Source organism: Culex pipiens, chromosome 3, assembly GCF_016801865.2.
Source record: "Culex pipiens pallens isolate TS chromosome 3, TS_CPP_V2, whole genome shotgun sequence".
In the NCBI taxonomy this organism is placed as follows: domain Eukaryota; kingdom Metazoa; phylum Arthropoda; class Insecta; order Diptera; family Culicidae; genus Culex; species Culex pipiens.
In genome coordinates, this window is record NC_068939.1 from 77,077,443 (window position 1) to 77,149,531 (window position 72,089).

Below are 72,089 nucleotides of genomic sequence, written 5' to 3' on the forward strand. Positions count from 1 at the left end.
CAGCCAATTTGGTCCGTCCCATCTCGAGATATTGTGGCACCCGTAAATCAACTCGGTGTTCAGAGAAAAACGCTAACATAGTTTGACAGTTTGCTTTGCGCATGGCAAAATTATGAGCTTAAATAGTCTCTAACTCAGTTCAATCATGAAATATTATCATGAAACTTTCAGGAGTGATTGAAAATCATCTTTTAAGTGGATTTAATAAATTTTCTGTAATATGAAATTTTGTGATTTTCTACATGTTTGTAACCCCTTAACCCTTTCAAGCCTGATGAATAAATGAAAATTTTCAAAACAGGCCTATAATTTTCGTATGGTCTTAAGAATCATTTTCCCATCATTAGATTAAAAAATATTTTTTTGAAAATTCAGGCTCGAAAGGGTTAAAGTAAGTGGGCAATTCTCTACCAACTCACACGAATCCGAGGTCCGTTTTTTTGATATCTCGCGACGGAGGGGCGGTACGACCCCTTCAATTTTTGAACATGCGAAAAAAGAGGTGTTTTTCAATAATTTGCAGCCCGAAACGGTGATGAGATAGAAATTTGGCGTCAAAGGGACTTTTATGTAAAATTAGACGCCCGATTTGATGGCGTGATTTTACGAAAAAAAGTTTTGTAAAAGTTGGTCGTCGTCGATCATGGCCGTTCATCGTCACCCGCGACAGACACGGACGACGAAACAACGAGAAACGCAAAAAGAAACTTTTTCAAAACTTTTCTTTCGTAAAATCGCGATAACTCGTGATGTTTATAAGCAAACCCCTTATGTTTATACATCAACATTTTCGTAATTGTCTGCTCTACAACTTTGTAGAACATTGTTACACTCTAAAAAATAACCCTGCAAAGTAAGAAAAAAACACGAAATTTTAAAATGAAAAATTTTGTTCTAAATGAAAAAATGACCCTTCTGGGTCAATGTAGATTCGAAAAGTACATTAAATTTCCCATAAAATGACATGTTCCAAAATTTTATACAGTCATGTAACGGTAAATGGCAGATTTTTTAAAACCTTATTAATGATTTTTTCAATGAAAACTACGTTTTTTTCGGAATTCTGAGTACGCTATCAAATCGGGCGTCTAATTTTACATAAAAGTCCCTTTGACGCATGTTCAAAAATTGAAGTGGTCGTACTTTTACGCGATTTGATTTCTCGATATTTTGCATAAATTTTAAATTTGAGACAAATAATGAAAAAAAGGTTGTACACTACCAATACTATAGTTTTATTTGTTTTACCATAATTTCTTCAGTCTTCTTCATATGAAAAAATACCAACTTTGCTATTCCTCGTCAAGTATTATCGATTCAGTTCACTTCAATCCAAATTCTGCCCCGACATCCCGATCCAGCTTCAAGGATATTGGCCATCCAGCTCTTCAATTGGTCACCATGGCAACATCTCAATTTTTTTCGCCGAAATCCGAGCCCTAGCTCACTGCCAAGAACACCGAAAAGAAAAGAGACGGTACAGGACATTCGCGTCGTCCCGCCAATAACGACCCTTGGTGGTTGTATGTGTGCAAGGACTTGTAAGGATCGAAAAAAAGAATTTTTTTTTCTGCCATTTTCTTCCTCACTTCCCTCTTGGGAGTGGGTCCTTTTTGCTTGGCAGATTTTTTTCCTCTGCTCGCTCACTCCACACTGTGTCCCTGTTCAAAAAGTCCTCCAGGATATTCGGGGAGGGAGAGAAGAAAGAAAAAGAAAAAGTTCGAAAGCTTGCAACAATCGAAGCACATTCTGGTTGGTTCTGTGGTTCGATTCCAGGACGAATCATCGACTCTGAAAAGGGCAGAAAAAAAACGAGATTAGCTAAAGGAAAATGGCAAACTTTCTCCGCGCTCGAATGTCCCTTGTCAATCATTTGTTATTTGCGATTCGATATACCGGGTGACGGTAATGGATTGACATGAACGTTCGGAGCATGTAGCTATCGAAGGAAAATGGAGTTCCGATTGTCGTAAGAGGGTCAACACACCAGCAGGGCACAATTGATGCTGTCGATTATGCTATGAATGGATTGACGTGTTGGGTGAATATTGAGAGTGAGAATGATTTTAGGTTTTACACAAAAAATTACTTTTTTACAAAAAATACTGACATAAATTTTCAAATTTGTCCAAAAGGACCCCATTACCTTGGAGTCAAACAATGTTATTGGCAAGAATACAGAAAAATATTTATCTTTCAATTTGAGCATCAGCATGTGTGTATAATCAGCTCATAGCGCAAAAAAATCATAATGCTACCAAGTTTGAACAGCTTTTAAAACACAAAACTCAAGTGTTTAACGAGTACACCCCTTTTCCTCTATTCTTCTTCCCTAACAAACACTTTACACGCATATATGCTAATTGCTATCCACCCCCAACTCACACACAAAAAAATGAAAAAAAATCTTCTTTAAAAATTCAGTTCGTGCAAACACCTCAAGTACCCTAAAGAACGGTTGTCACAGGGACGCGGCAGCAGCCTCGGCTCGGCAATTGTCCTTCGCGCCATGTCTTAATTAGGGGATACAGGGCTCAAGTGCCTGCCTGCCTACTCGGCGTTATAATGCAAGTGCGTCGTGGCAAAGAGTATGGAATTAGGGGCTGCTGCAAACGAGTCTGGGTGTGCACTCGCGAAAACAATGCCAATGCCATCATTGTTTTGATGATGCACACATGTGAGAGAGGAGTTGTTAATTTTTATGATGGGATGCCAGAAGGGTTAGGGTGACCGGCTTTGGCGATTAGATTGTTTCATGGGGTCTTTTTGGGGGGTGGGGGAGCGTTTCTTCGGAATTTTGAGCACGCCATCAAATTGGGCGTCCAATTTTACATAACAGTCCCTTTGACACCAAATTTCTATCTCATCACCATTTCAGGCTTCAAATGATTGAAAAACACATCTTTTTCGCTTGCTCAAAAGTGTCACGAGATATCAAAAAACGGACCTCGGATTCGTGATCAGGGACAAAAGTTACCCTTAGGGACAAAGTTTCACGCAAATCGAAGAGGGGTCGGGGCAACTGCTGTGTGAGTCGGCGGAGAAAATTTTCAAAAATTCAATAGATTTTTTAATAAACCCAAACATGCTTAAAATGTTTCTAAACGCAAGGGAATGCATTTGAAATTGATTTCAGCTGATTGCACTTGACATTTCTTCGAAATTTTGAAGCTTAAAAAACTGATTTTCGGACCAAATTTGGTGAAATTATTTTTAAATGTCATCAAAATCCACCTAACTGATCATATAAGGTATAATTACATAGGTATCTTAAAGTTTTCGACTGATTAAAAAGAATAAACTGCTAAACTTTTCAGGATTTTTTAAATATTAGCAGTAAAAGTGAAAATTCTACATTTTTTATCATGGGTTACTCCAGTCCAAAATGTTCCCCCTGTTTTATGATCAAGAGCAAACATGGTGGAGCTATTATTGCTATAAAATTAAGCAAAAGTTTCAATTCACTTCCAAATACATTGTACAATCAAACAAATTCAAAATTTTAATTAATTCATGAAAATATTATTTCTTAAGGTGTTGCGTCTGGTCCTGAAATTCAAAATTTGTAAAAAGAATGAGGGGTTGAGATTGGGTCATACAAAAATGCTGAAATTTGTATGACCCAATCTCACTCCCCAGACCCAAAGTCACCCCTGATGACGGTATTCAATGTTTTCTAAATAGTTTACAATCGACATCGACATATGCATACATGCAAAATCTCGAATCGTTTGATACCCATATTGCAAATTAGAAAAATTTGAATACTTTCAAAAAAAACGGTATTTTGTGATTTTTTTACTATTCATACTTTGAAACTTACCATATTATCAAAAAAATATTTAGTAAGAGAAAGCTTGAAAATTCATCATGATTTGGTTGGTTTTAGTCAATTTTAGAAATATATTACATATAAGTTATCGTTCGCTATCGTTGATAAAATTATCGCCGATAGAATTAACGGAATAACGATAAAGATAACGATAGATTATCGTTACTGTTAGACGATAATATTATCGACGATAATTCTATCGATTAACGAACGAAGTTGACTTTATAGCTGTCGGCCACCATTGCTAGTACCAACCACTAGTGTCTTCCTTTTTATCTACAAGGACTTCGCCGCCCTGGGCTCCTAAGTGTATGAAAGTATGGCACGGAGCGACGGCGCCGAATACCCATATTTACACAAAGAATTTTAGAGCGCCCGCCGCGGGATTCGAACCGGCGACCTCTGGATTGGAGTCCAGTGCGCGGTCCGATTGATCCACACGGGCGGGGACAACCTCGATTAACAACCTTGAATATAAGGCTCCATCTAAGCAACTATGGTTCAATTTCGAAGTCTTAAAATGAAAAGATGTAGACTAGAGGCTTTTTTTTCAAAAAAACTCTAGAAGATAATTTTTTCAGCTACCTTATTAAAAAATATATTTTCAGAAATGAATATCAAAAATATCGCAGACATTTCAAATAAATTTAGAGCACATTTCGATTGCAAACAAGATTGCAAATTTTAATTTGGTATTTAAAATGATATTTAAAATGTGCAGAGGTCATTTGAAAATATATAAACATTATTTTTCAAAATGTTATTATCATAGGAAAGCCCCCAAATAGTTTCAATCAATTTAAAAAATGAAAAATTGCATGAAAGCTGTGTAACCCATATTCAATTTACATTTGAATTGAAGTGGACCAAATTATTTAATTTACAGGAGCAGACTGCTGGATTTTAAGCATTTGAGCAATTCTCTACGAAATCGATCTATTTTTCTTAATTTTAATTTTTGTAATATTTAATCCGGCTGAAACTTTTTTGGTGCCTTTGGTATGCCCAATAAACCATTTTGCATCATTTGTTTTTCCATATTTTTTTCCTTACAAATTTGGCAGCTGTCCGTACAAAAATGAAATATGAAAATTCAAAAATCTGTATCTTTTGAAGGAATTTTTTGATCGATTTGGTATCTTCGGCAAAGTTGTAGGTATGGATAAGGATTACACTGAAAAAAATGACACACGGTAAATTCATTTTTGGTGATTTTTAATTTTACCTTTTTCACAAAACTTGATTTGCAAAAAAACTCAATTTTTAATTTTTTTTAATTTTTTTAGATGTTTTAGGTCACATTAAATGCCAACTTTTCATAAATTTCCAGTACGGGCAAAAAATCTTTGACCGAGTTAAAAATTTTGGAATCAATACTGATTTTTTTTTCAAAAATCGAAATATTGGTCGCGAATTTTTTTTTGGAAAAGTCGCAGTTATTCATTTTTTTTAATTATTGTCCATGTTTGCCCACTTTCAATCAAATATTTTTGAAAAGCTGAAAAGTTTTTCTATATTTTGCTTTTTTGAACTTTGTTGATACGACCCGTAGTTGCTAAGATATTGCCATGCAAAGGTTTAAAAACTGGAAAATTGATGTTTTCGAAGTCTCACCCAAACAACCCATCATTTTCTAACGTAGATATTCAAGGAACTAATGGTCCGATTTTAAAAGTTAAAATATGAAACATTCGTGAAATTTTCTGATCTTTTCGAAAAAAATACTTGATTTTTTAATCAAGTCTAACATTTCAATAGGGCGTAATATTCAACGCATCAATTTTTATTGGCCAGCACGTTATTGTAATACTTGAGGTATAGAATTGCATTTTATATTAAAAAAATGATCTATGAATTACTAATCACATAACTTTCTCAATTATTTAACCCTTACTTAGTACACGGAATGAAATTCTGTAACCGCATCCGTTTAATATATTGTGCGAATTTGAAAGCATTGATAAAAAATCACTGTTTTTTAAGGTCCTATAAACATATGAAGCCCAATAGCTTGTAGGACCTTTTCAAAAACAACTTTTTTTAATTATGTTGATGATGCAATAAATAATTTTAACGAGTGTCTGAACAAAACTTGTGCAAGTATTTAAAAAAACATACCTACTTTTTAATACACTTTTAATATCTAAATATTTCTTACTTTTAAATGTAACAAAGACTAAACTCTCTTATGTTGCATTGGTTAAAAAATCACAACAATTTTCCATTATTTGTGGTCACCCTACCCCAGCCAAGTGCTTTGTTTGCACTGCCACGCATCGGCAGCTGCCGTCGATGATGCACTTGTTCGACTGGTTCACGCAATTCCAAAGTGACAATTTGCATATTAAACAACAAAGACCAGCCAGCGCGCGACGGTAGGGGAGATGCATAATACGTAAATGAGTATTGAAGATGCAATGAAAAAAAAATGCAATTCGCTGAGTGCTGAGTTAAAATCCAGCAAATTAATAAATTACTGGTTTGGAGTGGCAAAACTGACGAATTGGTAGAACAAATTGGGGGCAAATCACTGGAAATCAAATTTGCGAATTCGAGTGAATGAATATTAGTTATTTTTTTCTGAATTGTCTACAATCTTAACTCAATGTTCCTCATTGCATGTTACTCGGTTTTAAAAGTTCAAAAATTATTCGAATCGAAATCGTAATACTTGTTCTTCCTCATACTAAAACTGAGGAAGCCACATTTTAATAACTGAAATTTTAAAACATTTCCACACGATCCGTGGCACAAATTAAGCGAAGAAACAAGTGTTATTGCGTGTAAATATGGCTTAAAAAATAGAACCATCAACAACGTGCAATTCACAGTATATTTTTTTCTACAATTGCATTTTAACAGTCAACTATTTACCAGCCATAAAACTGCCAGCAGCTGTTGGCTCCCCAACAAATACACCTTGTTTTTAAGTTTCATTCCTCGTGCCTTCCAATAAATTCCTCCAGCTCAACTATTCATCTTGGCTGGCTTAATTGTCCCTACTTGTAAGTGCCTGCATTCAATAAAGAAAAAGGATTGTTTTTTTCTCTTCTCCTCGCGAATGTTTTCAACTTGAACGTTGATAGTCGCTTTGTCTCCCGGGTCCAAAATGAGCAATTTGTGTAATGAGATACGAAGATTTTTTTTTGTGTCATACTTTTGTAACGATCGTAACTTTTTTTCTGTTCTCCAGAGTCAGTGACCATGCAAAAGACGAAAATAGTCGCAATTTCCTGCGCTCCAGCGATAATATCGCGAAATAAAGATAAAAAAAGCTGCCTCAAAAGTGCCAAGTTGCCAGAAGCGTCAGAAAAGTGGGCAGCAATTTTACACTTGAACTGGCAACACGGCGGCGGCGGCGGCGGAAAGCGTTTACGGTCATTTTAACTGCCAGGGGGTTGAGGAGGTAGACTAGTGGTTCTGGGGAAAGGGAGTGAGGAGGGAGATGACTTCCGATTAGCGGGTTTGCAAAGGGTTCTCTTGAGCGTGGTTCCGCTGGCTGGATTTGAAACAGCACGGGATGTTGGGAAGAATTTTACGCCAAGTGAGAAGAATGCATTCCTAGGTAAAAGGAGAATTCCTGGAAGGATTGAGAAGATTACAGTGTGAGACATGAATTAAAGGCAGTTGGAAGAGTTCAAGACGGATTGTTCTACGGTCTACTGATAATAATCGCAGGTAGTTGGTGTCTTTCTCACATTTATACAGCAATTTTTATCGAAACAGCTGTCTTCGAATTAGTAGGCAAATACTATACGGAACTCAACACTATAACATCTGAAACCGTACCTACATGAATAAGAAGACGTAATAAAATGTATATAAAAAAAAAACAAGCTTTCAATATAACGCTCTTGCTGAGATATCGACATTAGAAAATGGTGGGTTGTTTGGGTGAGACTTAGAAAACTTCAATTTTCATGTTTCTTTTTCTTTAAGCCGCGGTATCTCAGCAACCGGAGGTCCAATCTTCAATGTCTCTTAGACAATTTTATAGCAAATTTTCTGAACACTAGTCGCTCATGGTCATTATTTTTCTTGAATTTAAAAACTGCAAATATTTCTCTAAAATCAAACTTTCAGTGGCTATATCTTGAAAACGGCACCCTTTATAAAAAAAAACTCTAAAGTACTTTTCGATTGAAAATTTAATTTTACAAACAAAAAATTAGGTCATTTTTTTGCATGAAACTTGGATTTTGTCCATAACTGACTATTTAAAAAAACTCATAACTCGGCGGCAGATTTTTTTACCATTCTTCTCTATGGTTCAAAAGTTGCGGATTTTTGTCCCCTAAAATATATCAAAAAATCTCGAAAATAAATTAAGGGTTTGTGAACAAAAAGTCAATTAAAAAATCTGCAATTTTTTTTCCGTGTACCTATTTTTTCCTCAATAGTCCTCACCTACAACTTTGCCGAAGACACATTGATCATAAAATTCACTAAAAAATTACAGCTGTTTGAATAATTTCGTACCATTTTTTGTATGGACAGCTGCAAAAATTGTATGGAGACTTGTATGGGTGAACAAATGACACGAAATAGCTTCTTTGGGCCTAGGGGAGGCCCCCACAAAAATTCAAAAAATACATTCCTTGTGTTAAAAAAAACAATGTTGGGTCATTCCAGGTCAACTGGGTACACTTTTGGACTCGATCTTCACCGATTTGGACCAAATCAAATGCGCAAAATCAAACTTTTCTCAGTAAAATCGCTGTATCTCGCCAATAGTTCATTTTAGTTTGAGGTTTACATTGATTATTATGTAAAATTGTCCGGGGAACACGATGGTGATAAAGTAAAAAAAAATTAAAAAAAAGTTACTTAATCCACCTTTAGGTGGTTGGTGCCTTCCTCACACTCATAAAGTCAATACATTCAGTAAAATAGCAACATTCCCCCTTAACATGTTTAACTGATTAAAAATAATCAGTCGTTGCGAACCCGGATCAAAACAAATCAACTTTATTACTTATTTCTTTTGATAGGGTTCGCAGACCTTCAATATTTCTGGCTCATCGGCAAGGTCTGATAAAAAACCTATTCAACGATAGTTCGCATGGAAGATTCAGACAATATTTCTATCACAATATCTGAAATCCGACCTCCAAAAAGTGTAAAAAATAACACTTAAGTGCCAATAACTTTTGATTGGGTTGTCAGATCCTCGATGTTTTAGGCTCATTTGGAAGGTCTTTCGATTATCTAACTAACGACAGGTCGCATGATGGACCCGGACAACATTTTCATTGAAATATCTGTTATCCGGCCTCCAAAAAGTGTATAAATAACACTTAAGAGCTAATAACTTTTGATAGGGTTGTCAGATTTTCGATGTATTAGGCTCATTTGAAAGGTCTTTTGATTATCTAACTAACGATGGGTCGCATGATGGAACCGGACATCATTTTCATCGAAATATCTGAGATCCGGCCTCCAAAAAGTGTATAAATAACACTTAAGTGCTAATAACTTTTGATAGGGTTGTCAGATTTTCGATGTATTAGGCTCATTTGAAAGGTCTTTCAATTATCTAACTAACGACTGGTTGCATGATGGACCCGGACATCATTTTCATTGATATATTTGAGATCCGGCCTCCAAAAAGTGTATAAATAACACTTAAGTGCTAATAACTTTTGATAGGGTTGTCAGAATTTTGGGCTCATTAGAAAGGTCTTTTTGAAACCTTTCTGAACATGTATAACATGATAGGTTTTCTTGCAAAAACCACCCTTTTTACAATCTTCCGGACATTCGCCAAAATCGTTTTTTTAGCATAACTTTTGAAGTACTTAACTAAACTTGCTGATTTTAAAAAGAGACCTATGGGACCCCAAGACGGATCGAATGAGACTAATATGGTCAAAATCCGTTCATCCAGTCTGAAGATAATCGAGTGACAATTTTTTTGTCCACCCACCTACACCCATACACACAGACATTTGCTCAGAACATGATTCTGAGTCGATAGGTATACGTGAAGGTGGGTCTACGAGGTCAAACTAATAAGTTCATTTTTCGAGTGATTTTATAGCCTTTCCTCAGTAAGGTGAGGAAGGCAATAAGGAACTCGTCAAAACTGAATTTAATACTTCAAACGTTAAAATATAATATAAGGTGACATTTAAGGGTTAAAATTTTGTTTTTATCGAATTCCTTGGACAATTTTCTATAAAATGCAAACTGTAAAAAGTTTTTTTCTTCAATAGTTGCGAAGTTATGATTAAAAGAAAAAAGATTTTTTTATTTAGGAAATCGTCAAAAAAGAGGGCGGTGCCAAAAATAGACGGATGGTCCAATCAGGACCATACTTGGGATTTCTGTTAACTATCGATAGATGAACGTTCCTTCCAAGTTTAGTCCAAATCGGTGAAGGTCGAGTCCAAAAGTGTACCCAGTTGACCTGGAATGACTCTTTTACATCATTTGTTTTTCCATACAAGTCTCCATAAATTTTGCGGGCTGAAAATTTGAATCTTAAGATGAGATGTTTTGATCAATTTGGTGCCTTTGGCAAAGTTATAGATTATAATTAGGACTTTTCAGAAAAGAATAGTTACTTTGTAGAAAAAACTAACTTAATCCACCTATGTGGTTGATGCCTTCCTCACTTTTTACCAAAAATGGGTAATATGAGTGGTTGGGACACACATTTCAGCATTTTTTTAGATCCAGAAAAAAAGAACACATATATAACTTATGTGGTAATAACTCCAGACAGGGATGCCAGATCTTCAATGTTTTGGACTCTTTGGAAAGCCCTTTCAATTGCCTAACCAACGATGGGTCGGATGATGGATCCGGACATCGTTTACATACATTTAAGTGAGATCCGGCTTCAAAAAAGTACATAAATATCACTTATGTGGTAATAACTCGAGACAGGGTTGCCAGATCTTCAATGTTTTGGACTCTTTGGAAAGCCCTTTCAATTGCCTAACCAACGATGGGTCGGATGATGAATCCGGACATAGTTTACATACATTTAAGTGAGATCCGGCTTCAAAAAAGTACATAAATATCACTTATGTGGTAATAACTCGAGACAGGGTTGCCAGATCTTCAATGTTTTGGACTCATTGGAAAGCCCTTTCAATTGCCTAACCTACGATGGGTCGGATGATGGATCCGGACATCGTTTACATACATTTAAGTGGGATCCGGCTTCAAAAAAGTACATAAATATCACTTATGTGGTAATAACTCGAGGCAGGGTTGCCAGATCTTCAATGTTTTGTACTCATTGGATAGGCCTTTCAATTACCTAACCAACGATGGGTCGGATGATGGATCAGGACATCGTTTACATACATTTAAGTGAGATCCGGCTTCAAAAAAGTACATAAATATCACTTATGTGGTAATAACTCGAGACAGGGTTGCCAGATCATCAATGATTTGGACTCATTGGAAAGCCCTTTCAATTACCTAACCAACGATGGGTCGGATGATGGATCCGGACATCGTTTACATGCATATAATTGAGATCCGGATATTTGTGAAAACACATTTTTATACATAACTTTTGAACTACTTATCGAAACTTCAAACAATTCAATAGCGATGTATGGGACCCTAAACCAAGTCGAATGCAACTGGTTTGGTCAAAATCGGTTCAGCCAGTGCTGAGAAAACTCAGTGAGAATTTTGGTCACATACATACATACACACACATACACACACACACACATACACACACACATACACACACACAGACATTTGTTCAGTTTTCGATTCTGAGTCGATATGTATACATGAAGGTGGGTCTAGGAGCTTTTAATCAAAAGTTCATTTTCAGAGCAGGATTATAGCCTTACCTCAGTGAGGAAGGCAAAAAAGCCTTTTCTTTATTTAACTAACAGTGGGACTCCAATTTTTTTTTTCAATTTTCGAAATTATTTGATGGGTAATTCTCTACCAACTCTCACGAAATCGGGAAAAGTTGCCCCGACCCCTCTTCGATTTGCGTGAAACTATGTCCTAAGGGGTAACTTTTGTCCCTGATCACAAATCCGAGGTCCGTTTTTTGATATCTCGTGACGGAGGGGCGGTACGACCCCTTCCATTTTTGAGCATGCGAAAAAAGAGGTGTTTTTCAATAATTTGCAGCCTGAAACGGTGATGAGATAGAAATTTGGTGTCAAAGGGACTTTTATGTAAAATTAGACGCCCGATTTGTTGGCGTACTCAGAATTCCGAAAAAACATATTTTTCATCGAAAAAAAACACTAAAAAAGTTTTAAAAATTCTCCCATTTTCCGTTACTCGACTGTAAAAAATTTTGGAACATGTCATTTTATGGGAAATTTAATGTACTTTTTGAATCTACATTGACCCAGAAGGGTCATTTTTTCATTTAGAACAAATTTTTTCATTTTAAAATTTCGTGTTTTTTCTAACTTTGCAGGGTTATTTTTTAGAGTGTAACAATGTTCTACAAAGTTGTAGAGCAGACAATTACAAAAAATTTGATATATAGACATAAGGGGTTTGCTTATAAACATCACGAGTTATCGCGATTTTACGAAAAAAAGTTTTGAAAAAGTTACTTTTTGCGTTTCTCTTTGTTTCGTCGTCCGTGTCTGTCGCGGGTGACTATGAAGGGCCATGATCGACGACGACCAACTTTTTCAAAACTTTTTTTCGTAAAATCACGATAACTCGTGATGTTTATAAGCAAACCCCTTATGTCTATATATCAAAATTTTTGTAATTGTCTGCTCTACAATTTTGTAGAACATTGTTACACTCTAAAAAATAACCCTGCAAAGTTAGAAAAAACACGAAATTTTAAAATGAAAAATTTTGTTCTAAATGAAAAAATGACCCTTCTGGGTCAATGTAGATTCGAAAAGTACATTAAATTTCCCATAAAATGACATGTTCCAAAATTTTTTACAGTCGAGTAACGGAAAATGGGAGAATTTTTAAAACTTTTTTAGTGTTTTTTTCAATGAAAAATACGGTTTTTCGGAATTCTGAGTATGCCATCAAATCGGGCGTCTAATTTTACATAAAAGTCCCTTTGACACCAAATTTCTATCTCATCACCGTTTCAGGCTGCAAATTATTGAAATACACCTCTTTTTTCGCATGTTCAAAAATGGAAGGGGTCGTACCGCCCCTCCGTCACGAGATATCAAAAAACGGACCTCGGATTCGTGATCAGGGACAAAAGTTACCCCTTAGGACAAAGTTTCACGCAAATCGAAGAGGGGTCGGGGCAACTGCTGTGTGAGTTGGTGGAGAATTACCCTGATATGTTTTAGGGAACTCAAAAGACATTTTTTGAGCCATTGTGCAAAATCTGGTTTCTGAGACATGAATTTACAAATATTTTGATTTTTAAAATTATTGAAGTGCAAAAAAATATTTTCAAAAGCTAAATCAAATTTGCAATCGAAAAGTAAAAAGTACTTAACCGAATTTTTAATTAAGTGCACCGTTTTGAAGTTATTGAAACCTTATGGTTAAAATTTTTGAAAATTTTAACATTATTCATTAAAAAAAAACCTCATAAAGGAAAGCCACCCCTGAAAAAAAATGAAAGGCTGAGAAAATTTATAATAATTTTGTCCCTTATTAAATTTTTTTTCATTAATTTTCAATCAACGATATCTCGAAAACTGTTTGTTTAATTTTCAATAACTTTTGTGAAATTTTAGGATCATTTCAATAGAAATTATTTTAAAATCAAGCATAACTTTTGACTCACTGGACTCACAATCCAGAGGTCGCCGGTTCGAATCCCGAGGCAGACGCAAAAAATTCTAAGTGTTAATATAGGTATTCGGTGCCCTCTCCCCTTGCCATACCTTCACACTTAGGAGACCGGGAGGCGGAGTCTTGTCGCAAAAAGAACGATACACGCCAGTGGATCCGTTGACGAAACCGCAAGGTTTAAGAGGGCCACATTATAAGGTGTTACGTCGAGTCTGTTTTTTCCGTAGCGGTTAAGATACAAATAAGTTATAATCGTTCCAAATCTTTACTAAAATACTTTTTCTTTGTTAATTTAAATTTTCCATTTTTTTTACCCATATATAAAAATAATAATAAAAATACATCACAAGAAATTGCTTCATTTTAACAATCACTTAAGACTTTAATTCCGTTGAATTGAGTTGGCAGCTCTTGATTTTCCTTAAAATCTCATTCTCTAACTAAAATCTTTTGCTCTTATAATAATCATCATCATCAAAACCATCATCATTTGCATCTTCATTAGGGAAGCCCCCAGACCCTTCGAAGGGGCGCGAAGTTTTGTCCTTTGAATTTATATTTGTTCTTGATGAACCTCCCGGGGAAGAAAAAAGAAGAAAAAACTTCTGCACTTGTATTCTTGACAGCCTCTTCTCCACACCACCCGCCTCCCAAATACCTTCGCAAAAGAAATTGTTAAGAAATGTGTGCGAAAGGAAAAATGTTCAGCGTCGCAAAAAAATCCCTGCTCCCTGCACCAACACATAAATCACTTTGCTAATGGCAATCCACCCTCTTTTCCGGCGGCGCTGAAAACTTTTTTTTTCCTCTCATTTTTCTTTTCCAACTAACTTCGTGGTGTTTGTGAGAGAACTTTGAAAAAAAAATGTCGAGAGAGAGAGAAAGGAAAAAAAATCAAAGATGGAAAACGCGAAACGATCGAAACGTGAAACTGGACGGGAGTTTTTTTTTTGTTCTACGCCAGCACAAACACATGCAAAACACGAGCTCGGTGGGTGGTCCAGCCATCATCACCACCCCCCACGCAATATTGCTGTGCTGCTGGCTGAAGGGGGGTGTGGGTAAAGTGGGTGGTGTGTTCCGTTTGAAAAGTGTCGGTGGTTGACGAATGGAGGAAGGGGAGAAGGAAAAAAATCGTCCCGGTTTTTCCGGCAGAGGGGACGACGGCATCCTGCGGAAGTTCTTGGAGATGGAAGTTTTTTTCGTGAGGGAAAGTATATTGAGTACTTTGAAAGGCCATTTGAAGAATGTTGGCCAAAATCCGTGTGCAATACGCATAGAAGAAAATCATTTGGACATTTTTAAGGATTTTACAATATCACAAATGGTACATTAATGTTTTTAAACTGCTTTTTTGCAGCTTGAGAAATAGTTAATGCTATTTGAAGTAACCGAGCCACGTAGCCCAGTGGTAACGCTTCCGCCTCGTAAGCGGTAGATCGGGGTTCAAATCCCGGCTCGGACCAACACAACTGGTGATCTTTTCCCTTCTGGAATCGATTGCTTAGTAAAGGGAAGGTAGTGTATCGTCACAAACTGGACCTTATCACGACACCTTAGGGAGGCGACCTATGGAATGTTAACATTAACCTTAACATGTTAACATTAAGTTGAGAATGAAACTGCCACTGAATTCCCTTGCAAATGCCGGCCCCGATACTCTTCAAGGGTGTTCCCCTCAGGAACTGGGAAAGATTTACTTTTTTTTTATTTGAAGTAAGGTTAAATTATATTTAAATTTTATGAAATTTAAAGATGAACAAAATTTAAGTTTTGCCTGCAAAACAAAACGCATAAAAATTAAATGCACTAATAAAATACACAAATATTGATTCTTTATAATAGAGCAATTCTCCATCAAAACCGGAAATGGATTTTATTTGCATGTTTTGATTTGGTTCAAATTTAGGGAGCGGCTGTAGCTGAATGGTTACGGTGTTCGCTTTGTAAGCGAAAGGTTCTGGGTTCGATTCCCATCTGCTCCCATCGAGAAAGTTAAGGACATAGAAATACTTGAAATGCTGAATATGAACGAAAAATCAAAGTCGCTTGTGGCGGGGTTCGAACCCCCGTCCTTTGGATTGGTAAGCAAAAATGCTAACCACTAGGCCATGGCGACTTGGTGAGCCTAAACTGGAATTAGGAATACTGTTACAACCAACCCGCAACGCCTTTCGAGGTGTATCCTAGGGTTCTACCTCTCCTACTAACATTGAGTCCAAAACCTCCCTACAAACATCTATACCACTAAGGTGACGTAGGGGTCCTTGCGCACTTTAGATAGGTGTTTACTAACGATCCTCCCCTTCCCTGAGGATAGCTTGGACCCGGCCTGGACCCCCTTATGCCCTGGGTAGTATTACACACTCATCAAAAGATGAAGACATGGTATCTCCCGTGTTGGATTATTGTTCCGGATGAGGGTCTAATACAACCACACCAAACAGTGGGATAAGCGTTGTGGAGCCTTCCGGTGGTGGGGCGTCCTCCAAATGCTAATGCTAATGCTAATGCTAATGTTTTGATTTGGTTCAAATTTTGTGGGGTCCTTTCCTATGACCAAAAAAGTCAATTTGTGTCATTGGTTCCCCAATTCAAGGCTCCATACAATTTTGGCAGCTGAACAAACAAAAATGGCACGTAAATATTCGAAAATCTGTAAATCTGTAAAGGAATATTCTTATCGATTTGGTGTCTTCGGTTGTAATTATCGATAAGGACTATTCAGAAAAAATAGGTACTCGGAAGAAAAAAAATGGCGATTTTTAAGATTCCGTACACACTTAGATTTTTTTAACGTATTCGGTAAAGTTTACCGAATTTTCAAATGCTGAACAGTTCGGTAAATTAAAATTACCGAATTCAGTAAAAATTTACCGAAATTTGGTAAAGTTCAATATAGTGCATCGTACTACCGAAATTCGGTAAAATTTTGTTAATTTTGACAGATGGTTTATTGATCTAAACTTTACCCATTTATCATGTTTTTATGTTATGTTGTTTTTGAAAAAAAAATATGATTTTTTTGGAATAAAAAGATATTTATTTTTTTTTTGGATAAAAAGATATTTTTGTAAATAAAATTTTGACTTCGGTTTTTACTGTTAAATGAAAATTGCAATCGAAAATAACTTAACTTTTTTTTATTAAGTGCACCGTATTCAAGAAAAAGCGACTTAAAGGTTTATTGAACTGAAAAATTCCCGTTTAAGAATTTTATTTTCAAATAGTGTCCACGATTGTCCATTCATGAAAATATTGAAAAAAGAAGAAAATTTCTAATAAAATTGCCAAGAGACATTGAAGATTGGAGCTCTGGTTGCTAAAATACAATGAATAATAGAAAAAAACTAGATAATATAAGATTTTAACATTACCATAAATGTAATTTTCTCAGCTATTTGTCAAATTTTCAATGTGAATGCGAATTTTCAATGTTGACAAATGAATCATTTGTAAAATTTTATAATATTTTCGAAAAAAAAAATGTTTGAAAATTTTGGAATAGCCATCATTTGAACTAACATTTCAAGTGAATGTAATTTTGAATGTTTGACCCTTTTGAAATTTGCCTGGCCTGATTTTTAAGATCAAAAACTATATGATTAGACAAAAATCATCTTGAATAAACTATGATTGAATCTTCTTATTTCTTTTGCAATTCTACCTTCAAAATAGCTTGTAAGACAAATTGTAATAACAGGCAATGTAAATATGATTGAATTAAGTAAGTTTTCGAAGAAAAGTTAACAAAATAATATTGATGCCCCAAAAAGCGATTGCTGATTTCTCATATTTGTCTCTGCTGCAATGACATTGTCAGTTCTTTCGAATAGCTAAAATTATAAAATAAACATAAAAATTAAACATGTGCAACAAACTAGACAACACTCAATTTTATTACAAATTGTCCATTTAATGTGAATACAAAGAGCATGCATTCTGCCAAAACGCTCAACCAAACCACAATGTCCATTTAACACATAGTAAATCATTCCCAATCCAACACCCACAACCTTTCCCAGATACTTAACTTAAATACCAATATTCACACAACATAAAACAAACGATTTCATCTTCAAAAATCTGCTGCATTATCCAAAGATTTCAGTTTCTTGTTTCACTTTGTTTCATTTAATTATCCTTAATAAGGAAAGGCATAAAAAATAATCTAGATGTCAAACATAGAAAAAAAAAACTTAATCCCGATGAAACTCAAAGCAACAAGAAAGAAATTAATTTCTCTCCTTCCAATAGCAATAGGGTCACCTACCACCATTTTTCCCCAAACCCCTCGAATGCCATCCCAGGATATTGGGTGGTACGTGGGTGAATTCCTTTAAGACAAACTCCATCCCCCGTAATTCACCTCACGTTCACTTGGCTGGTGTTGATTGTATTTTTCTTTTCTAATTTTTATGTTCTTTCCCCGCTAGCGAATCTTGTTTCAGATCGATTTTTGAGCAAATTCCTATTTCTAAGGACGGACGCCATCCTCCCTCCCGTCGCGTCGTTTTGGGTGTGTCAACAAGGAAAGCAATAAATTTTCATTCAATTAGTTGCTTTGAAATCTAATTTTCCCGCTGTGCTTTTCCGGAGAACCCCGAAGAAGCGACGCAAAGTGGGTGGAAATTTAGATGGATTTGGGTGCAATTTGGTGGCTGGGGTGGGGAATGACCTAACAAGGCGGAAATTTGACGCCAGTCAGTTGAATTTGAAATTTTTACATATATTTTGATTCGTTTTCTTTCGTTAGTGTTTAATGGAAAAAATCTTTCAAAAAGTTGTTTCACCTTTGGCCAAATTTACAACTAGAAAGAAACCTTACAGTAAAGCCACTCTCACCGCACTAGACCGAGAATTTGAGCAAAACGGAGGGCTTCCTGTTTTGACGATCTGCTGATTTTTTTTTAATCTGTGGTAATTCCTGTGCAGAAACGTCATCAACGACCTGAACATGGAAAAATAAGCCGTGCAAAAGTGTGCAAAGAGAGTAGAAAAAACGGGAGGGTAGTGAGAAAAAATAAAATAAAATGGCAGCAAAAACCAACTCGAGTGTGACGATTTTTTTCCCCGGCCCTAGTCCGTCACCTTTCTGTGGGTTTTCTGGTGATGGTTAGAGGTGATCGAAAAGCATGAAATTTGGCATGAAATGAGTTTGTTATTTTCTTATTCATTAATGCTTAGTATCAAAAAAATAATTGTTTCAAAACGTTTTTATTCAATTATCCACATTGTTAACACTGTTGAATAAAAAAATTAAGTGCCAATGAGAACAAATGATTTCTTTAACGATTATTCATTACCGTCATCTCACCCCCCAGACCCAATGTCACACCTGATGCCACAAAAAGAATGTAAGACAAAAGGTAAAAAAGAAAAAAGGCGAATGTCCACAGAAGGTAGAATTGACAAACAAATTTTTATTTATCTAGCATGATCCACATGATTTGTTTGCAAGCCAGGAAAACTCATAAATGTTACAAAAACAGACATTTGGTCCTTTTGACGCATTCTCTCAAAACCAATTATGCACTTAATTTTTGTAATTATTTTTTAAATGAAATCACTAGATACATCTTTGATTGTTTGTAGTTACTAGCATTTTAGAAGCAAGGTATTTTAAAAAGAAATTAGTCAACTTAAAGAAAGCTGTTTCAGATTGTCATGTCAATTAATTATAGTAAATATTCAAACATGTTAGGCTGATTTTAAAAAAATATCATAATATTTTTTGAAAAAGTTGCAAATTTGTTATGAATATTTGCCAATGGGCGTTTTCTTTCGAAATAATATGCATTTGTTCGAGATTTGATTTAAAATTTTCTATGCAAGTTGTGGTTAATATATTGCAAAAATGTGAAACGTAATCATAATCAATCAATGCTACGGTGTCGAACAAAAGTTGCAAAAATTCAATTCAATTCGGTTTTATTGGTGAATTATCAATATACAATAAGTTCTTTTGAAATACATAACAGAGTTTTGGAGTTCCTTTCAGCTGTGTGTTACATCATAATCCATTTTGGAACAATTGTTGCTTGTAGTTAAGGGGTTACCGAAAGTAAGAAAAAGATAAGAAAAAAAAAACTTACTAAAATTGCAAGGGAAAGGGGATAGAAAGAGAGAAAGCTTAAAACTAGATCACAATTTTTTATCCTTTATAGATGTGCTTGATCATCAGCTCCCCGAGGGCCAGAAATTGCTCCGCCTTGTTACGGCAGGTCCGAAACCGCGTCATCATCTCCCGCGCGAGAGCAAAGAACTCCGGCAGGGTGAAGAGATCTTCCGCGGTGACTCCTTGCTGGGTCGCATCGCCGCTACCGGCAGCGACCACGCTCGCAAACGACCGCCCCCATCCAGGAGGGAACGCTGGGTTGTCCGCTGGAACCGTACGCTGGCCAGCTGCAGGAACGGCTGCGCTCGTACTTCGCTGAGGAGGATGGGACGCTGCTGCTTTCTTCTTCCTCTTTTCCTGCTCCTCGAGGTAGGACTTCCGCGCGACGCATCCGCGGTAATTACCGGTATGGTTACCGCCGCAGTTCGCGCACTTTATGCGCGCCTTGGTTTGCTCTGCCTTGTTCCCCAGGTCCGCCTTGCACGGCAGTGCACACGCCTCAGAGAGGTGTGTTTCACCGCACTTCACACAGCGGGGCGGGAGGTTGCAGTTCCGCGAGCCGTGGCCGAATTTCTGGCAACGGTGGCATTGTGCTGCGTCCGACGGGTTCTTTGAGTAGAACCGCCAGTTTACCCAAAACCCGTCCAACGCCTTAGTCCGCCGCAGGTCTTGAAGTTTGACGGTGCCGCGATCGAAGTACAACAGGTACAGTGTGTGTGTACCTGTGACTGTTGTCTTCCGCGAGAGGACTTTTATGTCTCGCGGCGTTATTCCGACACCCGAGAGGTGCTCCTTGAGGACGGAGGTCGGGCGGTCTTGGTACCCCTGCAAGACGATCTTAACAGCGGTCTTCTGCACGGGGTCGAATGTGTAGAAATTGAAGTTTTTACGCTTCAATTTCTCCACAACCAGGTCGAAGTTCTTTTGGTCAAATGTGAACACTTGCACTGACGATTTACCTATTTTGAGGCAGTACACGAGGCCTTCCAGCTGCTCGTCAACATCGTCCGCCAACGTGTCCAAAACGAAAATTGGTGGTGGTCGTCGTTCCTTTGGAGTAATTACTTTTTTTGGCGAAATCACTTTCTTCCGTGTACGACCGTCGTCGTCGTCGTCGTCGGTAGTGCTACCGTCGGTGTTGTTGTTGTTGCTTTCCTCGTCACTCAGTCTCGCGAACTTGTTACTGGTGGGAATGTTGGCGGATGTTGAAGCGCCATCGGTCGACGGATTGCCGGAAGTAGCTGAACGGAGTCTAATAGGGCTGCGATCCTGGACGCGGTAGTTAGCGTGTAATAACTTGGGGTCGAATCCTTTGGCGCACACACTCCCCGGCGCGATGGCGGACGACACGGCGTTGGGTTGTTTACCTTTTTGCACACGGCCGGTAGACGAACTTCGCGGGTTTTTCGAGGCCGAACTCGAACTGCCACGGCCACGGCCGGCCCTTGGCATGCTGCAGCAGCAAACTCGCGGCTAATCCCGGTAAATTACGGCGAAAAATTTCGAAAAAACGATGGAGCACTGAGCACTTGACTGCTGCTTGCACTCGTGCGTACACGGAGGTGACCAGTTGCAAAAATTAAAAAAGATTTTGTGGCTGAGATCTAAGTTTGATAAGTGCTTATTTTACAGCTAAATCTTATTCAGTTTCGATAATTTATCCATATGGTAGCAATTTGTATCGTTGTTCATTTAATGTTGGATATGTTTTTTATGAATTGACCGTAGTTTTAACTTATTTTTTTTTAACTATTTGTGTTGGTGGGTGATTTGGATAGGTGGTCCCAAAACGCAATTCTTGTAGCAGCTCGTAATTTTTAATTCCGCTCAAACTAAAATTAAATATTTCTATTAGTTCGATAATCAATTTTTAGGCCAATTATACCTACAATTTATAGTTTACACCTTTACCGAACCTCAACGTGTGCACCGTGCGGTCTGGGGTGAGTTGCTCGCAAATTGAATTATTCACCGAAAGCTAGTTAATTTAATAAAGAGAAGTAGAAAGTCTTTCTTTGAAAAAGCACGTTTATTGCACGTGAAGAACATGTTTACTTTTCTTTATTAAATTAACTAGCTTTCGGTGAATAATTCAATTTGCGAGCATCGATTTAGCTAGAAACCGGTCAACTCACCCCAGACCGCACGGTGCACACGTTGAGGTTCGGTAAAGGTGTAAACTATAAATTTTTGAGCTGAATTAATAATTACGAGCTGCTACAAGAATTGCGTTTTGGGACCACCTATCCGAATCACCCACCAACAATTTGCAAGAAATTATATATAAACACTTTTCATGTCCCGGTTTTGCACGCCTCGGTTTTGCACTGCCCCTGTTTTTATTCATTTAGCTACCTCGGATAAGCCCAGTGCTTAACTGAAGCACAGAACTTATGAGATTTATTCTATATGGGAGACATTGGCTACAATCATATGATAAATTATCCAAACGTATTTTCCTATTTTTTAGAAAATGCAATGTTTCTCGAACAAATTCTCAAAATTATTGTTATTGCAATATAAGTATCAAATAGTCGGGATTTTTTCATACATTTCGATAGAAATATTTTTTTAAGTACTCAAAATGTTCACAAAACTACGTATTTTTAAAAAAATACTCAAAATTAATTTTTTTTTTATAATGTGGTTATAAAATATGATCGAAATTATTTCATACATTTCGAAAGTTTTAACACCTTTTTTGGAAAACACTCAACATTTTTGCAAAGCTACGTATTTTTGAAAAAGTACTGAAAAAATGATTTTTACAATATCGTTATAACCTTTGAAAAAAAAAACAAAAAACCAAAATTTCATTAGTTTATCAAAAATATTGTGAAAATTTTGAGTTTTTTTTTTAATGTTATAGCTTCCAAAATGTACGAAAAAATCCCAATCAGTTGCAAAAATTAAAAAAGATTATTTTTTCAAAAAAAACCTAGGTTTGTGAAAATTTTGACTATTTTCAAAAAAAAATAATATCTATCAAATTGTATGGAAAAATTTCGATCATTTGATACCCGTTCTGTAAAAATTGAAATTTTGAGTATTTTTTTTCTTCAAAAAACGTAGTTTTGTTAAAAATTTTGAGTATTTAAAAAAATATATTAATTTCGAAATGTATGAAAAAATCCCGATCATTTGATACCCGTATTGCAACAATAATAATTTTGAGGTTTTTGTTCGAAAAAAAAATGCATTTTCAAAAAACCGGAAAAATACGTATTTTTTGTGAAAAATTATCATGTAATTACAATTGCAATGGAGAGCTGATAAAGATCTTCGCGATTTCAAAACACTATATTTTTTTAAAGTTTGGATGATTTTTCATAAGATTATAGCCAATTGCATCCCCCATATGCGGTGCTAAACCATATGCGGTGCTAAACCGAGGCATGACTGCAGTTGTCAAGCGAACCATAGAGAATTTAAATTAAAATAAACAGTTATAAAAGTGAAAATACGAACGAAAGATAATTTGCCATTTTTAATAAGTTGATTTCACCTCAACTTATGTAGAAAAACTAAAATCCTCATTGAAACAGTTTTGACTCTTTTTTTTCGCTAAATTTCAGCAACCAGATGTCTCTTTGGCAATTTCATTCGACACTGTTTTCAAAAATTTAAAATTAATCAATTTGTCTGTTAAAATATAACTTAAATTGGCTATACCAAGTCGATTGCAACTGGTTTGATCAAAATCGGTTCAGCCAGTGCTAAGAAAACTCAGTGAGAATTTTGGTCACATACAAACATACACACACATACACACACACATACACACACAGACATTTGTTCAGTTTTCGATTCTGCGTCGATATGTATACATGAAGGTGGGTCTTTGAGCTTTTAATAAAAAGTTCAATTTTAGAGCAGGATTATAGCCTTACCTCAGTGAGGAAGGCAAAATTGACTTGAATTTCTATTTTTTGCTCCTCTATGGCTCAAAAGTTGCGGTTTTTTGTCCCCCCAAAAAATATTTTAAAAAAATATGGATTTTAAGAAATTGAACATTTGTGAAAAAAAATTAATTCACAAAACAGGCACATTTTTTCGTGTACCTATTTTTTTCTGAATGGTCCTCATCAATACATACAAGTTTGCCGAAGACTCCAAATCGAACAAAAAATTCCTTCAAAAGTTACAGGTTTTCGAATATTTACGTATTATTTTTTTTTGTATGGACAGCCAAAATTGTATGGAGCTTTGTATGGCTTCTTTGGTCATAGGGACCCCACAAAGTTTGAACCAAATAAAAAAATATGAATGAAATCCATTTCCGGATTTGGTGAAAATTTGCATTTCATTATAGAGTTCGGAAGTGATACGACTTATATCGACGAAATAAGATTTTTTTCTCCAATTTTTTATTTCAAGTTTGACATCCCTATAATTCTTAAGCCCAAACTGAAAAAAAAATCCCCGACTGTACAAGTATGTGTGTGTGCGAGCAAATAATACGCCCGACTAACGAGGTGTACCGACCGAAGCGTGTTAATGGTAATGCTGGCACGTTGGGTGTTGCGAAAATATGATGAAGAAAAACCATCCCGAAAAGGTTCCAGGAGAACCGGAGGGTAGCAAAAAAAAAACGAGAGAAAAGTGTGCAAAAGAAAGCCTAGACCCCGAAAGGCAGCATGAAATAGGCATGCATCGTGGTTCGTTCCGTTGCAGAACCAGCGCGCTCAAGAGTATGTGCAAAAGTGCATAAATTCGAAGGAAACAGCGCAAAAAAAAAGCGAATAGGGAAGGCCCGAATGAATAGAGGCAAACATCTCGAGAACATCAAGTTGAAGTTTGAAGGGCGAAGAAGCGAAATTGAAATGAATAAAAAAACCGAAAGCATAACAGCAAAAGAAAAAATCATTGAACCAAGCCACCCTCTTTGGAAAGCATAATTAGATGTGCCAACTCCTCCCCCTTTTGGTGGCAGCAGCAGTCTGTGTGTGTGGGTTGGGCTGGGTGTTTTGCATGGAAGGTGCTACCGCACACCGTCAAGGTGTGTTTACTCGAGGGGGCAGCGCAAGCGGCCAAGAAGTGTGTGTGTTTTTAGTCGCGTTTAGTAGGGCTGATGGTTTTGTAACAAGATGTGCTGTGACGGCGTTATCTTGCTGTCGGAAGATTTCCTGGAATGTTTCATGAATATTTATTGGAAATTTGCCGGTTCAAGTTTATTAACAATATGGCAAAATAAAAATCCTGTGAAACCATTATTATTGCATCGTTCGACTCAGCAAAAAAAGCAGTAACATATAATGAGAAAAAAAAAACAAATTAAAATATTTTTGGAAAAATTTGATAATTTGAATTTTTGATCTTAAAAAAACTCAATTCGCACGCGTACCTCATAGCCCAGTATTGCACAACTGGTTGAGTTTTGGAAAAAAATTGCCATTATTGGGGGGGGGGGGGGGTTAATAAGTGGTAATAGTTTTCAATATCTCTATATATAAAAAAAATCGACGGTTTTGTTCGAACGCGAATCAATTCAACACGGATCGTCGGATCGAGGTGCTCTTTGTAGCGTTGGGTTCGTATAAGTCCAAGGAAGGTTTATACGCAAACTAATTGACACTTTGGCCACTCTGGAACCGATTCCGGAGCATCAGCAAGTTGTATGGAGAAAGTTACGTAAAATCATATTTTGATCACAGGAGGCTGAATAAGAAAAAAAGCAGTAAACGTCAACAAAAGAAAAAAAGGCAGAACGAAGTTTGTCGGGTAAGGCTTGTTTTATATAGTTTTTTACAAATAAAACATAAATCTTGACTTTTTCCACATTCTTTAAAACCTAAATGTTTGCAATGTTTTCTGAATTTCTTGTGAACAATGTGAATTTTATTGATGAGTAACAAAAACATTTTTTTTTCTTTAAAGGTGTCTAAAAACTTAGCTGTCAAAAATAGAAATAAAAAGAATAAATATTTATTGAACTAATAAATTTCATCGAATTGTGTTCGAAACGAATGTAGACAGATACTTACAAGTTTGTATTTTATTTCAAATTTGAGAAGTTCCTTAAAAAAGCTTTTTTTAAATAATTTTGTCGGTTTTTTAAAAGCAGAATTCAAAACAGTGTTCATATTCATTCAAAAATAAACAGTTCTTAAAAATTGTTAAATTGTTAAATTATTATTTCGAAGAACTTCCTGAAGTTTTGGAATTGGTTCTTTCGCGAAGCGTTTTTTGCATCTCTTCAAACAGAACATTGATTGAGATTTGAAATAATATTTTTCTTAGTTTTGCTTTCTTTCAAAAATCTAAATTTTGTACGACATCTTTTAAAAAAATTAAAAGAAAAGCAGTCAAGAATCATTTCTTTGACGTTTTGCTGAACACCCAATTAAATAGCAAACAAGAGAATTTTGCTGGGCTAGGATTTTCATGAAATCATATTATGTAATTTAGAATTATTTTTTTTATGTCTTTTTTTAACAAATAATAAAATTTAGGTCGATAAACTATCTGTCAAAATGAACAATATTTTACCGAAAATCGGTAGTACGATGAACAATAATGAACTTCATTACCAAATTTCGGTAAAATGCCACCAAATTTCGGTAAAATTTTACCAAATTCGGTAGTTTTCAATTGTTTAGCACATGAAAAATCGGTAAAATTCCCCAAATTCGGTAGAAAAAATAAGAGTTATGAAAAATAGATTAAAAAATAGTATTTGTATGTTTTGTAAGTGAAGAAAAGGTTAAGTTCCAAAAACGTAATCTTTCAACAACTGAATAATAATAAATAACTTAAACTTTCAAAATTCTCAAATATGTACTTTTTAAATTATTTTAATTTAATTTGTTAAAAGTGCATTAATGAAACTGCTATAAGGTATATCGGAAGTTTAGTTTTCCGCCAAGTTATAAACTACAACAAAAGTTATGTATTCACCCATAAAAATCAAAAACAACTTTTCGTAATTGATTCAAGTTTTCAATTAAAATGCACAGGTTGGAATTTTCAATAAAACTATCTTTTTTTCATAAGGCTGGTACAAATTTTATTCAAAGTTTTTGTCACCACCCCCTTCAAATTTGACCCGAAAAATCAGGAGACATATTTTTTTTTCAAAGTACTTCAAAATGTCAATGGAAATTTAAGTGTAATCATCTGAAATCAATGCAAAATGTACTCTCCTGTGTTTAGAATCATTTTAAGCATGTTTTGGTTGATTAAAAAATCCTTTGAATTTTTGAAAATTGTTGATGTTTAAATTCGCAAAAAAAAATGTTTTCGCTAGATTTTTTTATCGTCAAATCTTACATTTTTGAAAACTAATGATTTCAAAACAACTGAACTAGTGTGAAATTCATTTTAAGAAACTTTTTGCATTCAAATGTTGAGACTGGCTTGTTATTTCAAATTATTTTTTTTTAATTTTTTTTATTTTTTTTTGTTTTATTATTTATTTTGCCCTCCCCCTCTCGACTCCGGCCAGAGCCGAGGGACAAAAACTTTTAAAAATATTTGCATCGGCCTAATGTCCATTTTATCCTCGTTCATCTTGGTTTAAAATATATATCTCTGCAACTTTCTTTTTTTTAAATTATTGATCCGACCTGTAGTTGCCTTTCAACTTTTTTTGAGAAATTTTTTTTTTAAATTATTGATCCGACCTGTAGTTGCCTTTCAACAAATTTAAAATAATGACAAATCAGTTTTTCAAAGTGCTACTCATTAAACCCTAAATTTTCAATCGAAGAATCATGGAAACTCAAAAAAAATCAAATTATTCGCTCTACAGCATTGCCTTGGCGTTCTCGATTGCGAGATTCTTACTCGAAACTAGGTGTCCGAAGGCTTGATTGTTGAGGCAATTGCAAACCTCTTTTTACACCATAGCTTCCATCCACCCCGGGATTCGAACTGACGACCTTTGGATTGTTAGTCCAACTGCCTATCAGCGACTCCACCGAGACAGGACCCAGGGAGACGACTCCTACACCTGGACTGAGCTAACGACCTAACCTCTAGGTTAGACCGGGGCCAACATTTACTTCCCGTCCGACGGGAAGGCGTGATCAGACAAATCTCGTCTCGAAAAATGCCACCGGGACCGTCTGGGATCGAACCCAGGCCGACTGGGTGAGAGGCAATCACGCTTACCCCTACACCACGGTCCCGGCTGATGGAAACTATCGATCCGATTTTGATCGGTAAAATGTGAAACTGGTGTGAAACTAAATTAAATTATTTGGCTTTTTTGATAAGTAAGCCATGATTTAAAAAAAAATCTGAATTTATTTTTTTCAAGTGGTTGAGAAAATTTCACACTTTTTAACATGAAAAATTACCGAATGAACAGCATTCAAAAAAATAATTTTTCGTAATTTTAACTGGAGTGGAGAATTTTTACAGTTTTTTAAATATTTTACTTTCAATGATGATCGAGGATGTAATCGTTTTTTTATTCATTTTTTATTTTATTTATTTATTTTAATTTTTGACTAAAAATTCTTCAAGGTACTTTGTGATTCAAAATTCAGTTGAAATTGTCTTAAAAAAAATCTGTTCGGGGTAGTTTTCAATACTCGTAGTTTGTCAAAACCGAGTTTTTGTAAACCAAGGTGAATAAAAAATGGGTTTATTTTTTTGAGAAAAGCCCCAATTATAACCTACAACTTTGCCGAAGATACTAAATCGAGCAAAAAACAGATTTTCTAAGATTTGAATAACGGTTTTTATTGATCATCACCCAAATTCGTATGGAGATTTTTATGGAGAAATCAATTATGCAGTATGGCAAATTCAGACTTTAGGAATACACATTATTTCATCCAAATAAAAAAATACAAAAAATAGAACAGCAGTATCTAGATTGCTATTTATGGTTAATAAATGTTTTTCAAGAACACTGTATTAATCGAACAATAATAATAAACGAAAGAACTATTAAACAAAAAAATAGTTCGATAATAATTAAAACTAACTCATTACTGCACCCTTATAATTACTCTTCTGAAACGGCTACTGTAGTTGGCATGTTTTGATCTTATCTATGTTTGATTAATGAGTGATATGAATTCTAGATTAAACTCAGGATGTAACCAACACTTCTTCCGCAAAAAAAACGCATCTTATGAAAAATATCCACCGGTCATGCGTTCGCGACCTTAAAGTCTAGCCATTTCGCACACCTTACCCCGGTGAGAGGCGACTTAATGAAAACAAACAACCGTGTGGCTTAGTCGGTGGCAGGTCTTCGGAAAAGTTGGCTCCGAACGTCGTTAAGAAAATTAATTAAAAATGATGGAAAATATGCAAATTAAATTACCGCTCGCGGGAAGGCGGTCCCGAGTCCCCGAGAGTAAACGTTTTGGCGGTTACTTGTTTGGCTTCGTCGACACGTCGCGGATGAGCTTGAAATTGATGATTTTCGGTAGACCCAAAATTGGATTATCTCTCGTCAGCAGCAACAGCGACGAATTAATTTCCCGGGCTTCCGGGATATGGGAAGAAGTTTCGGAATTAAATCTTACGAAACGGCTCCGAATATGCTGCCAATTCTTCAATCCAAAGGTCTTTTCCTGGCGGTGATAAATCAATTTAGCTAAATTGCACATGAAATTACCTTCCTGATAAATAGCTTCGTTAAATGGATTGATAAATGTGTGATCGTGAGAAGGAGCCCCGCTTCGACACGGTAATTGCAGTAATTGCGTTCATTTTTTCGGTGGTTGAGGTTGAAGCTGGATCAACCACAAGGACTAGTTGGGAGGACACTCCCGAAAGCCCAAAAGCTGACTTGGTAGCAGCGGTGAATAAAAGTGTGGGTAATTTATCATTTTTTTTACTTTTTTTGTGGTAAATGCTTTGCCGAGACATCTTCATTCCCCTGGGAAGGGCACTGTAATGATTAATTTTGGTAATTTTAGGTAGCTGAAAAAACGAGAACTTTGATGGACGAAGTTAATGAACAGAATCAATCAAACAGGGTTTGTATAGTTATTGAGTTGTCAACGAGTAGATATTGAAAATCCATCGATTAAAAAAACAGAACCATGTTATTAGACATAAGCACCATATTAAAAATGTATAAATCACAGCTTTTTATGAAAAAACCACAATTGTTGAATTTTTGACTCTGTGTCGGTAGACGGTATACAACAAGGCTGGAGAGTTTTTCTTAATTGATAACTTGCAAGAAATGATTCTTCAGCTTGGATTATTTCTCTTATCATAAGTAGCTTCATTCGAGGATTCTCACTACTACACTTCCTAGTAAAATAACGAACTTCTCACATATTTCAAGTATCATAAAACATTCCACGATTCATGTTGCAAAATGTATCACACTGCGATATTTCTTTCAATTAAATTCCACACGCGATGTTGATTCTTCCAACCTCTCCAGCAGACTGCAAACGGGCTAAATCAATAGAACGAAAGCAAATGTTTCAAAATTGTTCCAACTGGCAAAAAACTTGTCCTAGAAGAAAAAAACCCGTTTCTCGCTCAGCAAAAACAAAAAAAAAAACAACATAACGAATCCATATCACTCAACCAGCCATTCGAAACTATCACCCAAAACTGCAACATAGACGCATTTTATTCATTCATACCGCTGCTCTACATTTCCATTGTCAAATTGTAGTCGAAACAAAAAAAAGGAGAAGAATAGTTCTCCCAGTGAAAGCGAAACAAATCACGAGGCAAAATAGCATTCCACCAGGAAACAGGAAAAGCACACAGCGGCACGTCACACGTCGAGCAAAAAAAAACTGGTTTCTGATTCCGGACGATGAGTTGTCCTCCAGGCTGAAGGGGGACAGTTCTCGCTCGTCGAAAGGGTCATATGAAATAAAATTTGAATAAATGAAATCACGTTTCGCTTGACGTTATTTTTGGTGTGACGGGTTTTTTTTTGTCGTTGATGCTCTATCGTCGTCCTTGGTGTCCTTCCAATCTTTCATCTGGTCATGTAGAAGGTAGAAAGGATTCAATTTGAGTGTTGAGGTAAGTAGAGACATTTTGACGGGTTTTGCTAAGTTAGAAAAAAAAATCAGAAAGAACGTTTTAACAGCATTTCTCAGATTCACTTAGGTTCCGTTTTAAGAATTCTTTTGAAATTTTATGCTTCTTTTTCAAGTTTTAATAATATTTAAATTCGATAAATTGAAAAAAATCACAGGGATTTCACTTTTTAACATTGTAAATCGAACAAATAGTTGCCGAGACATCGTTAGATTAAAAATTAAGGCTAATTGGAAAAGTTGGAAAATTTCTCAATTCTTTGCCTGGGCATGATATCGAAGGGCTCATAAACGCTATTGAACAAATTTGGCAATATGGCGTCGTTTGTTCACCAACATGAAAGGTTTTCCAGAAGTATTAAACAATATTTTTGTTGAAATATCTTTCATTGTTACGCCCTTTAAATAGATGTGACGAAATACCTAAAATTTTCTGAAAATAATACATGCAAAAGTCAAAAAAAAAAATTTCTTTCATATTTTCAATATTTTCCCAACATTTTTACGTAATGAGCAAGATATTTTAGCAAAACACCATTTCTTAATTCTATATTTTATTTACAAACAATATTTATTGTCTCTGAAATTTCGCTTAAAGTGTAGAAATCAACAAAAAATCAAGAAATATTGCACATTTTGCCAACTTTTTTAGTGTAACAATTTTCACTTCACCCTTGCGGGAAGCCGATTATAGGGGTAATTCTTGTGTTCCAGACTGTCAAATTTCCAAAACGCCACTGTTATTCTCCGGTTTGCAGCTTTTGATTTGTTGAAAGTTTTGAGCTGGGGCCCTGGGGTCTGATTTTAGATAACGTTAAGAGTACAGTTAAATTTTCGAAAAATCAAGGTTTAAAAAAAACATTTTCTACCCTGTAAAATGCGTGATTTTCTATGAGAAATTTTTTTTTCTTCTAAAGTATCCTCATCATAACTTACAGCATGGGTGCCCAAACTTTTGGTCTGAAGCAGGGGCGGGCTGGAAATATTTTTTTTGCAATTCCGTCGTGAAACTACTTACTTTTCCTGTCATTCTTGAACGACGAAGTAGCCTACTTTTCTGTACCAAAAATAACAGAATCGAATAGCAACTCTTTTCAAAAATGGGTGCTGAAAAGTTGAACTTTTCAGCACTTGTTTTGAAAAGTAACACTTTTCAACATTTTTTTGATTTAAACGATTTATTGACAAAATACATGAAAATTTGACTTCAAATTTCACTCAATGGGTGTTTTTCGGAATTGCAAAAAATTGATTTTTTCAGCACTCGTCGTATTTATCCAACTCGGTGAACCTCGTTGGATAAATGTACGACTCGTGCTGAAAAAATCCTCTTTTTGCAACTTGTTGCATAAACTACTATTAAACGGACCTACAGGGTTTTCTATGTTAATAAGATCTTTAAAAAAACTGATAAATTAGTGTTGCAAGTAAGATTCATTTTTTATTAATGAATTTATGACAATTTTGAATTGCATAAACTTGTTATTGTCCATTGCAATAAAAACTTCTTTGGCCATTGCACATATGTTTGCTCCCTGATTTTTTAAGGCATTTTCTTATCCTTGAAAAAATATTTGCAAAGATCTTTTTTCCAACATGAAGAATGAGTTTATTATTTTTTAGCTGTCTGTCCAGTTTTTTTTTATTTTTTATTTAAAGCTGGTCTGAAAAAAAATTGGTTTATTTATGGCAACATTGCGTACTCATTCCATAAGAACATCAATTTTATTTGTGTTCCTGAAAAAAGAATAACTTCAATTTGAAGTAAACGCAGTCAAAACTGTTAGAAATTTAAATGTTGTTCTTCTACAGTTTGGCAAACTGCAAAAAACAATCATGACAATATCTTCAAAATATACTAAACTAACACCCTAATACAAAAAAAAACGTTTGTTAAATACATTTTAGAATGACACCACTTTTTGTGAAAAAATGCACATTTTCATACAATTAATATTTTTTACGAAATGGAAAATTTAGTTTTCTAGTTTCATTTATGAAAAAAATATTCTGAAAACTATAAATTTAGAATAGAAATGATGCAAATTTAAACAAATGAAAATGTTTTTAATAAACATGGAACAAAAAAAATAAAAAAAAATCAAATTATTCGCTCTACAGCATTGCCTTGGCGTTCTCGATTGCGAGATTCCTACTCGAAACTAGGTGTTCGAAGGCTTGACTGATGAGCTTTGGATTGTGAGTCAAACTGCCTACCAGCGACTCCATCGAGACAGGACCCAGGGAGACGACTCCTGCACCTGGACTCTTTTGGAATTGAAATGTTGCTGCTCCTGTAGAAAATATTGAGGTAAGCGTCGCGACGCTCATGCAACCAAACAAACTTATGGTTGTCAGCAGAGCTTGAAGAAAAGGTTGATGTTTTCAGCGGTAAATTCTGTAACATTCTTAACATTAGACGAAGCTTTTCGCACTCTTCGGCAAAGTTGTTCCCTGGAACACAAACTATGAGCTAATGAGTAGGCTTAGTGATTTTTCACGCTCCAAAATTGCAAATTTCACGGGGACCTCAATTTCAAAACACCAAATTTCACGCAAATTTCGCAGAACGTGAAAAATGTTAAAATAACTCTGAAAATCCTATGTTTAAATCACAGAATGCTTCATTATATATTATTCATCAATAAACTAAAACAAAGCTTCACTGAATTTGAACTTGGCACAAAAAAAAATCTTTTAATTTTCTAAAAAATTTCCACCTGAATTATGGATGGGCCGATTCTTTCGTGACAGGACAACGTTTGTACGCATATGTTTTCTGTTTTTTTTATGATAACTTTTAAATCTGTGGGAAAAGGTACCTATATTTATACAAATTTGGAAAGTACATTAAATTTCCAATAAGCAAAAACTCCAGCAAACATTGAAAAACACAAAGTTTGAGTCAAGTGAGATACAAATGTAGCGTGACGGGACAACATCGTACAATTGGATCATTCTGATTTTTATACACAAACTCTGCTCTCCTAGTAAATTTTCGAAAAAAAAACCCTTTTCTACAGTTGTTTCTAAAATTAAAAACGAAGATTTTGCTTCCTGGATCACCCAATTTCGTCAAATTTTGTTGATTTAACAGGTAATTCTTTTCGTGACGGGACAACGCAGATATTTTGCAAAAGAGGGGTTTGCACGCGTTGTCCCGTCACGAAATGAAGCAATTGTGAAAAACTTTACTGACTAGTCAACTTTAACTAATTTGGGGTCGCTGAGCTCGAATATAACTCCTAGAATACTCCAAAGTATTCAGGGAATATTTTGAAACAAAATGTAGGGCACCCTTATTTTATTTTCTGAACTGCTTTTTTAATATTCGACGAATAAAGCTAAAACAGTTTTCGCTAATTTAATCTGTTATATAATTTTACATTTTATTGAATTTCATATCAAAGCAAGATTTAACAATCTTGTCCAGCTAAAATGAGTAAAATAAATTGAATTTTCTGCGACAATTAGCCCATTAACGGTACACATCAACCATAGCTTTTGCACCCAGATATCTTTTACAGACATTTTAGTATTTTCAATACTATGGGAACTATCGATATTATTTTTTATTCATCCCCTAAATTACTGTCTTCGTAGTTATTTTCAACAAAGTTTGATTAATTTTACAATCAGATTCTTGCAGGATTGGGTTCGTAAGTTTGACAATTTTGGAATAAGAAACAACAACTTCCTTGGTTGCTGTGCACTAGGGTGCCCAGAATATGGGACTTTTTTTCAAAACCTCGCTCCACAAGCTGCATATTGTTCCTTGACCTATTTTAGGACTCTGGGCCAAATATGAGCAAAATCGGGCATCATTTACCCATTGATACTCGAAGTTGAAGTTTGTATAGGAAAAATCGAAAAAATGTATGGAAAATCCAAGTTTCTTACGGTTTGGTCTGCACGGTGCGCTACTTCCATCCAAATATTCCCAAAAGTGAGATTCTTATTGAAAATTTAATGCTCTACAACTTTGTAGAACAAACCAAAGCTGTAAAACTCGATCCTGAAAAGTTATTAGCGATTTAAAAATGTCATTTTTGTATGAAAAACATTTTTTTCACCAATTTTAGGCTCGGGTATCAATGGGTTAATCCCATCAAATTTCGCTCAAAATTTTCACCGATGCTTAAAATAACCCAAAAACCCGTTTTCCGCTTGTGGAGCAGGGGGTCATTTTTTCTGGGCACCCTACTGTGCACCCTTAAACATATTTTTATGAGTTTCAGCTCACTTTTTAAAAAGTTAATTTAAAATTAATTGGCAAAAATAATATAATTTTTAACAAAATCGACAATTCTAAATGAGAAAAAAATGTAGTATTTTTAAACTTTCGAGGGAATCATTCACCCAAATAAACAAATATCGTCAAAATTCAACAGGACTCAGAAAAAAATTGTTGTGATTTTAAAATGTGATTACAAAGTTAAAAAATACTATACATTTTATTTTGAATAATTTTGAATTTTGAATTCTTTCGAAACTAAACCATTAAAAAAAATTGCAGTAAAATGTTTAATACAGCGAATGAAAATATTACCAAATTTAGTTAGTTTCTAAAAAACACTCAAAAATCTGAACATTTCTCCAAATGGTTCATATCATCTTGACATACATATATATTCAGGCTTTTTCATTGAAAACTTATAAAATGTAATTAAATAATCTTTATGGATGATATATTTATTAAGTTGTTATTTAAAAAAATGATTTGAGAAAATTGATAAATTTTACGAATTTCACGCCATCCACTAAAATATTGTTTAGACTTGGCTGCCGATGCGAAAAACCCAACGGCTAATATGTCACTCTTATGGGAAATTGCCTTGACGGAGATTATTTGACAAACACTAAAACGCGTTTTTCTAGGAATACTTGATTTGGCATAATAGCCGAATTTTAAATTATGGACAGTATATTAGTAATTTAACCAGGGTAGTTATTCACTCGCTTAATTCTACAGTAGTTCATATGATTATTTTTATTCCTATTTCAGTTTGATACATTATTTTGAGAAAAATCGTTACATTTTCATACAAACATAAAATTTCACGAGATTTCGCGGAAAAAGCCAAATTTCGCGGATTTCACGCTATCCGCGAAATCGTGAAATTTCACTAACCCTACTAATGAGGTTGTTGAAAAATAGTTTAGTTATATTTAAACGTAGCTACGTATAATCAAGACTGAAAAATATCACCAGAAAATTGCCTTCATTTGAGTACTTTTTCAAATGTTACTGTTTCAATTTTCAGATATGTTGGTAACAGTACCATAACTAACCCCGCTCGCCCTTAAAGTATCCCAAAATATGCAATAAAGAATTCCTCGCGGGAAAACCGTAATGTGCGTGTGAAGTAACCAAAACCTTTAGAAGCAGATAAAAAAAACCTTACATAATTGAAAAATGAATCATACAAATCTGACCCCTTCTGTCCCAAGCCAGCAGATTTGTTTGTCTTTTCTAAAGTTTTTTTTCCTCTGTCGTCTATATCTCTGTACAGCTCAGCTGTTGTGCTCTTTTGTTGACGTTATTTTGCGTGTTGTTCTCCGAAAGGATAAGAGGGGCCCAAACGCGCATATGTTCTTTGCTGGGAAAGTGGTCCAGATTTCGGAGTCCTCAAAACCAGGAAGAGAACAAAAAAACCGTCCACCAGTCCTGATATGCAATCGAGTTTCGGGATGGTGATGCTGCAACGGTTCCGAAAAGGGGAAAAAAGGGTTAAGGACATCGGCGGAGGGATAAACGGCTGTTGGCTGGGCCTTTTGGGGATTACCTCCGGACGAAATTGGACGAGATGAACAAATGGAATAATATGAAAATTAATATGCATAAAAACGGGTGCAAACAAAGGACGAGGAAGTTTTTTTTCTGGGCCTCGGTTGATTCGTCTTACCAACGTTGAATTACGGTTTCTCAGTAAAATGAAAGGGGTTTTCTGGAGGGGTCAGTTGGTTGGAATGAGAAGGTCCATGTGATGAGGGCTCTGATTTGAGGGCAAATCAGCAGCTAGGGGTCATTGAATCCTGAAAGCAAATTGCTGAAGGATGGTTTTAAAATATCAAATTAAGGAATAAATGTTTGTTTTTTATAAGTTTCAATTTAATGAAAATGCTTAATTTAAAATCGATGAAATTTACTTTCTTGGTGATACCATAATCCAAGCTTCCCTGCACCGTGCGGTACACGCGGTTTACTTGCACCTCGGGTTTGCTTTGCGCCTGCTTTGTTCGGTTTACACCCGTACCCGACTCACACTAAAGTGCCTAATAGAAAGTGGGGACAAGGCACTCAAAATGCAATGCCACTCACAGCTGGTCACTCAAATTTTACCAAGCGTTTAAATGGAAGGTGTTCATATTTTGACAAATCCTATGGACGAAGTAAAGATTGTAAGCACCTTATGTGTAAGATCTTGGAGGTGCTCAATTTTTTGACAGAAAATCGCTGGGTTCTCAGTTACTCGTGTCCCCACTTTCTATTAGGCACTTTAACTCACACGAACCGAGGGTATTTTGGTTCATCGTACCAGCGCACCACGACACTCTCGGTTCGCCGCGTCGGTTTAAAGTGCCTAATAGAAAGTGGGGACAAGGCACTCAAAATGCAATGCCACTCACAGCTGGTCACTCAAATTTTACCAAGAGTTTAAATGGAAGGTGTTCATATTTTGACAAATCCTATGGACGAAGTAAAGATTGTAAGCACCTTATGTGTAAGATCTTGAAGGTGCTCAATTTTTTGACAGAAAATCGCTGGGTTCTCAGTTACTCGTGTCCCCACTTTCTATTAGGCACTTTACGTCGGTTTTGTGTCTGGCACTCACCCATGGCATGAACCCGGTGTATGATTCAAGGTGCTTCACTCGATACGAGCCGAGGTACGTGCCGTGGTACGCGCTGGCGGTACAAAACGGGTTCAATACCACGGCGCGTACCACGGCACACTGGGTTCATGCCATGGGTGAGTGCCAGACACAAAACCGATGGGGCGAGCCGAGAGTGTCGTGGTGCGCTGGTACGATGTACCAAGATACCAATACATAACTGGGTTCAGGCACGTACCGAAGCTAGAAAAACAAACCCGCGGTGTGCGTTGGCACTGGCGCATGGGAAGCTTGCCATAATCTATCATTTTTCAATGGTCAAGGTTTATCGCTGCAAGAAACATCTCTCTGATCTGGACAGCAACCAACGATCACTTCAGCATTCCAGCCAGGGTATTCTGTACTGGTGCGGATTGTCAGAGAAATTTATTTTTCCACACAGTCAGAAAGGGAATTTTGTTCAAATAGTTGCAATTAAAGTGACGACCGATAATTGCCACGTGATGTTGACCAACCCCGTTCCTGAAGTGACTGGAATCAATAGGGGAGAATGGTGTAGTTTTGGACATGAATATATTTTTAACATTCTTTTTTTTTTTGGATTTTCACTACACTATTTTTAAAATGAATTCCCATGTATTTTATAACTTAGTATATTCCTGCCAGAAATCCCCTAGCTCTCGAATCTACCATAAGATGCCACGTGGAATTCCTGCGCCAGTACCAGCGGAGACTGCGACGAAAATTAGTCTTCATAATGTTCCAGCTCGCCGTCTCAAGTGGGGCACTCAGTATCGGAATTACGCGACCTTTTGAAAATAACTTCTTCAAATTGTTCAAAATGTCATTTTCTTTAAAATAGTTGGAAAAGCTGATGTTTTCTTGCTATCATAACTGCAAATAGAGTTTGAAAATTTGCGCTCACAGATCTTGAAACATAGAAAACCCATATTTTAGTGTCAGATCATTTCGACCGCCATAAATTTCCACACGCAAATTTGCTACAACATAACCTTACATGCATCCAATAAACCTTTATCGACAGATCAAACATCTCAATTTATGCTGCTCGCATGTACCGTTGACAACAACCACAACCATTTCTTGTGAACCGCAGCAGCAGCAGCATCCAGCGAATTGGACACCGTTGATGTTGCGTTATTGTCCGCGTTGTCATATCGCGGTTATTGCCGGACAAAACGTTGCTACAACGCAGAGTTCGGAAAGGAACATAAAATTTCATGAACTTGCGTTCGCTCGCCAAGTGTGGCCTCGCGAATAGGCTTTTGTGGGGCCATTTTTAGTACACGTGATGGAAAGCCGATAGTTGGGGAAACACGCGAAAGGAAGGGCGAACCTACACCCCTTGGATTGTGATGTAGTGGAGCTGGCTCGTTGTGGATCTACATCAGTGTCAATATCGTAAATCATCGGAGGCACATGGCGTTCATTGTGCGAGAAGTGAGTGTCATTTTTCATGCAGTTACAAATTTTACGAGGCTTTGCGCGGTTTGTAGTTGGTATCTAAACTGGACAGCAAGCTGACTTGGGCTATTTATCAAACATTTGTCGACATTATGTTGATTTTTTTGTAATCTTCAGTTTATCTTTCGAGAATTTGTAGGTAAAACACTCACCCAGGTCTGTTATCAAGAACAGTCTTGTCCCGGTTTTGCCAGCCTCAGTTTTGCACTGATGATTCAGTTCAACTGCCCAAGTTATGACTCTCTCGGTAGCTTAGAGCTTATGAGATTTTGGCTCTCCAAACTTCCAGTGTAGAGTTTTGGAAACGGCATGTTGTCAGCATTGGGTTTGAAATTACATGAAAATATGCAAATGCAATATTTCTTGAGCTCTATATGAATATTTCAATATATTGTAGAAAAACATAGAACATTACAGAACACTTTTATAAAATTTTAATATCGTAAAGATGTCATATTTTTGCAAGTCTTGAGAAATACTCTAAATTTAACAATAATTAAGTTGTATGTGAAATTTCTGTTAAAAAATCAAACACAAGTTAGAGGCCATCCAGAAACAACGTGGGCCTTTTTGGAGAATTTGTCCACGAGAAGGAGAGGGGGGGGAATGTTGTTGGTTTAGTTTTCCAAAAAAGTGTCAACGTGGTTTATGGATGGTCCCAAATTGCTTGGAAATGGTATTTTTTTAATCAAAGTGAGAATTTTATTTATAAAAAATATTTATAAAAAATCACTGTGGCAATATAATATAATGGGTCATTCCAGGTCAACTGGGTACACTTTTAGACTCGACTTAGACCTTTAGATAAAGTTTGATTTTGCGCCGCACTCTGTCCTATGAATTAATATCCGAAATAAGTTTCTTACATATAAAAACCGAACTATGCGGGATGCATACCTTTTTATTGAAAAGTAGAAAAGTACACCACTCTGTCCTATGAATTAATATCCGAAATAAATTTCTTACATATAAAAACCGAACTATGCGGGATTCATCCCTTTTTGTTGAAAAGTAAGTACACCATGTACTTCCGAGTACTGCGAAAAATCAAACTTTTTCCAGTAAAATCACTGTATCTCGCCAATAGTTCATTTTAGTTTGAGGTCTACATTGGTTTTTATGTAAAATTGTTCGGGGAACACGGTGGTGATAAAATAAAACAAATAAAAATATAAGGAATGGGTTAAAACTGAATTTTCAAAAAAATATTTATTTACATTTGAAAATCGGTTAAAATTTTTAAAAGCATTACCATTTTAAAAATGAAAATAAAGGCTCAGCACTGAGATATATCTATTTTCATGCATTGAAAGGCCATATCTCAACAACTAAAGATTAGTTAGATAAGATTGTCAAAATTATAAAAGTATACAGAATTGGCATGGACACATTTGTTTTAACTTAAGGAAAAACCACTTTTACCCATATTTCACTTGAGTTCTTTTTCGTTTGCATGTTCAATTTTAACCAAAAAAAAGTTTTAGAGATTTTTTGCCAGAGTTTCTATTTCAGGATTTTCAGAGATCCCTTTTAAAAAAAATCACTTGGTCAAATTAAAAATGTCTGTAGCCCAAAGTTGTCACTTTTAGTCCACTAAAACATCAAAAACAGATATTTTTTTAATTCAAAGGGGGTGTATTTAGAAAAAGAGCCATGTATTGTATGAGCCAATGTATTTTTCGATACCAAATTGATCAGAAAATCCACAAAAAGCGGATTTATTGGCATGTACAGCTCAATAGTTTGTGTGGGGACTTTTATAAAGAAACGAATGATTTAGCATAGTTTATTTAGACATAAATAGTCGATAGACATAGTTATCTCCAAATAAAGAAATACCAAACAATATACGGCTTCATCTCAAGTTTTAGAGCAAGGGTCCTGATTGCTCAAAATCAACCACTCCATTCACGAGCACAAATAGCAGGCGACGCGATACTGCCCTGATGAATTCCTACTGTTTGTCACTTTCACACCATTCGCTTCGAGAGTGTTCGCTCTTCTACTCTCTTTCTCTCTCTGATCGGCTCAGTCTCCGAACTAAAGTGCCTAATAGAAAGTGGGGACAAGGCACTCAAAATGCAATGCCACTCACAGCTGGTCACTCAAATTTTACCAAGCGTTTAAATGGAAGGTGTTCATATTTTGACAAATCCTATGGACGAAGTAAAGATTGTAAGCACCTTATGTGTAAGATCTTGGAGGTGCTCAATTTTTTGACAGAAAATCGCTGGGTTCTCAGTTACTCGTGTCCCCACTTTCTATTAGGCACTTTAGGCCGAACGTCACCGATCACTCTGAACTGAAAACATTTTTTCTCTGATGCGCTGCGTTATACTCATTGATTTGGGTGGCCTAAAATCAATGTTATCAATTAAATTGTGCATTTATTTTGATTTCATAACATTTTAGACACCATTCAAAGAAACTTCCACCAAGAAAAAAATCAAATTGATGGCAAACTGAGGGCGTGAAGACAAAAAGACTGCCGCGCTGGCATTTTGTGAGAATGGCTCTTTGCTGAGCATGGTAGTGTGTGAGTGTCGTCGAGCGACGGAGTAGACAAAAATTTTCACGATGTATTTGTTCGCTGAGTGAACAGTTCGGGCCATTCGCTGGCTGCTTGCGAGTATCATTCGCTCATGAATGCTGAAATAGGCGACGATTGGATAGGCGATGAGTGAGTGGTTTCTGTTTATTGAACCGAAAATCAGGACCCTTGTTTTAGAGAATTTTAAATTTGAGTAAAATTTTTGATAACATACATTTTTACCATTATTCAGATGATGCAAGTCCTTGATAAATTGCATCTTATTTTCCCTCTTCCTGCGTTGAAAAGGTGCCTCCACAATGTCCTGCTCCTAGAGTCTAGTTGCGCAAGAAAAAGGGGTCATAAAACAGCTGTTGAGTACACCTCTTGAACTGCGCTTATCAAGGTCCACTGCTACGACAGCTGTACCTCTCTCTTGCAGGGCTTGTACATAACTGCGCCAATCAGCATCAGCAGGTCCACGCCACACCGGGGTTAGTTCATTGCATTATTTTTAACCCCGCTGACGGAATCCCGACGGCACGTCCCAATGGAAAAGGGGCCCCGCGGGATCAAACGTTGACCGGTGACTAACCAGAACTATGACACACACCACTAATGTGGGAAGCAGGGTGCAGCTCGAGGTTGTTGAAGTTGTAAGGTTAGTGCATTTTTAGTTTCAAATTTTTAAAACTGACTTTTTCAACTTTCTAGAAAAAAATAAATCTTTCCAAAAAATGATACATCTTCTAACCTTATAAAATGTATATTCCCAGAGAAATCTGTTGAACAACCCGACGGGAGATTGTAGTTTGGTCCGTTGGGCTCGCACAGCTGCCCGGTCCAAAACTATCCCTTTCACTGTACCCTGTCGGGACACCGGGACGACGGGGTTGGGTTGGCCACCGTTTGGCCGGATTTGTGTGCATAATGAGGTCCCGGGTCGGTCACTGGGCCAGCATATTTTGGCACTGGACCGTTTAAAAACAATCCTTGCAGGGTGTAATGAGGGAAAAGGGGTCAAAGGGACATTTCGGGGTACAAATATGCGGAAGGATTAACTGCCACGGTAGGGTCACACGTGCTAAGTGTGGTACAGGACACGTGGTCCATCGGGGCCAGGTGCTGGGAAGCGCGTGCGTCATGGGATTTGAAGAGTTAACGGCTGTTATTTTTTACTTGACGGAGAGAAATCCATTTGCTGATATCAACCTTAAATTTATTATGTGTTTTTTCTGAATTTACCTGACAATTGTGCTGACAGAGCAGATGTTCCTAGTTGTTGGCTCTTTAGGCAAGCCTCTAGTCTTTTTAACTCTCTCTAAAGACAAGATAAGCCAAAATTTGCCATACTGAATGGTTTTGTAGATAATTGTTCACTAGGGTGCCCAGAATATGGAGTTCCTTGAGCTATTTTAGGACTATGGGTCAAATATGAGCAAAATCGGTCAACATTACTCGAAGGTAAAAATGGTAAAAATCGAAAAAATGTAAGGACAACTACAATTTCTTACGGTTTGGTCTGCACGGTGCGCTTCTTTCATCAAAATATTCCCAAAAGTGAGATTCTCGTTGGAAATTTAATGCTCTACAACTTTGTAGATCATACCAAAGCTGTAAAACTCGACCCAGAAAAGTTATTAGCGATTTAAAAAAGTCATTTTTGTATGACAAACATTTTTTTACCAAGTTCAGGCTTGGGTATCAATGGGTTAATCTCAACCAATTTCGCTTAAAATTTGCACAGATGCTTAAAATAACCCAAAAACCCGTTTTCCGCTAGTGGACCAGGGTTTCATTTTTTCTGGGCCCCCAATTGTTCACAATGTCAAAGGTTAAGTTTTTGAATTTAAAATGAAAAAAAGGACAAATCTAAAGTTACTTCCCAAAAGAACGTAACTATTCTTGATAACAAATCCAATCAAGGGTGACAAAATACCATTTTGACTCTGATAATTTAAATCATTCAATTTGAATTATTTATCAAAAAAATCTCTATTCGTAAAACATAATCACTCCGAATAAAAAAAAAACATACTTTTTAGAAAAAAGTACATGGACATTATGCGGTTTTTTAAAGGTTCGGACTGTGCATAAATTGATTACGTAAAATGGATCATTTGTAGGATATCATTATTTTTTTTAAAATACAAAATTTGATTTTTTTAAACTGACTTTGAAAGCTGAGTCAAATATTTGCCACATTTACCAAAAAAATGTAACAACTATTGTAATTTGATTTTTGCTGCTTTAAATGGAAAACGGTCCAAAGAATAAAAAAATTTTGTCAATTTTTTTTTTTGAAATTATTTTTATAGAGAAAATCACGACACGTTGCAAGTAATAATAATAATGCTTTTCATAACGATTACGAAACATTAATTACCTGCCTTTCAAAACTTATCAAAATTTGTTGAAAACAACTTTAATTCATACCTTTCCGTTGGTATAATTCGAATGAATCGCTTTGCAAACAGAACAGAAATTTCAAACTATCAATGTCTCCCCGATAAATGGTACTAAATATGTATTCCTTCTAACCAACATCCCAGAATAGATACCATATGTTAAAAAATCCATTTATAGATTATAAACTTATCCAGATAATTAATTAACTGATTTAAAATTAAGTTTTTCTTGAATAGAATAGTTTGAGAATCTATCAATATGGATTTATTTTGTTTAAGCCGGGACCGTGGTGTAGGGGTAAGCGTGATTGCCTCTCACCCAGTCGGCCTGGGTTCGATCCCAGACGGTCCCGGTGGCATTTTTCGAGACGAGATTTGTCTGATCACGCCTTCCGTCGGAAGGGAAGTAAATGTTGGTCCCGGACTAACCTAAAAAAGGTTAGGTCGTTAGCTCAGTCCAGGTGTAGGAGTCGTCTCCCTGGGTCCTGCCTCGGTGGAGTCGCTGGTAGGCAGTTGGACTAACAATCCAAAGGTCGTCAGTTCGAATCCCGGGGTGGATGGAAGCTAAGGTGAAAAAAGAGGTTTGCAATTGCCTCAACAATCAAGTCTTCGAACACCTAGTTTCGAGTAGGAATCTCGCAATCGAGAACGCCAAGGCAATGCTGTAGAGCGAATAATTTGATTTTTTTTTTGTTTAAGATAAAATGGAAATGCTTATAATAAATCCAATTGACCTCAAAGAGTTAAATTCAAAGGTTAATTCGAGTTTATTTGAAACATTAGGCCGCACAAATCGATTAAACTCACACGGCATCTCCGGCAATGTTCGGAGGTCATCTCACCCGTCGAATGGTTCACACACAAACCGTTTGGACTTGAGTCAATATGACGTTAATTTCCTCCTTCAAGAGAAACCAAATACTGCATCGTAAGCATGCGGCCACCACGCGCGTTGATGTAGGTTTCACAACAAACAAACATGCTTGGGAAGAAATTCCAGCATCAACCCGTTCGAAAGAGCTTCGAAGAGACATCGCACCTTCATCTTCAGCATCGTTTAGGTTTCAATAAAAATCATTAGCTCTTCTGACCACTTCTAACCCTTTACCTCACCGTGTGTTCACAGTAAAAAATGAGTTTAAAATGATCAGTTCTGTTGAACTTGTGTTTTGTCAGAACATATAATATCAAAAAAAAATGCTTAATATTTAAACATATGTTGGCTCAGAAAACTGCGGCAAAAAATATGTAACTTTTTCCCAGTGTACCTAATTCACAGTGTGGTTGAAATTATCTAAATTGTGTTTAACCAAACCGCGCAAACACTCCCTCTCCTGGACGCGCAGAGAGAGAGATCGAGAGAAGCTTCGACAGTTAAGGGGTTGACCCTAACGGATTGACCCCCGTCTCACAGCCTGTACATTGGCCAATGCATCATCATTCCAAGCATTCCGCGATTGCATATGAACGAACATTCAGAGAGAAAAAAAATATCCCACTTCTAGCGGTCATGCTAATATCAATTGACACCATTCAGAAAGTGCGCGCGCGCGCGATTAATGTTTGCGCTTGTTCGCGATGTTGTTATGCTGATGGGGGCGCGATGATAGTCGTTACGAGGCAGTTCTTGGTAGGAAAAAACACACTTGAAATCATCTAGGAGTTCAGTCTACTTTAGTCATTCAGGTTTTTTTTATCACATGTTCGTCCAAAAACCGCTATTTTTTTATGTGGACTCTTGTCAAAGATTCGCATTTGTTTGCACAATTTTCTATGTTTTCTTAAATTTGGAAAGTTAATCAATTAAGACAGTTTGTAGAATATCGCAAAGCGCTAGGAATTGATCCCGAATAGGTACAGGTAATTTTTTTAAACACGTTTTCAATTATGCAAAAAATAGCTCCAAAAAACCATGTGGATCAATCGGACCGCGCACTGGATTCACAATCCAGAGGCTGCTGGTTCGAATCCCGCGGCGGGCGCTCTAAAATTCTTTGTGTAAATATGGGTATTCGGCGCCGTCGCTCCGTGTAATACTTTCATACACTTAGGAGCCCAGGGCGGCGAAGTCCTTGTAGATAAAAAGGAAGACACTAGTGGTTGGTACTAGCAATGGTGGCCGACTGCTATAAAGTCAACTTCGTTTTTTTATCTCTGGGATCAATTCCTAGCGCTTTGCGGTGTTCTACAAAGTTGTTCCCCGAATCAAAACCTATAGGAACTTAAGACTAGGAAAATTTGATAGAGTTTTGGAAAACTTTCTTTGAGAAAAGGTAAAAATTGTTAATTCCCCACACAGCATAAAAAGTAGTAATCCAGCTGCGTGTAAAAGGCCTGGGTGTAAAATAAACGTTGCATTATCTTATGAAATTCTATGTAATATTACACCCTGGAATATGTAGCCCATCAGTATGGGAAACCTAAAAAAATAGTAATCCACTTTAACGACCCCCGGGTCTTTTGTGGTCTCTGTTGCAAGTTTCTGCTCATTTCTAGGCGTCCGAAGGTTATGTGTGGTGAGTCACTCAAAACCTCTTTTACGCAAGTGGACCGACGTTTTACTTCCCCATCCGATAGAAGGCCAGGAGGATAAGGCGGGAATCGAACCCGCGCCCCACAGCAACTTAGGGATCGGCACCGGCACCACCGCGCCACGAGGCCCTCCTTGACCGAAATGTCAAGCTTATATATGCGTTAATCCTTTACATTATCACTGTTGGTGCTGGGTTTGAATCCCGTCAGTTGCAACTTTTTTTCAGTGTTTACAAAAAATGTACATTCAGCGTGTAATATTAAATGTCTTATTTGAAGAAGGTGATGTGCATGCTTTTGCATGCGATTTTATCATCGGATTTTTTGCTGTGCATAGTAAATAAATAAAAGTTCCAAACTTACTTCAGGTCAAAACTGCACCCACTAAACCTTGCCCAAATAAGCTCAAATTTTCATACTGATGCGGTTGAATTGGGCGCTTGAGCAAAACCGGAAATGGATTTTATTTGTATTTTTTGATTGGGCTCAAACTTTGTGTGGGCCTTCCCTGTCTTCCCTCGATTTTGATCTTTACGATAAAAATATTTTCAGATTTTTAAAATCTGACCTAACATTTGAAAACGGTCAAAACTGCTTTTATAGCGAAATTGGGGTTAAATGGACCCTAGATGGTGTTTGCGGTGCAAGTAGTTATTTTTACAGAATTTCTGGGACATTTTCACATAAGTTACGTATATTTTGGATGGCAGCATAAAGCATAAAGCCTCCGCTTTTAATACAAAGAAATTTTCATGAAAAAATGTTGATAAATGGGGAATTTTGGCAAAATGGACCCTTTAACGTTTCGTTCGGTGAATGAAACCATCACCAATCGATTTCCCTGATTTTTTTTACATAAGAGACACTAGTTTTCGTACCAGGGAACCAGCCGCGATTTATTACGTCCTATTTCGCCCACTGTGCATTGGTTCACCCATACAAGTTTTCATACAATTTTGGCAGCTGTTCATACAAAAATGGTACATAAATATTCTATCGGCTGTAACTTTTGAGTGAATTTTTTGATCAATTTGGTGTCTTCGGCAAAGTAGCAGGTATTGTTGAGGACTATTGTGTAAAAATAAGTACACGGAAAAAAAATTGCCGATTTTTTAATAAACTTTTTTTCACAAAAACTCAATTTCCCGAAATACTTATTTTTTTATATGTTTAGGGGACAAACACCCGCAACCATTGAGCCATAGAGAAGAATGGTCAAAAAATCTACCGCCTTGTTATGTTTTTTTTTTTTTTTTTTGAAAAAATAGTGATTTTTGAAAAAAAAATCCAAATTTACACAAAAAAATTTACCTGATTTTTTTTAATGTAAAATAGAATTTGCAATCAAAAAGTTCACTACAGATTTTTTGATAAAGAGCTCCGTTTTTAAGATATAGCCAACGAAAGTTTGATTTTAGCGAATGACCATTTCTGAAAGTATTTCTTTTAAGTTCAGAAAATTTGAAAAAAAATTGTCTAAGAGGCATTAAAGATTAAACCATTAGTTGCTGAGATATCGACATTAGAAAATGGTGGGTTGTTCGGGTGAGACTTAGAAAACTTCAATTTTCCTGTTTCTTTTTCTTTAGTTAATTTAATTAAAAAATCGGCAATTTTTTTCCGTGTATCTATTTTGATATTAATATTCCTTAACAATACCTACTACTTTGCCGAAGACTTGCACCCCTATATGCATATTGATCAGAAAATTCACTCAAAAGTTACAGATTTTTGAATATTTACTTACCACTTTTGTATGGACAGCTGCCAAAATTGTATGGAGAGTTGTATGGGAGAATCAATGACACAAAATAGCTTAGTCAGGTTGTTATCCGACAGAAACTAGGAGTTAGGAGCAATAACTTAGCTATTATATATTTATGTTGTCAAAGGCAAACTTATTGGAAATTGGACGAGCTTTCCAATAAAAATATATATAGTCTGTCTTATAGAAATACCCAAAATCAACCAAAAAATAGCCAAAGCCACCGTTTTTTAACAATTTTATTTTTTAAAACTGCTGTATTGGATTGTTCTTGTGACAATGGTTCCTACTTTTGGTTTTTAAAGAAATGTTGACGTTTAGACCGCCTTTAATAAAATATGATTTGTGATTTTAGGGGAGACATACTATCCTGCATTGCATAGAAGTGACGTGTTTTTTTTTTTCGTTAATTTCCCGAAACCGAACTGGTTGTGTTGAAGTTAGTCAAGCTAGGCATATGCAAATTTTGGCTGAGTTTAGCGTGACATACTTTATGGATGAAGCCTAGGTAAAAACTATTGCATCACGTTTGTACTTGGCGCACCTTTTGCCATCAAGACAGAGTCGCTACTTTGTACCATCGTATCAATTACTACTAAATAGCCTTTCAATTTTGTAATTTGTTCACCATCCAGAAAGCATGAGATGCTTCAATTAGCCCGTTCAGCTTGCAATAATCCATCCAATAATAAGTACCACACACTAATCGTTCCTCGCGCGCAGCTGGACTTGTAGCTGCTATAATTTTATCTCATCATTCAACTTGTTCCCTTCCGAAGCTACTAAAATGCAAATTTGTGATGCACATTTGCAGCACGTTATACAATAAAAATGGGCACCACGTGTAACATGCGCGTGATGACGTTTGGCGCCACAAACTGTTCTAGCGTAATGCGTACGGGGGTCGTTCGCAGGTTACGTGACACACTTTTTTTGCAGCGATTATTTTAGATGTTTTCTTTTAACTTTCGGAAAACGAAATAGATTGATTTCGCGTTACGTAATCTGTGAAAGTCCCCTTTTCTGTTAGGTTCTGCTTGCCAATTGCATCTGCGGTTTGTGTTTCGAAGGTCAACTAGTTCATTAAACGTTCGGTATATTTTTATTCTTTGCATTTTCTTGATGGTTTGCGCTGACGTGATCCCCTTTTCGCAGTTTCAGCACAGATCCAGACAACGGCGGCGATGGCGCTTATGGAGGACTTATGCGCATAAATATGGTGCGGCGCAAGAACCGAACTGACCTGACCAACGCAACGTGACGCGACCATATGTTGTGCGGCCTCTAAGCATAGAATTCTATGTTCTACTCTAGCTTTAGTTAGCTAAGTTGGGTGAAGGGCCCTTGCATTGGTTGTAACGTGATCTTGAAAAATAAAATTTTAAACATATTTTATTCGCAATATTTTTTTTTCCTCTGTATTAATATTTTTTTACAACAATATATCTTAAAAAAAAATAAATTGTTGTTTTTTCAGAAATAGGAAATATTTTCAAGACTTTTACATTTCATGAGAGTAGATTGTGATAGTTATTTAACTTAAAAATTAACACACAAAAATATAAAAAAAGTTTGCAATCCAAATATTTGTTTAAACTTTTTACCCAATTCATTCATCGATTCGATGTGTTCCGCGAATCCATCATCGTCCCTTTCGCGAACTTGAAACGAGATTTTCGCAACATATGTTCTATGCTGCGCGGGTTCTCCAGAACGTGACTCGGCTGCTCGAGAGAATTGCAAAACGTATTATTTTTTGTTGCGAATCGAATCTCCACACTTTTAGCGCCAAGAACCATTCTCTATTGCCGCTGGCTGGTGGGAAGACCTGCTTCGGCGGAAAGGGGTTCGGCCCCGTCGTCGTGTTGTTGTTCCATATGCAACTTGCATGAGCCGACGGCAAATAACCTTCACTTTCGTGGCTGCAGTGCGGTGCAAGATGTTCTAGAGTGAGTAAGTGGACTTTTTAAATAGTAGCGCAGAACCGTTGTTGATGACAGGTTCTAGGTTGCGTCACGATTGAAGTTGTTTGTGGGAAGTTTACAATATAGCATGAAAATAAATCGAATACAGAAAAACAACCTAAGGTATTAAAAAATATTATTAAGGAAGCTGGCTTTTCGGATAAATATATAGAGAAAATAAGTCAATCAATACTACGATGGTCTTGGTATCACTGGACTCGATTATCTGACGTTTCGATGATCCTTAGTACGATTATCCGAAGATTTGTTTGGGACTTCGAATAATCGAATCATGAACAAAAAATCAAGATTAGCATTGTAAAGCTTTGGTGGTTGATGCCTTCCTCACACTCATAATGTCAATACATTCAGTCAAATACTACTCCACTCCCCATTGATAACTCAACTCTCTTGATGGGGTTGTCAAATTTTCGTTGGAAGGGTCATTTGATTACCCATCCAACAATCGGTTGCCTAATAGATCCGGACAACGTTTTCATCGAAATATTGGAGATCTGGCTGTGCTAATAATTTTTGATAGTGGTTACAAATCTTCAATCCTTTGCGCTCGATGGAAAAGAGCAATTCTCTACGAAATCGGTCTTTTTTCTTCAATTTTAATATTTGTATTTTTTAATCCGACTGAAACTTTTTTGGTGCCTTCGGTATGCCCAAAGAAGCCATTTTGCATCATTAGTTTGTCCATATAATTTTCCATACAAATTTGGCAGCTGTCCATACAAAAATGATGTATGAAAATTCAAAAATCTGTATCTTTTGAAGGAATTTTTTGATCGATTTGGTGTCTTCGGCAAAGTTGTAGGTATGGATACGGACTACACTGGAAAAAAATAATACACGGTAAAAAAAATTTGGTGATTTTTTTATTTAACTTTTTAACACTAAAACTTGATTTGCAAAAAAACACTATTTTTAATTTTTTTTATTTTTTGATATGTTTTATAGGACATAAAATGCCAACTTCTCAGAAATTTCCAGGTTGTGCAAAAAATCATTGACCGAGTTATGAATTTTTGAATCAATACTAATTTTTTTCAAAAAATCGAAATTTTGGTCGCAAAAATTTTTCAACTTCATTTTTCGATGTAAAATTGAATTTGCAATCAAAAAGTACTTTAGTGAAATTTTGATAAAGTGCACCGTTTTCAAGTTATAGCCATTTTTATGTAACTTTTTTCGAAATAGTCGCAGTTTTTCATTTTTTTAAATTAGTACTCATGTTTGTCCACTTTTGAAAAAAATATTTTTGAAAAGCTGAGAAAATTCTCTATATTTTGCTTCTTCGGATTTTGTTGATACGACCTTTAGTTGCTGAGATATTGCAATGCAAAGGTTTAAAAACAGGAAAATTGATGTTTTCTAAGTGAGCAATTCTCTACCAAAACCGGAAATGGATTTTATTTGTATTTTTTGATTTGGCTCAAACTTTGTGGGGGCCTTCCCTATGACCAAAGAAGCCATTTTGCATCATTAGTTTGTCCATATAAATTTCCATACAAATTTGGCAGCTGTTCATACAAAAATGGTACGTAAATATTCGAAAATCTGTAACTTTTGAAGGAATTTTTTGATCAATTTGGTGTCTTCGGCAAAGTTGTAGGTATTGTTAAGGACTATTTAGAAAAAAATAGGTACACGGAAAAAAAAAATTCCCGATTTTTTTATTAACTTTTTTTTCACAAAAACTCAAATTCCCAAAATACGTATTTTTTGATTTTCGAGATTTTTTTATATGTTTTAGGGGACAAAAATCCGCAACTTTTGAGCTATAGAGAAACATGGTCAAAAAATCTGCCGCCGAGTTATGATTTTTTGAAAAACTGGTGATTTTTGGAAAAAATCGAAATTTCATACATAAAATTTTTTTGACCTCATTTTTTTATGCAAAATTGAATTTGCAATCGAAAATTACTTTACAGATTTTTTGATAAAGGGCCCCGTTTTCAAGATATAGCCACCGAAAGTTTGATTTCAGCGAAATATTTGCAGTTTTTCGATTTTTAAAAATAGTGACCATGAGTGACCATCTCTAAAAATATTTTTTTTGAAAAGTTCAGAAAATTTGCTATAAAATTGTCTAAGAGACATCGAAGATTGGACCTCTGGTTGTTGAGATACAGCGGCTTAAAGAAAAAGAAACACGAAAATTGAAGTTTTCTAAGTCCCACCCAAACAGCCCACGATTTTCTAATGACGATATCTCAGCAATTAATGGTTAAATTTTCAATGTTAATACATGAAACATTCGTGAAATTTTCCGATCTTTTCGAAAAAAATATTTTGAAAAATTTTAAATCAAGACTAACATTTCAAATGGGCATAATATTCAATGTTTGGCCCTTTTAAAATGTTAGTCTTGATTTAATTTCTTTCAAAATATTTTTATCGAAAAGATCGGAAAATTTCACGAATGTTTCATGTATTAACATTGAAAATTGAACCATTAGTTGCTGAGATATCGTCATTAGAAAATCGTGGGCTGTTTGGGTGAGACTTAGAAAACTTCAATTTTCGTGTTTCTTTTTCTTTAAGCCGCTGTATCTCAACAACCAGAGGTCCAATCTTCGGTGTCTCTTAGACAATTTTATAGCAAATTTTCTGAACTTTTCAAAAAAAATATTTTTAGAAATGGTCACTCATTGTCACTATTTTTAAAAATCGAAAAACTGCAAATATTTCGCTGAAATCAAACTTTCAGTGGCTATATCTTGAAAACGGGGCCCTTTATCAAAAAATCTGTAAAGTAATTTTCGATTGCAAATTCAATTTTGCATAAAAAAATGAGGTCAAAAAAATTTTATGTATAAAATTTCGATTTTTTCCAAAAATCACCAGTTTTTCAAAAAATCATAACTCAGCGGCAGATTTTTTGACCATGTTTCTCTATAGCTCAAAAGTTGCGGATTTTTGTCCCCTAAAACATATCAAAAAATCTCGAAAATCAAAAAATACGTATTTTGGGAATTTGAGTTTTTGTGAAAAAAAAGTTAATAAAAAAATCGGGAAATTTTTTTTTCCGTGTACCTATTTTTTTCTAAATAGTCCTTAACAATACCTACAACTTTGCCGAAGACACCAAATTGATCAAAAAATTCCTTCAAAAGTTACAGATTTTCGAATATTTACGTACCATTTTTGTATGAACAGCTGCCAAATTTGTATGGAAATTTATATGGACAAACTAATGATGCAAAATGGCTTCTTTGGTCATAGGGAAGGCCCCCACAAAGTTTGAGCCAAATCAAAAAATACAAAAAATAAAAATGGTCGAAATCGGCCGGTTTTGTAGAGAATTGCTCAAGTCTCACCCAAACAGCCCACCATTTTTTAATGTCGATATCTCAGCAACTAATGGTCCGATATTCAATGTTAAAATATGAAACATTTGTGAAATTTTCCGATCTTTTCAAAAAAAATATTTTCGAAATTTTCAAATCAAGACTAACATTTTAAAAGGGCGTAATATTGAATGTTTGGCCTTTTTGAAATGATAGTCTTGATTTGAAAATTTTGAAAGTATTGTTTTCGAAAAGATCGGAAAATTTCACAAATGTTTCATATTTTAACATTGAAAATCGGACCATTAGTTGCTGAGATATCGACATTGAAAAATGGTGGGCTGTTTGGGTGAGACTTAGAAAACATCAATTTTCCTGTTTTTAAACCTTTGCATGGCAATATCTCAGCAACTAAAGGTCGTATCAACAAAATCCGAAGAAGCAAAATATAGAGAATTTTCTCAGCTTTTCAAAAATATTTTTTTCAAAAGTGGGCAAACATGTGCACTAATTTAAAAAAATGAAAAACTGCGACTATTTTGAAAAAAGATACATAAAAATGGCTATAACTTGAAAACGGTGCACTTTATCAAAATTTCACTTAAGTACTTTTTGATTGCAAATTCAATTTTACATCTAAAAATGAAGTTGAAAAATTTTTGCGACCAAAATTTCGATTTTTTGAAAAAATCAGTATTGATTAAAAAAATCATAACTCGGTCAATGATTTTTTGCACAACCTGGAAATTTCTGAAAAGTTGGCATTTTATGTCCTCTAAAACATATCAAAAAATAAAAAAAATTAAAAATAGTGTTTTTTTGCAAATCAAGTTTTAGTGTTAAAAAGTCAAATAAAAAAATCAAAAAAAATTTTTTACCGTGTATTATTTTTTTCCAGTGTAGTCCGTATCCATACCTACAACTTTGCCGAAGACACCAAATCGATCAAAAAATTCCTTCAAAAGATACAGATTTTTGAATTTTCATACATCATTTTTGTATGGACAGCTGCCAAATTTGTATGGAAAATTATATGGACAAACTAATGATGCAAAATGGCTTCTTTGGGCATACCGAAGGCACCAAAAAAGTTTCAGTCGGATTAAAAAATACAAAAAAATCGAATGACCGAAATCCTAGAGAACTGCTCAAAAGTCTTTTAAATTCCTTTCTAAAACCGTATAACATGTCAGGTTTTTTTTACAAAATGTGAGGAGGTCATTTTGAGCATGTTTTGTTCTACGAAAAACTTTACTTCTCTTGTTTTATATTTTTCTTGTTCAATTTTTAGCATTTTAATTTGCATTTATCTTGTTCCAGAAACAAAAAAACCAAACACATTGGCAAAGTCATACAAAACAAGTCACACTTCCAACCTAAGAATTTTCTTAAATTAACAACACGAAGCCCGCCAAGAGGCGGGGTTGGGTTGTAAAGGGTTAATCCTCTCTTACCCTTAAGAATACTTTTTTGAACTGTGTTTCTTACAAATGTCAGCCTAAAAGTGAGCAAATTGAATTTATATGTTAAATCGATCATGAAGGCTAGGTTTCGTTTTATATTTCATTTGAAAAACATTTATGTTTATTAACTTTGAATACATTAAATGTAAATTTTAGGTTGAATACATGAAAAAATCCAATGATTAATTAAATCCAAATTAACTTAGAAAATTGATGCCTTTAAATCTGAAGAAATTTTGATTTCTGTTTGAATACTTTGTAACCTAGAAATTATTTTTCCGTTTAGTGATTTGAATTTATTTTCATTGAGAAAAATATGACACATTGAGAGTATTTAACTATTAATGTTTTCGTAATTAAGAAAACAACCTCTTGAGGTACTCGGAACACTGATCTACAAAGCTCAGTATGATTCCAAACCTTTCTGTTTGTATTTAATTTGTGTTTTTTTATATATCAAAAAAATAACCTGTCAATGTCACCCCGATTTGCGGTATTCGGGCAAATGTGAACTATTTTCGATTTTCGATAAAATACTAAAAATTTCAGTTTTTTTTCAAAATGCGTATCAATTAATCGGGTTATTTATACATTTCGAAAGTTGTAACACATTTTTTTTAAATACCCATATTGTAAAAAACTAAAATTTTGAGTATTTTTTCGAAAATTCGTAGTTTTGTGAGAATTTAGAGTATTTTCAAAAAAAAATGTGTAATTGTTTTCGAAGTGTATCAAAAATCCCGATCATTTGATACCCATATTGCAACAAAACTGAAATTTTGAGTATTTTTTTTTAAATACGTAGTTTTGTAAAAAATTTCAGTATTTAAAGAAAATTGTGTTATTGCTTTCGAAATTTATCAGAAATCTTAATCGTTTGATACCCATATTGTAAAAAACTGAACATTTTGAATTTTTTTTTCAAAAATACATAGTTTTATGAAAATTTCTCGATTTTAAAGACAATCACACCGTCTTTGCAGACTGAATGCTAATATTAACCAGACAAACATTGAACGAAAAGCTCCAGGAGGATAAGGCAGGAATCGAACCCGCGCCCCATAGCAACTTAGGAATCGGCAGCCGAAGCCGCTAACCACCGCGCCACGAGGCCCTCCCGAGTGTTTTCAAAAAATTGTGATGACTTTTGAAATGTATAAAAAAAAATTGATTATTTTATACCCATACTGTAAAAATCTGAGATTTTAGGTATTTTTTGAAAATACGTAGTTTTGTGAAAATTTTGAGTATTTTCAAAACTTTTTTTATTACATTTGAATTGCATGGAAAAATCCATTTTGCATATTGCAATTACAATAATTTTTTGATTTTTTTCGAGAATCATTGCATTTTCAAAACACAGGAAAAATACGTATTTTTGTGAAAATTTTCATGTAATTATAAATGCAATGGATAGGTGACATCATCCCGATTTCAAAACACTGTATATTTTTTAAGTTTGGATGATTTTTCATAGGATTATAGCCAATTTCTCCCATATAGCCCAAATCCCATAAGATCTGTGCTTCAGTTAAGCACTGGGCCTTGCTAAACTGAGGCAGCTGAACGAATCAAAACCGGGGCAATGCAAAACCGAGGCGTGCAAAACCGGGGCATGACTGTATGTAATACATCTCTTACATGTTTACATGTGTACATGAGATGTAGTTAAAACAAATTTTAATGTTAAATTCATAAATATTCTTATTACTGAGTAGTTGTCGGTGTTGGAGTTGGAGTTGAAGTTGGAGTTGGAGTTGGAGTTGGAGTTGGAGTTGGAGTTGGAGTTGGAGTTGGAGTTGGAGTTGGAGTTGGAGTTGGAGTTGGAGTTGGAGTTGGAGTTGGAGTTGGAGTTGGAGTTGGAGTTGGAGTTGGAGTTGGAGTTGGAGTTGGAGTTGGAGTTGGAGTTGGAGTTGGAGTTGGAGTTGGAGTTGGAGTTGGAGTTGGAGTTGGAGTTGGAGTTGGAGTTGGAGTTGGAGTTGGAGTTGGAGTTGGAGTTGGAGTTGGAGTTGGAGTTGGAGTTGGAGTTGGAGTTGGAGTTGGAGTTGGAGTTGGAGTTGGAGTTGGAGTTGGAGTTGGAGTTGGAGTTGGAGTTGGAGTTGGAGTTGGAGTTGGAGTTCGAGTTGGAGTCGGAGCCAACAATTTGTTGAAAGCTGGAGTCAGAGTCGGCTAGAGTTGGTAGGCTGGAGTCGGAGTCGGTTGGAGTTGAAAGCCGGAGCCGGTGTCGGAGTCGAAGTCAACTAAACTCAGAAACCTTAGTCGGAGTCGGAGTCGTTCGAATACGGAATAATTTTCAAACAATCATGTCCCTTTCCTTGTTTCTGTTGGACTAAGTTTTCTTTTTATCATAAAATAATATATCCGACTCTATGAATCATAAGATAGCATTATAAAATCTTATTCATTGGAATAACTTTGTTCTTATTTATACCAAATTAAGTTCAGAACTTTCAAACATTTTTACTTTGAAATGAAGAAGTCGAAATCAGAAACTATGCTAAAACTGATTGTTAATTTAATTTGAAATATATTAGATAGATGGTGAAATCAGTGCTCCTTATTCCCCCAGTAAACAGTACGATTGGAACGCCCGAATGTAAAAATATTTCAAAACTTGAAATTTATCCACACGTTTCATACCATAAAACAATCTCTAGTCAGGCACTTCAACCACCAGATTTAAAATTCTTTGGCATTGGAATGCTAAAATCTGAGCCGAATAAAAAAACTAAAAATCAGCCTGACAACCATCGTAATCAGTCCCTTCTGCGTTCCACCACATAAATTGCAAGACAAACAACCCAAGACGGTATGGTGGAAGACATATTCCGCAAGTGACAGATGGTCACAGTATCAGATTTCGTGGTGAAGTGATGTTTTATATATTTTTTATTATTACAAACACACACACTTTGCACATCGCACTACATCTCTTGAACCCTTCTTGCCCTCCTGGGCTGAGAAGGTTGGACGAAGATCATGCTGGCGACGAACGACGCCTGATGCTGGTTCCTCCGATGATTATGATGCCGTTGAGTTGCTGTCCAGGGTGGTCCAATTGTCATATCTGGTCTCGCCACGACCGGCAACAAATTTTTGCCAATTGTTCACCTTACCTCCTTGCTTCGACGAGTGTCTTCGCGTCCCAGAAAAGCTGCTGTTGCTGGTGGATTCTCGATAAAGTTGAAATTCGAGAGAAACCATTGCAATAAGGTGAAGATATTAAAGATCTGGCAACCCTGTCTACAGTTATGAGCACTTTTGCGAGAATCCATAAAGTTGACTGGCCGCACTGCTATGAGATATTGAGATTTAAGCGAAAGATACTAACAGTGCACAAAATTGACTGTTAATTTAACAGATTGATTATTTAACAAAACAATATTTTTAAAATCATTTCTTCCTGAAGAATTGTCCCCGGACTGCCCATCATGTCGTACGAGCTGTAGTAATGCAGTTTTCGCTCTCTTCCGCAAATTAAGTGCATGTTTTTGATTTTTACTTTCTGGCGGTCGTCGCTTCCCTTTTCCCCCACCAAGTTGACGACGATGATGCGATATTTTTGAAAGTTATTTTTCGATCTCTCTCGAGTCCCCCTCGATAACTGCAGTTCCTGGGCAAAGACGAGGACGAGAAAATTATCTTCAGTTAATTAGTTTGATATTGGTCCGTTGTGTGTACTTTTTATTTGCAGCTTTTTTTTGCTTCTCTTGAACCGGGATCCTTGTGGTGGCCAATCAAGTTGTGGACTTGGGACACCCAAAAATGATGACTTCATACGACGGGGAGGACGCAAAACTTTCACTTTGGGGAAACAAGGTAAGGCCAATCACCTGAAACCGTAATTAGAATTTGAGCTCCACCGGGGACCCTTAAAATAAAAAAAGGCTTCTGGGGTTTCCTCACCCAACAGCAAAAAAAAAAAGTTTCAGCAACACGTTCAAATAAGATAATGATAGCTTATTTTGGGGGGAACAGAACTTGTTTGGTTTGTTGAGGAGATAAAATGCAAGTGAAATTGCCACTTTGTGAAAATTATATTTCCTTCTGGGTCAATCACAAATTCGAACATTGGTAAAATAAATTGGACGTGATCTTTACGCATCCGTATGTTTGTTTGAGCTAATTTAGCCATGTAAATTATAACTAATTAAATTTATTGGAATAATACATTACTTCCGCAGGTGATCTTGATTGAGTCGTTCGAATAATTTCATGTTTTAACATAACGAACAGAAGTCATTTCAGAAATGATGCTTGTTAAGATAAGGTCAACAAGATACGGTGCTCTGTCTTACATGAAAATTCTTTCCGTAACAGGATAATTGCAAGTGATTCAGTAGAAAATATGGTAGAAATAACTGTTATTGCAAATAATTGGAAATAATCAGCAGATGTCTACTAGCATAATGTTGTGCAGATTTCAAATGGATATCATTCCATGTAACAATGTTCAAATTCTGTGATAAAGACTCAGCCCATAAGAAAATGGTGCGTACCGTAAACTGGTGCAGCGACCTCAAATTTAAATCATTAAATTTGTCCATTTTTCGAACCTCATCACAGTTCTGACCATGCGCGCTTACGCAAGCATAAATAATTTTACCCGTCGACTCGCGTTGCGCGACAAATAATTAAGCTTATGTACAGGTGTGGATCATGAGTCATCCTCACCTGAAAAGCCCTTTATTAAATTTCGCCAATTGTTAGGCAATCAAAAAAATGGTTAAGCTTTCAATTATGAATGTGCGATGTTTTTCCACAGGGGAAATTGAGGGTGTGGCTTAACCAAATTCATTGGCATGTTCGTTCAATGGAGAATTCGACCTTCTCATTATTGACCAACATTTTTGAGAATGTTTTAGGAACATAATTTTGATATTCCAATAACATAATTTAAAGTTTCACGACAATGGTTCGAACCCATGACTTCCGATTTTGAGGTGTACTCACTACACCATACGGAAAGTCATGAAGAATTGCAGAGGTCTGCATAATGTAATTCATGAGGTTCATCGATGCTTCTCATCGAAACGGACCACTTTTAGTAGAACAAAATTTAGTAGAGTTTTCGGGGACTGACTATAAAAACCCCAAAATTCTTGAGGAGGGCAGTTAGTTCCAGTTAGTTCCAGTTAGTTCCAGTCAGTTCCAGCCAGTTCAAGCCCAGTCCAGTTCCAGATCCTGAAGAAGCCCCAGACCAGCCGGACCCGCCAGCAGCCACCAGTAGCAGAGGCCCCAGTCCAGCCGGACTTAGCGGTGGAGGCCGCAGTCCGCCGGGACTTAGCCGCTGTGAAGAGTCCGCCGGGACTTAGCCGCTGTGAAGAGTCCGCCGGGACTTAGCCGCCGTGAAGAGTCCACCCGGGACTTAGGAGTTCGGGGTCTGGCATGGTTCGGCGAAGAGGTCAGGAGGACAAGTCTGGCTTCAACGTAGAGAATTGGCTCGACGAAGGTCTTAATGAAATTAGCAACAAATAGTTGAGTGATATGATCGTGCGCGTGAAAGTTGAGAGTGTTACCGCAAAAAATGTAAACTTTAAAAAGTGTAATATACAAATAAGTGAAGTTTACTGATCTGTTTTGACTCTACAAGTAAATATCACAAAAATCCTGAAAGCCTAAACCGCTCGGGCCGTTCAGGTGGTGACTAGCGGAAAGCAACGCTGTGTGTGTTTGGACACGCCATTATGATTGGACAAAACCGAGAGTTGAAATGTGACTATATGTGAAAGTTAATGAACAAAATGATTTCGCGAAATAACAAACAGTTAAAATAGTGAAAAAAAAACGTTAAATTGAAGAAAATGTTATGTAAGGAGTTCCAAGATGGAAGCAAATGTGCAACAGTACGAGATGGAACCAAAACGAGATCGACCAATGGCAGAAGCATCGAAAATTTCAAAACCGGCCAACGATGGACAGCATTAGGGATTCAACAATGACGAGATCATCTGGATCAACTGGAGACGAAATTCAGCCGCATCGAACACCCAAGAAGACGACCATGGAAATCTGGCAGTTTAGGGTGAGTAAACAAAAATTATACCAAAATTTGATGTAAATAGTTAAAAACACGCTTAAAAGGGTGCACAGCAACCAAAGAAGTTGTTGTCTTCTTATGCCAAAATTGACAAACTTACGGACCCAATCCTATACAAATCTGATTGTAAAAACAGGCAAATTTTGTTGTAAATCACTTAGTAGACAGTACTTTAAAAGTAAAGTAAATCTTTCCCAGTTCCTGAGGGGAACACCCGTGAAGAGAATCGGGGCCGGCATTTACAAAGCGGATTCAGTGGCAGTTTCATTCTCAACTTAATGTTAACATGTTAAGGTTAATGTTAACATTCCATAGGTCGCCTCCCTAAGGTGTCGTGATAAGGTCCAGTTTGTGACGATACACTACCTTCCCTTTACTAAGCAATCGATTCCAGAAGGGAAAAGATCACCAGTTGTGTTGGTCCGAGCCGGGATTTGAACCCCGATCTACCGCTTACGAGGCGGAAGCGTTACCACTGGGCTACGTGGCTCGGTCAGACAGTACTTTAGGGGATGAATAAAACATTATATCGATAGTTCCCGTAGTTTCGAAAATACTAAAATATCTGTAACAAAAATCTTGGTGCAAAAGCTCTTGTTGATGTGCACCGTTAAAGATGGCGAATTTGGAGATGACGGATTTAATCCAGCTTATTCCAGAATTTGATGGGTCATTAGACTCACTGGAGCAATTTTTAATATTAATAGATTATTATGCTGATCAAATTCCTGAAGGCGAAGATCAGAGTAAATTTTTAAATATTGTTTTTATGAAACTAAAATTTAAAGCAGCAGCACGTATTAACCGAATTTATGCAAGCACTTGGGAAGAAACCAAGGCAAATTTAATTAGAGAGTTTGGTATCAAAACTACTTTTGGTAGTATAATTGAACAAATTGAAACTCTGAAACAAGGACGTGATGAATCTTTTAAATCATATGCAGGAAGAGTTCTTGACATAAAATACGAAATCATAAAAATTGATCAAAGTTACAACGAAAATTCATTTACAGCTTATTGCTTAAAAAGCCACTTTATAGTTGGAATTATAAATAATGAAATCAAAGCAATTGCCACTAATAACCGTCATATGAAGTTGGAAAATTTGCTAGAATTTTTAGAAAATGAACGAATTGACAGAGAGTCTTTAAGAACTCTCGAACAAAGGTTACTTGCTAGTACTGAAAATTCAAATCTTAATTTTGACAGAAAATTCAGAAATTTCAGGAAAAATAAAAATAAAAAATTTTATCAAAGAAATAATTATCAAGCTAACAAATTTTATGAATGTTATAAAACGAATACTGCAAAGAGCACTTTAAAACGAACTTATACAAATAGTCGACGCAATAAAAATCAAATTCCAAATAATTTTAAACTGCAATTTAACGAATACATTCCACCACATGAAACATTAAAAATCAATTTCAATAATGATTCAATATTTTATGCAAATATTGCTACCTTGGCAAATCCAACAAAATTTCACAAATTTATAATTGACTCCGCATCATGTTACAATTTTGTAAGATGGGATGTGGTTAGTAATATGCGTTTAACTAACATTGATTTCAACGATAGAATTTCCATTAGAGGGGTTCATGGAATAGCAGAAGATACAGTAGGATCTGTAAATATGTTTTTATTGATAGGAAATTCAAAATACGAGGAAAAGTTCTACATTTTGAAGCATTTCGCTGATGATGCAATTCTTGGAGCACATTTTCTAAAGAAATACACCTTATATATTAGTCAAAGTTTCGACAACATAGTTTTACGAACGCCTGACACAAATAATATGCAATATAATAATCATGAAATGACCAATTTATTTAGAATCAATGACATTGAAAATATAAACAAAGTAAATATGACAGGTATTGGAGCAAATACTTATGACAATTTTAATACAAATTATGATGAAAATAATGAAAATAATTATGATTATGACAATGGCTGCAATGGCAGAATTCAACCATGCATTGAAGAGTATTATGACGATCAAATTGAAATTGATGATGATAACCAAGATTACCCAAAAGAGATGAATTTAGAAAACGATCGGGATTATGATGTGATTGAAAACATGAAGCATGAGAAACTTACAGGCAACGAAAGAATGAGAAAAATTTATGAATTGGTTAAAACAAACCACTTGAAAGGTGATATCAATCAAGAAATTAATAATATTTTGCATGATTTTAATGAAATATTTTATTTAGAAGGTGACGAGTTGACTTATACCAATTTAACCATGCACGATATAGAGACAACAACTGAAATTCCAATTAACAAAAGACAATATAGATTTCCTGAAGCCACCAAGAAACACGTAGAAGAACAAGTGGAAGAAATGCTAAAATTAGGGATAATACGCCCAAGTAAAAGTCCGTGGAATGCACCGGTATTATGCATCCCAAAGAAAGACTTAGACGCCGAAGGCAACAAACGCTACAGAATTGTAGTGGATTTTCGAGACCTAAATACAATTACTAAACCATTTGTGTATCCTATACCGCTTATTAGCGAAATTTTGGACAGTATTGGAGAAGCTCGATATTTCTCAACTATTGACTTGAAATCAGGATTTTATCAAATCCCAATCAACCCAAAGGATGCTGCGAAAACCGCTTTTTCAACATTTCTAGGACATTATGAATTTTTAAGAATGCCAATGGGACTGAAAAATAGTCCATCAACATTTCAAAAATTTACATTCACACTTATTTATGAAATACAACCAGTTAATGCGTTTGTATATTTGGATGATATTATTGTATTCGGTAGAACTATCGAAGAACACAATGAAAATTTATATAAAGTTTTGAATGCATTACATGAACATAATTTAAAAGTTGAACCATCAAAATGTAAAATTTTACACAAAGAAGTCAGATATTTAGGTCATATTATTAGTGAAGAAGGGATTCGACCAACTAGTGAAAATATTGATACAATCAAAAACATGAAAAGGCCGCAGACGATTAAAAATGTGAGATCATTTTTGGGAACTGTTAATTTTTATGGAAAATTTATTCCAAACATTGCAGATAAACGTAAGCCACTTAATGCATTATTAAAGAAAAATGTGAAATTTATTTGGACAGAAGAATGTGAAAATGCTTTTGAAGAATTAAAGAACTATTTAATTTCAGAACCAGTTTTAGTTAGACCGAACTACAATGACAAATTTGTTTTGACAACTGATGCTAGCGATTATGCTATCGGAGCAGTTCTTACTAATGAGAAGTCAAATGATCACCCCATCGCTTACGCAAGTCGTGCGCTTATCGGGGCTGAAAGAAACTATTTTACTATTGAGAAGGAACTACTTGCTATTGTTTGGGCAGTAGACCACTTCAAACATTTTATTTATAACCAAGATTTTATCGTTTACACAGATCATAGGCCGTTGGTTGCTCTATGGCATTTGAAGGAAACTTCACCAACGTTGACAAAGCTTCGTTTGAAAATCCAAGGCATTGGATGTGAAATTCGTTACAAGCAAGGAAAGGAAAATGTGGTTGCAGATTTTCTCTCACGTTTAAATAATGATGAAGATCATGCAGATGATAAACAAGCATCAAAATTAGTACACAGTAAAAAAAATCATGGTAAAATTTCATCTAAAAAGGAGTACATTTTTTATGTCAGAAAAAAGCTTTAATTTTACCTCTAATAATATGTAAATTTACATCTGGCAGACGCCAGGAAAAAATATCTGTAATCCCAAAAAAATATCAAACCGGCGATAGTTATATCTAGCTTACTAAGTCCGCGCCCCAACCCGCACGGCCATCTCGCCGCTGTGAAAACTGGACGATCAAAGCCAATGTAGCTCTATGTGTTCCGTACATTGTATACTGTATTTACTGCATATAGGGTACATATACGATATACGAGATACGTAGAGGTACATTGGCTTTGATCGTCCAGTTTTCACAGCGGCGAGATGGCCGTGCGGGTTGGGGCGCGGACTTAGTAAGCTAGATATAACTATCGCCGGTTTGATTTTTTTTTGGGATTACAGATATTTTTTCCTAGCGTCTGCCAGATGTAAATTTACACATTATTAGAGGTAAAATTAAACCTTTTTTCTGACATAAAAGATGTACTCCTTTTTAGATGAAATTTTACCATGATTTTTTTTACTGTGTAGCAATTACAACTCGTCAACAAGCAAAACAAAATAGACAAAATATTTCAGATAATCAAAACTCTACAAATACTCCAAACAGACAGAATTCATCTAGAAACAATACTAATTGGAATAATAATATGAATGGACTTCAACAAATTGACATAAATTTAGATAATGACGATGATAGCAACGATAAAACATTTACCTACAAGGATTTCCAAGATATAGATATCGATTTTACCGTTTTAAAATTTTCTAAAAATATTATACCATTTGAACAAGCCGAAGCTACATTTATGATATTAAACAGTGTTACGGTACACAAAGAATTGAGTAAATACATTGACCTTCCACATGGTATTAAGGATTACACCAATGAAAATATATTTGTATTCCCGCAAAAGAAAATTTGGGGTTTAATTTTGAATGGAACATATCGTTCAGCAGTTAAAAATGAAGAATTTTTCGATGGTTTATTTAAAAGCTTTAATAATTACCCTGATTTTGCTAAAGATGCATCAGTTATACAAATTATTTCTCATAGAATATTTAAAGCAGAGTTGGAACTAAACTTATTACGATTTTTTGCAATGAAACTTTCAAAGTCATTTACACTATATGCAACAGAAAATGAACGAATTTATGTAAAGCCAGAAGACAGAGATCAAGTGCTCAAAGATTTTCACGACGCACCGTTGGGTGGTCATGTCGGAGGTAAACGAATGATTAAAAGAATGAGTCCTCTCTTTACATGGGAAAATATGCGAAGAGATGTTTTGAATTATGTAAAGCAATGTGATTCTTGTCAAAAGAATAAAATATGGCCAGCAAATAAGATGCCAATGAAAATTACAACAACATCGTATGAACCCTTTGATAAAATTTATATGGATGTGGTTATGTTACCAATTTCTAATAATGGAAACAATTGTGGACTTGTGATACAAGATGATTTAACAAGATTTTTGATTGTAGCTCCCATGGAAAACCAAGAAAGTGCAACAGTTGCTAGAACTTTTGTCGAAAACTTTGTTTGTAAATTTGGTGCTCCTAAAGAAGTTGTAACCGATCGAGGTACAAACTTTGTAAGCAAATTATTGCAACACACATGCAAAATATTACACATTAAAAAGATTGTTACAAGTGCATATCATCCTCAAGCTAATTTAGTAGAGAGATCAAATAGAGAGTTGAAAGTTTATTTACGAAATTTTATTGGCAAAGATCCACAATGTTGGGATGAATTGATACCATATTTTATGTTTGAATACAACACTACAGAAAATTCATCAACTGGATATTCTCCCTATGAACTTTTGTATGGAAGAAAAGCTACAATACCAAGCACAATTTATAAAATCAATGATTCAGATTTAAATTATGACGACTATGTTTGTTCAATGAAAGATATATTCAAGGATGCTCATGAAACTGCTAGAAACAACTTAATATTGTCAAAAGAAAAGAGAAAGGAAATTTATGACAAAAAGACAAATGATTGGGTACCAATGTGGGGAGATAGAGTTTTGGTACAAATGGTACAAACAGGAATTGGTCAAAAGTTACAAAATAAGTGGCGAGGCCCTTATGATATAGTTAAATTTAACAGCGATCAAACGACCACTATTAAAAATGGAAACAAATTTGAAGATGTACATAATAATAGACTAAGAAAATATAATGATTAACATAACACTAAATGATAGTTCAGAATTTACTCGTATTAAAATACATTTAACATGTTTTTAACAATATACAATTAACATAATTTAAAATTAAATGCTCCAATACAAGAAAAATATTTTGAAGTGACAATTACAGTACAATTAAAATAAAGTAAAAAAATAAGCGATTTATGCAATGAATGACATAGTATCATAAACGATTAATATCAAAAGACTACAATGAATGAAAATATTTATTTTTAACACACGGGATTATTTATGTATATTGAACAAAAAAATAATAATAATAATAAAAAAATATATTGAACTGATATGATTGATTGATTAAAAAAAAAAAAAACTATTGTTATCAAGAGAACTAAATGAATCAAACAAATGTGTTACAAATACCGATTTTTTTTATATAGAAAAATAAACATGAAAAAAATATATGATTGATTTGATATGATAAATGAATTAATGTTGAGTTAAACAAAATATGAATGATTATTATAAAAAAAAATGCGCAAACAAGAATGTTATGAATTGGGGATGAAAGATAATTTTTATAAATGATTGAATTGATGGGGTTTAAACAAGAAACAGATTAAAAAAAAATACCAGTACTGAGTTTATACATTATTTTATTTTTGAAAAAAAAAAAGTGAAGCGATTATGATCAAATATAAACATAATAATGAAGCAGTGATGAAACACGTTAAAACAATTAAGAAGCTGTTGGGTTGCAATTTTGGGAATATACTTAATTGAGCTAAAATGGGTTAACAGGGTATTAGGAAAACAATGACGCAATTTTTAACTACAAATAAAAACAAATCAAACGGACTGAACAATAATGAAATTTGAACGACAGGCAAATGAAGATGGTGTGATTATTAAATGTTTCAAAACAACATGTATGCAAGTAAGAATGTGTGTGAGAATAATTGGACAAGGGAGGTGCACCCCAGAATGAATGTTGAATGTAAACATGTGTTTTATAATTTACTTAACAAAATATTAAGAATATATTTTCAGAATGTCATACGCTTATACGAAGGATTTACAGGAAACCATTGGAAAACAATCAAGAAGACAACAATATCAGCAAGGACGCTTGCAAAGACGAATATGGACTACAGCTCAAGAAAGGGTAAAATTTGTGAGTACATCGTGGGGAATCTAAAAAGATCGGAAAGAACGGAATAAGTTCCGATCTAGGGATACATAAACTGATAAAGCAACGCCAAAGGGATTAAAAAGTAGACAATTGTACTCTATGGGGAGAGTTTTATGTCGAATAAAGCTTCAAACAGTTGTAATCCATGGGGGGATTCAATATGTTAAAAACATTTCAAAACATTTGCACTTTACGGGGATAGTCAAATGAAAATTAAAGGGAATGGATAAATAACGCTTCAAGGGAAAATCAAGGGATAAAATAATGCTTCAAGGGAAAAACACCTTTAAACTGATAAAATTCAGAGGAAAAAAATCAGATCGTTATCATTAGAATGATAATTGAACCAACTAATTATCTTGCAAATTCAGCATTTATTGCAAATTGCTAAAATAAACAAATTAATTTAATGGGTTTGACAAATTTGAAAACACAAAGTGATGTACAGATTTCATAAAAAAGTTGGAAGAACAGAATGGATATTTTAACATACGCAGTATTGCAATGACAAGATGATAGGATGTATAGATCAATGAAAAACTTTATAGAGTAATTTTTTTTTATTCAAGTATAAAAATAATAGTCAATTAGAACTGATTTCTTTTTGTATTAAAAATAATAGAACTGATTTCATATAAAAATATCAACAAGATTTATAAAATTGTAAGTAAATTTCAATTTCAATTTTGCACATAAATTAAATGATAGATTTCTGAAAATTATAAAATAGTATTCATGCGAAGAAAACAAGTAAGAAATTTGTGTGGGAGAAACAAAACTAAAAAACTGAAGTATGGCAGAGACACAAGGATGATCGACGCGTTCGTATGCTGAGAAGTTCTACGCGTTCGTATGCAGAAGTTTGTGATGGCAAGATGGTGAGTGGCAAAGTCATGCGGGAGGTTGGACAGGTAACGGTGTTGATGTTGTTGTAAAAGGTCATATCAATGAGGATCAAGTCGAATTAAATCGCATTTTTTGTAACGAGACATTCACGTAAAACAAATTACCTATCAAAATGTGGAATTAAGCGAAGCAAAGATGATTTAAATGCGAAACATCAATTATGCAACAAAAATGCAAGTTGAGATCATACTGCACGTCTGAAACTATTGAAAAGGAGAAGATCATGATAAACAAATGATAACATCATCCGATGTCATTAATTTAAAAAAGCCAAAGTTGCAAATTACACGAAAAGACAATTTTGGACTAACAACATTTCCTAAACATTTGAAAAAAGAATTACATCAACCGATGTCAATAATTTGAGATTGTCAAAGATACAAAGCAACTGGAAAAGTCAATTTTGGACAAAAAAATACTGGATTTACGAACAATTCACAATACTCAGCAAGTGAGAAGTCAATGCACTCTCAAAATTGACCACAGTCATCTCACAGCTGAGTTATGAAGCATAATTCATTATGGAAACGACAATTGCACTAATCGACGAAATTCAACACTTTAGCCTCGAAAACTGATCAATTGACCAAGTCACTGTGGAATGAATAGCCTCACGATAGAGACGATTTTGATGGAAGACGACGACGATAATAACCAGCCGATCAACACAGTTCTACAACAACAAATTTAGCTTACAGTGGGAAAAATGCATATTTTTTTTAGGAGAGATAATGAAAATTAATTTCAAATGCAAGTTTATTTAAATCAGTTTCAACGAAAATATTTTTACAAGAGAAGTTCAAAATAGTAGTTCAAGTAATTTAACAGGACAGAAGATCAAAAAAGTAACGCAAATAATTTTTACAGGAGAAAAATCAAAAGAACAATTATATTATAAAGCAATCTACAAGAAAGCACAAGAAGAACAAATTGTAAACCGCACGATCACTACACCCGACAATATTCTTTCCAGAGATGATCATTTCTTTCAGACGATCATCTAGCTGATAAGTGTGGGGGAGATTAACCAAACCAATTTTTTTAATCGATTTTTTATAGCCAGCCATTAAAGTATCTTTTTATGAATTTTTGCAAAGTAATTTTTACACAATTTAAATTATTGACTTTGGGAATATTATTTCAACCTACAAATAACTTTCGATAGATGTTCTTAATGCTTTTCAAGAATACAAACATCTAGCTGGTAAGTGTGGGGGAATGCAGCGACCTCAAATTTAAATCATTAAATTTGTCCATTTTTCGAACCTCATCACAGTTCTGACCATGCGCGCTTACGCAAGCATAAATAATTTTACCCGTCGACTCGCGTTGCGCGACAAATAATTAAGCTTATGTACAGGTGTGGATCATGAGTCATCCTCACCTGAAAAGCCCTTTATTAAATTTCGCCAATTGTTAGGCAATCAAAAAAATGGTTAAGCTTTCAATTATGAATGTGCGATGTTTTTCCACAGGGGAAATTGAGGGTGTGGCTTAACCAAATTCATTGGCATGTTCGTTCAATGGAGAATTCGACCTTCTCATTATTGACCAACATTTTTGAGAATGTTTTAGGAACATAATTTTGATATTCCAATAACATAATTTAAAGTTTCACGACAATGGTTCGAACCCATGACTTCCGATTTTGAGGTGTACTCACTACACCATACGGAAAGTCATGAAGAATTGCAGAGGTCTGCATAATGTAATTCATGAGGTTCATCGATGCTTCTCATCGAAACGGACCACTTTTAGTAGAACAAAATTTAGTAGAGTTTTCGGGGACTGACTATAAAAACCCCAAAATTCTTGAGGAGGGCAGTTAGTTCCAGTTAGTTCCAGTTAGTTCCAGTCAGTTCCAGCCAGTTCAAGCCCAGTCCAGTTCCAGATCCTGAAGAAGCCCCAGACCAGCCGGACCCGCCAGCAGCCACCAGTAGCAGAGGCCCCAGTCCAGCCGGACTTAGCGGTGGAGGCCGCAGTCCGCCGGGACTTAGCCGCTGTGAAGAGTCCGCCGGGACTTAGCCGCTGTGAAGAGTCCGCCGGGACTTAGCCGCCGTGAAGAGTCCACCCGGGACTTAGGAGTTCGGGGTCTGGCATGGTTCGGCGAAGAGGTCAGGAGGACAAGTCTGGCTTCAACGTAGAGAATTGGCTCGACGAAGGTCTTAATGAAATTAGCAACAAATAGTTGAGTGATATGATCGTGCGCGTGAAAGTTGAGAGTGTTACCGCAAAAATGTAATCTTTAAAAAGTGTAATATACAAATAAGTGAAGTTTACTGATCTGTTTTGACTCTACAAGTAAATATCACAAAAATCCTGAAAGCCTAAACCGCTCGGGCCGTTCACTGGGGTCAATCGGGACACATGGGGCGAATTGGGACAGCAGTTTTAACCATGTTGGAGCACAATATTTTGATTTTTCTGGTTGGTTTCGGTAAGAACAGTCTCAGGCCAACAAAATGTGTACATCCATTTCCCAATTTTCAATTTCAATTTCAATTGTGTTTTTATTGGAATTTAACAGTTCTGCTCCAGGATGTTACATTTGCAATTCAGAGATTTGGAGAACCTTTCAACTGAGATCAATTCATAAGCCTTTGCAGGGAGGATACATATTTCTACGTTTAGATTTTGCTAACTGGGTGTTCTTTTAGGGAAAATTAATTTTGAGAAAAAACCCTATTTCCAAATTTAAATGCTTTAAGTGCTCTAAAAACTGCTGTCCTTATTCAGACTGTAGTCCCGATTCACCCCAGATTACAGTAATAACTTTTAGATTATTATGGAATATCTTTATTTTTGCTATTTTTACAATTTTCTACTTTACAGTCAAATTTGAACATTTTATAACACGTGTTCAAAAATGTTTGATGAAATATTGACGAATTTCAATTTTCAATCACATTTAAAATTTCAATAAGATAGCTTTTTCATCAAGAGATTTGTTTCGTATTTTCGGGATCAAAGCAAGGATAAACCGTTACTTTTATTTGAAAAAATATGAAAGAGCAATTCCAGCTCAAATCAGGAATTTTTCTGGTACTTTTGTACCCGACCTCGACCCTCTCCGATACCAATGAAACGCAGTAGACAGTTTTTCCTGGGCCTATATAAGCCATTTTTGTGTATATGGGGTTAATTGTACTCAAAAATGACATTTGAGAAGTTAATTAAATATTTTTATATTTTGTTATTCAAAAATAACTGTAACTCAA